The sequence below is a fragment of the Myxine glutinosa genome, chromosome 1 (assembly GCF_964187855.1).
Source record: "Myxine glutinosa chromosome 1, kmMyxGlut1.1, whole genome shotgun sequence".
Taxonomy (NCBI): domain Eukaryota; kingdom Metazoa; phylum Chordata; class Myxini; order Myxiniformes; family Myxinidae; genus Myxine; species Myxine glutinosa.
Window position 1 is genome coordinate 54410491 of NC_136261.1, and position 72089 is coordinate 54482579.

At 54.0% G+C, this 72089-nt stretch overlaps 1 protein-coding gene across 2 annotated transcripts in view; it reads right to left on the minus strand.

Annotated features, from left to right (window-relative positions):
• The window catches only part of LOC137424069 (single-stranded DNA-binding protein 2-like), a 219290-nt gene extending 217831 nt beyond the window's left edge, over positions 1-1459 (minus strand). The window contains exon 1 of one of the 2 annotated variants that reach the window (XM_068111539.2): positions 1122-1459. In XM_068111539.2, the coding sequence (XP_067967640.2) occupies positions 1122-1369 (248 nt within the window). In that variant the 5' untranslated portion in view covers positions 1370-1459. The remainder of the gene's footprint in view (positions 1-1121) is intronic. The other variant, XM_068111545.2, reaches the window with a different exon arrangement.
• Between the last annotated feature and the right edge of the window lie 70630 nt (positions 1460-72089).

Below are 72089 nucleotides of genomic sequence, written 5' to 3' on the forward strand. Positions count from 1 at the left end.
CACTCCCTCCACCCAGGTAACTTTAACGACCCCCAACAATACCTTTTTATGTATCTATGGTGGGTTTGAATGGCGAGCCAGCTGCAAACTACCACCCTGGTGTTGTGCACGCAGGACGAGGGAGGCATCAATGTGTGCGTCCTCCATCGTTACCAGACGACCAGCTCGTTGCTAGCACTGGTGGTTGTCGGACGTTAAAGATCTGTCTTTGGCGAAGAGTAGGCGAAGCAACACTGGCACGAAACCCCAGAAGAAGAAAAAATGACAAAAATTCCTGCCACCTTCAGATGAACGTCAGGCCTGGTGATCCGGTTCGTGAAAGACTGAAACCGTAAAGGTTGCCAGGCCGACCCCGTAAGTCGGAAATAATCAGGCCGGTAAAACAGAAGAGGAAGAAGATGTCAGTTTGTAAAGGTTCTGTAAATAAAATAAACGATAAGCCATATTTACAAATTGAAATTCAATGTATAAAGTTGACCTGTTCGCTCAGAAGTCTACACGGGTGGTATTAACCCCTCCTCCCCGACCCCCATCCCCAACCCACGTTCCTTAATCCGTGTCTCCCTCTTGCGTAAACTTCGTTGCGCTTTCCTTGGCACCCGCGAGTCCACGACTTGACTTGAGCAGTGCAAAAAGAGCACTCTGCACGCTAAGTATTTAAAGGGGCGGAGCTACGGGAGCGCTGCAAAATAATATACATTTAGAGAAGAAGAAGAAGAGTTTCTAATAAGTGGGGATTTTAAAGAGGAGGATTACCCTTGCCCCTCGTCAAACTGAACACCCTCTTGTTATTCCCTCTCCCGAGCGCAAAACATCCTCGCACTCTGGGGCAGCCCCCACCCCCACCCCAACCCCCAAATCAAGTTGTTTCCAACTGTCCGTGTACTTTATACACACCAGGTGTACCTTTATACTCGGTGTACCTTTATACACACCTTTATACTCGCGCTCGCACACACTCTCCTCCACGTGCTAACTCTGAGTAGGGCAGACGCGCGTGGAACCCTCTACCGCTGCCCCCGGGGCTCCCTGTAACTCACCGGGGTAGGGGGGGGTGTGGGAACACGGAAAGGAGCGGGGGAGGGGCGGGGGGAGCTTGTTCAACGGGGGTCGCCACTTACTTTTCGCGCGCCTGGCTGTCTGAGGGCACTGGCGCCGCTTTCCCTTTGGCGTACATGTTTGGGTGCCCGGCGCTCGCCTCAGCGCACCGCACCTGTCCGTTGTCAAGCCGCCATGGAGACCTCGTCTGCTCTTGCTTCTCTCTCTCTTCTCTCTCTATCTCCCTCCCTCTGTCTCTCTTTCGCGTTTCCCCTCCCTGTTCTCTATTCCCCCGCCTTGGCGATGATCTCTCGCCTTCCCCTCCCTCCATTCCCTCCTCCGCCTGCCCAAGCCACCGACCGTCGACCCCGTGACGAGGGACCCCTCCACCCACCCCGCACCTTGTAGTCTCCTCAGATCCGGACGTATTTTAACTCCATTCCTGGTTTTGCGATCCGTCGCGGTCTATACTCCTCACCCCTCCCCTCCTCCTCCTACCCCTCCCCTCCTCTTCCTCCCTTCTCACCCCTCACCCCTCCCATTGCACGGGGGCCGCCGAGAAACAGCTCGACGTGGTAATTGGTCGAACACTGAGAGGCGCCTTGAAACAGTGATCCATTCTCCATTGCGATTGGCTGAGCGCCGCGGGCCGCCAAGACACAGCGTGTCTTCCCTTGGCCCCCATTCGCTTCCCCCCCGCTTCGGACTGGTCTTTCTCAAGACGCGGAGCATAGAAACCCGGATCTTCGGATCGTAAAAGTGTGTTACCTGGAGTGACTCGAGTTCGGTGTGATGAGTTAAGTGAGACTTTCGCGTTAACTAGTAAGTGACTCAACGAAAGTGAACACACGAGGCGCTCTGCCTGGTTACGGCGCCAATAATCGGTCTCGGTCGAGCCCCGGTCGTGAGTCGTGCGGGTGAGCGTGCGGGTCGCGATCTGCGTCAGTGCTGTTCCGTGTGGCCACGTGTTTCACTCCGCGATCCAAAGCAGCGTCGCGTGGACGCACAACACCGACCCACAACACCGACCCACAGCACCGACCCCCAACACCGACCCACAACACCGACCCCCAACACCGACCCACAACACCGCCCCACAACACCGACCCACAACACCGACCCACAACACCGACCCCCAACACCGCCCCACAACACCGACCCACAACACTGACCCAGAACACCGACCCACAACACCGACCCAGAACACCGACCCACAACACCGACCCCCAACACCGCCCCACAACACCGACCCCCAACACCGCCCCCCAACACTGACCCACAACACCGACCCCCAACACCGACCCCCAACACCGACCCACAACACCGACCCCCCAACACCGACCCACAACACCGCCCCACAACACCGACCCACAACACCGACCCACAACACCGACCCCCAACACCGACCCACAACACTGACCCAGAACACCGACCCACAACACCGACCCCCAACACCGCCCCACAACACCGACCCCCAACACCGCCCCCCAACACTGACCCACAACACCGACCCCCAACACCGACCCCCAACACCGACCCCCAACACCGACCCACAACACCGACCCACAACACCGACCCCCCAACACCGACCCACAACACCGACCCCCAACACCGCCCCACAACACCGACCCCCAACACCGACCCCCAACACCGACCCACAACACCGACCCCCAACACCGCCCCACAACACCGACCCACAACACCGAACGACAACACCGACCCCCAATACCGACCCCCAACACCGACCCCCAACACCGACCCCCCAACACCGACCCCCCAACACCGACCCACAACACCGACCCCCAACACCGACCCCCAACACCGACCCCCATCAACGACCCCCAACACCGACCCCCAACACCGACCCCCAACACCGACCCACAACACCGACCCACAACACCGACCCACAACAACGATCCCCAACACCGACCCACAACACCGACCCACAACACCGATCCCCAACACCGACCCACAACACCGACCCACAACACTGATCCCCAACACCGACCCACAACACCTGACCCACAACACCGACCCACAACACCGACCCCCAACACCGACCCACAACACCGACCCACAACACCGACCCCCAACACCGACCCACAACACCGACCCCCAACACCGACCCACAACACCGACCCACAACACCGACCCCCAACACTGACCCCCAACACCGACCCACAACACCGACCCACAACACCGACCCCCAACACCGACCCCCAACACCGACCCACAACACCGACCCACAACACCGACCCCTAACACCGACCCACAACACCGACCCCCAACACCGACCCACAACACCGAACGACAACACCGACCCCCAACACCGACACCCAACACCGACCCCCAACACCGACCCCCAACACCGACCCCCAACACCGACCCCCAACACCGACCCCCCAACACCGACCCACAACACCAACCCCCAACACCGACCCCCAACACCGACCCCCAACAACGACCCCCAACACCGATTCCACAACACCGACCCCCAACACCGACCCCCAACACCGACCCACAACACCGACCCACAACAACGATCCCCAACACCGACCCACAACACCGACCCACAACACCGATCCCCAACACCGACCCACAACACCGATCCCCAACACCGACCCACAACACCGACCCACAACACCGACCCCCAACACCGACCCACAACACCGACCCACAACACCGAACCCACAACACCGACCCCCAACACCGACCCACAACACCGACCCCCAACACTGACCCCCAACACGGACCCACAACACCGACCCCCCAACACCGACCCACAACACCGACCCACAACACTGACCCCCAACACGGACTCACAACACCGACCCAGAACACCGACCCACAACACCGACCCACAACACCGACCCCCAACACTGACCTCCAACACGGACCCACAACACCGACCCCCCAACCCTTCCTCACCATCGGAAGGCGCGAAGGAAGCGGAAACAAAAACAAGGACAACCCGTGTTACGTGTGGTGCCTGGTGCATCGCGGAACACCCTTGCGTGTGGTGCCTGGTGCACCGTGGTGCACTGCGGTACAGCCTTGCGTGCGGTGCCTGGTTCACCGCGGTACACCCTTGTGTGTGGTGCGTGGTGCACCGCCGCACAGCCTTGCGTGTGGTGCCTGGTGCACCGTGGTGCACTGCGGTACAGCCTTGCGTGCGGTGCCTGGTTCACCGCGGTACACCCTTGCGTGTGGTGCGTGGTGCACCGCCGTACAGCCTTGCGTGTGGTGCCTGGTGCACCGCGGTACACCCGTGCGTGTGGTGCGTGATGCATCACCGTACAGCCTTGCGTGTGGTGCCTGGTGCACCGCGTTATACCCTTGTGCGTGGTGCACCACGTTCACGCCGTTGCCTGTGGTGCGTGGTGCCCCGCGTTCCCAACATTGCGTGTGGTGCGTGGTGCACCGCGTTCCCGCCATTGAGGGTGGTGCCTTGTGCACCGTGTTCCCGCATTTGCGTGTGGTGCGTGGTGAGTCGCGGTACACCCTTGTGTATGGTGTGTGGTGCCCTGCGTTCCCGCCCTGGCGTTTGGTGCGTGGTGAGCCGCGGTACGCCCTTTCGTGTGGTGCGTGGTGCACCGAATTCCCGCCATTGCGTGTGGTGCGTGGTGCACCGTGGTACACCCTTGCGTATGGTGCGTAGTGCCTTGCGTTCCCGCCGTTGCGTGTGGTGCGTGGTGCAGCGCGTTCCCGCCGTTGCGTGTGGTGCGTGGTGCACCGCGTTTCCGCCGTTGCGTGTGGTGCGTGGTGCAGCGCTTTCCCGCCGTTGCGTGTGGTGCCTGGTGCACCACGTTCCCGCCGTTGCGTGTGGTACGTGGTGCACGGCGTTCCTGCTTTTGCGTGTGGTGCGTGGTGCACCGCGTTTCCGCCGTTGCGTGTGGTGCGTGGTGCAGCGCGTTCCCGCCGTTGCGTGTGGTGCCTGGTGCAGCGCGTTCCCGCCGTTGCGTGTGGTACGTGGTGCACGGCGTTCCTGCTTTTGCGTGTGGTGCCTGGTGCACCACGTTCCCGCCGTTGCGTATGGTGCGTGGTGCACAGCTTTCCTGCTTTTGCGTGTGGTGCGTGGTGCACCGCGTTCCTGCCGTTGCGTGTGGTGCGTGGTGCACCGCGCTCCCGCCGTTGCGTGTGGTGCGTGGTGCACCGCGTTCCCGCCTTTGCGTGTGGTGCGTGGTGCAGCGCGTTCCCGCCGTTGAGTGGTGCATGGTGCACCGCATTTCCGCCTTTGCGTATGGTGCGTAGTGCCTTGCGTTCCCGCCGTTGCGTGTGGTGCGTGGTGCAGCGCGTTCCCGCCGTTGCGTGTGGTGCGTGGTGCAGCACGTTCCCGTCGTTGCGTGTGGTGCGTGGTGCAGCACGTTCCCGCCGTTGCGTGTGGTGCGTGGTGCAGCGAGTTCCCGCCGTTGCGTGTGGTGCGTGGTGCTTTGCGTTCCCGCCGTTGCGTATGGTGCGTGGTGCAGCACGTTCCCGCCGTTGCGTGTGGTGCGTGGTGCAGCGCGTTCCCGCCGTTGCGTGTGGTGCGTGGTGCACCGCGTTCCCGCCGTTGCGTGTGGTACGTGGTGCACGGCGTTCCTGCTTTTGCGGGTGGTGCCTGGTGCACCACGTTCCCGCCGTTGCGTATGGTGCGTGGTGCACAGCGTTCCTGCTTTTGCGTGTGGTGCGTGGTGCACCGCGTTCCTGCCGTTGCGTGTGGTGCGTGGTGCACCGCGCTCCCGCCGTTGCGTGTGGTGCGTGGTGCACCGCGCTCCCGCCGTTGCGTGTGGTGCGTGGTGCACCGCGTTCCTGCCTTTGCGTGTGGTGCGTGGTGCACCACGTTCCCGCCGTTGCGTGTGGTGCGTGGTGCACCGCGTTCCTGCCTTTGCGTGTGGTGCGTGGTGCACCGCGCTCCCGCCGTTGCGTGTGGTGCGTGGTGTACCGCGTTCCTGCCTTTGCGTGTGGTGCGTGGTGCACCGCGTTCCTGCCTTTGCGTGTGGTGCGTGGTGCACCGCGCTCCCGCCGTTGCGTGTGGTGCGTGGTGCACCGCGCTCCCGCCGTTGCGTGTGGTGCGTGGTGCACCGCGTTCCTGCCGTTGCGTGTGGTGCGTGGTGCACCGCGTTCCTGCCGTTGCGTGTGGTGCGTGATGCACCGCGTTCCTGCCGTTGCGTGTGGTGCGTGGTGCACCGCGTTCCTGCCGTTGCGTGTGGTGCATGGTGCACCGCGTTCCTGCCGTTGCGTGTGGTGCGTGGTGCACCGCGTTCCTGCCTTTGCGTGTGGTGCGTGATGCACCGCGTTCCTGCCGTTGCGTGTGGTGCGTGGTGCACCGCGCTCCCGCCGTTGCGTGTGGTGCGTGGTGCACCGCGTTCCTGCCTTTGCGTGTGGTGCGTGGTGCAGCGCGTTCCCGTCGTAATGAGCCAATCCGCTGCTACGGATAGCTTGGGAGCTCGTGCCAGGCTCGCGCCCTTCCCTTTCGGCCGCGCGCGCTTCCCGGCGTGTCCGCAGCGCGTGTGATCAGCCTGTCTGAGTCCAGGCATCTGTCCACGGCGAATTGTTTGGAAATAGCGTGCAGGGAAATGGCCTTTTCCTGTGCTTGCTTTAAACCGTCATTTCCTCCCCAAGCTGAACCCCAAACATTGAGATTTTGTTCCCACAGCCTGGCGTGTGATGCCAGGACCCCCGGATCTGGTGCCCCGAACATTCGTTATTCATGGACTCCAAACGACAACACATCCGTGATTATCAGATTCATAATTCCTCTTCATTTAAGGTGATTTACAGCATCCGTAACCTTGGGAAAGTCGCTGATGACGAGTGACTGTGACGTGAGTGACGTCAGAAAGGGCCGTGCGACAGACACCGCTCTTCAGGGTTTGTTAGAATGGGGATGGGGGGTGGATTTAGCCTATAGGTCCTTGTGGGACAAATCCTATAGCGTCGCTCATACATGTTGTATGAACGACAAACAGCTTCCGTCGGGTTCGCCATCCCTCGGATGGACGTCAGGCCGGGTGTCCGACGTCTGCTAGCATTAGTTGGTGGACGTTAAAGATCCCAAGGCGTCTTTCGTGAAGAGTAGGCGAGTTATCGCCGCCACTCCTGAACAAATTTTACAAAACACTGCGCAAATCACCTTCAGTGGAACGTCAGGCATGGGCAGCCAGTTCGTGAAAGACGTGGGTCAAAAACTCTCCATGCCAACACGTGACTTTCAAAATGACGTATGAATGCTAACGAGGCCTTTCGCGCATGCGCTGTGTGCGTTTTCAGTGACGGTTCGGTTCGCAGGGAACTTTTTACCTGCCCTTACTAGAGCAAAGTATGGAAGTGAAATAGTCGTTTTAACATAATTTTCAACATTTTTAAACGAAAGAGGAGCTTTTAAAAAGATGGTTAACCGTAATTGTTGTGTTCCTCAATGCAAATCGGACTCACGGAAATACGAAAAAAATCCGTGGATGAAACTAAGAGGTGTTGAGTTCCAATCATGTCCTGTTAATACAATTAGCAGCGCGCACACACACACACACACACACACACACACACACACACACACACACACACACACACACACACACACACACACACACACACACACATACACACACCCATACTTGAAAATTGGAAAAGGCGTAGAACTAAATTGTCCAAAGCTTTTGACAGTGTCCCACATTCATGGATGATAAAATGCATGCAAATATACAAAATCAATCCCCAAACTAGATGGTATTCTTAGAATACTTACCCTGCGCAGTCAACTTGGTGCGAGCCAACGCTTCTGTTTTAAAACGTTTTTTTTCTTTGATCCAATATGGTTGCCAGACCACGTGAGCTATTACATCATAAATTTATATTCTCCAATATAATTGTTGCATAGATCAAGCTCAATAAATTTCAAAACTGATCAGACTAAGCATTGTCCATGTCAAATTATGACGTCATAATTATGCCACCAATGATGTCATTAACACCTATTCCTCATGTGGAGTTCTTTACAATGAGCCACGTTTCAATTTTTTCCATGGAGCGGTTTCAGAGATATGGAGGTGTAACGTTTTTCAGTTTTTCCAAGATGGCGCCAGCACCACGTGACCTATTACATCATAATTATAATTAAAATATGCTATATGAGGAGGCGCTTCTATGGTACAAATTTCGTGTCCATTGGACTAACAGTTGCAGAGGAATTTTTTTTTTCATACTGATCAGATCAAGCGTTGTACTTGTCGAATTATGACGTCATAATGAAGGCTCCGATGGAATCATAATCATATCTGATTCCCAATTGGGAGTACTTGAAAATGAGCCATGCTTCAATTTTTTTCCCATTGGGCAGTTTCAGAGATTTAGAGGCATGAAGTTTTTCCAAGTTGGCGTACGTACCACATGACCTATGACGTCATAATTATGAAAAAAAAAATTCTACAGGCGGAGGCGCTCCTATGGTAAAATTTCGTGTCAATCGGACCAACGATTGCCGAGAAAATGAATTTTAAAAATGCAGACACGCACGTACGCCACACATACGCACCCAAATGCTTAACCCTGCTTGTCGCTTCGCGGCGCAGGGTAATAATCAAACTGATTGAGAAAGCAATGGAGCTCTGGAATACCACATTGATATTACAGCACTCAAAAGGTAATATCGAAAAACCAGATGTGAAGATACGGCATGGAATCTTACAGGGAGACAGTCTTTTCCTCTTCTGTTTTGTCTGGCTCTGGACCCACTAAGTGACCTCATCAATGAACAAGGACACAGATACACCCAAACAACCAATAGACAAACATCCAATGAAACAGGAAAGGTGACACATCTACTATACATGGATTATTTAAAGCTCTTCTCGGCAAATGACGAATAATTCTCAGAACAACTAAAACGAGTAAAACGGTTTTCCGAGGACATGCAAATGAATGTGCCAATTGCACATTTGTACATGGTAAACCAACAAAAACAGACAACATAAAAATGACCTTGAAACAACAATACAGTAGTTAGAAAACGAAGCATCATACAAATACCTCGGAGTAGAAGAGGGCCTCCAAATATGTCACAAACAAATGCGCAAAACAATCACCAAAGAATACCTACGTAGAACGAAGCTGATACTGAAAACATACCTCTCCCCAAGAAACAAAATCGAAGCCATAAACCAGCTCACAGTACCTGTGTTCCAATATAGCGGTGGAATAATAAACTGACCCTAATCAGAAATCAACAAGTTAGACATCAAAACAAGAAAACTCCTTACCATCAACAAAATGTTTTACACAAACCAGTGCATCCCGAGAATGTACCTGCCGAGACGAGAGGGAGGGGAGTGGCCTGATGGAACTCAATCAGGTGCACAGAGCGACGAGTGTAGGACTAGCTGAGTCTGTGAAATGCTCAACAGACTATCGGATGCAATTTGTAAACAAACATGAGCACAACAAACCTGAAAAAGTATCCCTAACTCACCTTGCAAATAATTTCAAAAAGTAGGTGCGAATAAAAGTTGAAAAGAAGAACCACCTTTAGAGGCCATTTTCCCCACAGAGCAGGGGTTGGCCTTTTTGGGGCACCGTTGTCCCCTTTTTGAAGCAATGTCACCTCTTGTGCACTGTTGTCCCCTTTTTGAAGCAATGTCACCTCTTGCGACACACAGGGAACTACCAGTGAACTGGTACTCAATTTGCCGACCTCGGAAGGATGACAGGCTGAGTCAACCCCCCTGGTGTAATTCAGCGATCGACCGCGATTCAAACCCAGGATCCTAGCATCCCAAGCCGGCACCCTAACTGCTAAGCCAACACCAGGCTATTGTGAATAAAAGATGCCGCACAGGAAAATGAAACATCGGGCTGACAGTTTATGGTGCGTGAGTTAGGAATCAAACCCCAGGCTCGACAGCTTCTCGGTGAGTGTGCACACCTCAAGGTCATCATCCCACCCCAAGTTTAGTGCTACTGCAGCAGTCTTATACATCACCCTTATACACAGTAATAAGGTGCAGTTTCGGAGATGGTGGCTTTATTGATTACCATGGAATGTAGTTATCTTTCAGCTTCGTATATACCCATTTTGGCGGTCCCTTCACTCCGATACTGCACCCTCTCACATGCCATATATATACATCTATGCAATACTAGCTGAATGCACCCGGCGTTGCCCGGGTTCTTTTTGAATGAATTTAATCTTCTGTACATAGGTCTGACGCGAGCCCAGTATCAGTTAGTGCTCAACGATTCCTTGTTCTTTCTTCTGTCGGGTCCCGCGAGAGAGAATTTTGAAAGCATGTGTTGCAATCGGTCAGATATTCCTATTAAGTGCATAGGTTGTACTTGTACTTCAAGAGAATTTTACAAGAAGAAGAAGATTTATTGCGAAATGGGTCCAGCCCGGCCGAGGAGGCCTCGACCGGCCTCGCCACTTAGCCTAAAACCTTCCCGGGGCCCGTCCCGACATTTTTTGTTTAAGAGGTTTCCTCCTATCTTTCACCGTTCAGGAGATTAGCACGTGCAAACAAACAAAGAAACAAACAAACACTTTCTTTTATATATATATAGAAGAAGAAGAAGATAGATAGATAGATAATAAGATAAGATAAGAAGAGAGCCGTTGGTGTGTGTGTCTGTGTGTCGCCATTTTTCTGAGATGGCTGAACAGATCTTCGTCAAACTTTCAGAGGTTCATCAGTGAGTGCCTGAGAGTGTTTTAGGCAAAATAAAAATAAAAAAATTGAAAAACAAAGTTCGTTTTTTCAGATTATATATATATATATATATATATATATATATATATATATATATATATATATATATATATATATATATATATATATATATATATATATATATACAGACTTGGCATTTAATATGGAATATTTATTTTTTCTTGACGGGTTTACTTTCTTAACTCAGTATATCAATCTGGTGAGTTTCTTTTACACTTTGGTGATTTATTTGTTAAAAGAACCATGTCACTGATTGTCTGTCGCAGCAAGAAGTCAACAACAGGATTATATCACAGGTGGCGTGGCAAAATGTACGGACAGGTGCATTTGATGATTGGATTCACAGTCGGGTATACAAGGGTTGTTGCGTTCTGTATTAGTGGAAAACAACTGCTGCACGTCTCCAAAAGTTATTGCTGCTTCCTCTGGAGATGGTCCGTCAACTCGACAATGCTGTTTGTCATGGAGTGGTGGCTTTACGAAATTACGGCATGAAACAGCGTGCTATTGCTCGGCAGTATGGCATCACTCAAGGTCAGGTGTCAAAGATCCTGAAACGAAATGCTCAGAGGGGTGTCACTACTCCAATACCGAGGCCAGGATGTCCCCGCAGAACCACAAGGAGGGATGATCGCCAGCTGCACCGTTTAGTCCGCAATGGCCGTACCAAGTCAGCTAATCGGCTTAGGGCTGAGTGGCAGCAACTGACAAATGTGCCTGTATCCAGAAGGCTAGTCAACCAACGACTGGTTCAAGCAGGCTATCGTGCCAGGTGTCCCCTGAGAAAGCCACGCCTGACCAGACAACACCGCCAGCGCCGATTGCAGTGGGCCAGAGAGCACCGTCAATGGTAGCCAGGACACTGGAATCACGTGATCTTCAGTGACGAGTCTAGATTTCTGGTCTAGATCATCAAGATGGCCACATCCGAGTGCGCAGACAAGTGCATGAAGCCTACAAAAAGATTGTTTCATGCCAAGAGTCCAAGCTGGAGGTGGTGGGGTGACGGTTTGGGCTGCTTTTCATGCAGGGGGAAAAACTGACCTGGTTTGTTCTGAATGGAAACCTGAACCAGTTCAAGTACAGGGCCATTCTGGAAGAAACATTGCTTCCATTTGCTCGTGCAGCCTTTCGAGGAAACTTTGTCTTCCAAGATGACAATGCACGGCCTCATCATGCTCGCATGATCCAACACTTTCTTGCTGACCGTGGTGTAGAGCATATGGAGTGGCCTGCCATGTCCCCGGATATGAATCCGATAGAGAACTTGTGGGCAGAATTAACGCGTCAAATCGACCACTTGGACCAGCAGCCGACCTCTGTGCATGAATTGCAGCAGGCTATTGTCACTGCATGGCAAGCGATTCCTGTCCAAACCATGGCAAATCTCGTGAACAGCATGCCTCAACGTGTACGTGCTCTCCTGAATGCTCGTGGGGGTTACACAAAGTACTGAACTGTAATTTTACTGTCCGCAATCCCAGTCGTAATTTAACTTTTGTTTTTGTTGAAAAAAAAAATTGGCTAATGTGCAAAATAAAGAGATACTTCTGGAAAACGTACAGAAGTTTAACACAGTACTGTCCATGAATTGAGTTCGATATCAGTTTCCATCACTTTCAAGGATCAATTTATTTGTTTTGAAATGTCAAATGTGGTTTTTGTTTCTTTTAAAGGTCACATTAACATAATCTAGAATAATTTCAACATAATTCCAATGAACTTTTGGTTCTAAGACATCTTGAAAAGTAAGTTCACCCCCACAAAAAAAAATTCCATATTAAATGCCAAGTCTGTATATATATATATATATATATATCGCTCTATAGTGCCTAAGCCTTTTTAATTCATGGCAGTTATAATTATATACAAGTACACATTCACATAAATAAATACAAAACAATTTGCAAATATTTGAACACAAATAAATGAAACAATTCCGGAAGTAGACGAAGTTGGTAGTAAGGCTTCTTCTTCTTCCTGAACGTCATCATACTTAACTCAGAAACCTGATGAACGGCACATTCACCAGCAGATATTCAACAAAAAGGTGAAATGATGATTTGACATTTGTGATGGATTCTGAATTTCGATGTAATTGCTTTTACTGAAGGAGCTGGGGCTCCCACGTCGATCGGAAGAATGGACGCGACAAAAAGCTGGAATTCATCCGAGTTGCTTTACTCAAACCAAACACTCATGCACTCTCAAAAGCCCGTTTATCGGGCAGCAATATATATACATATTATCCCGGAGCGTTTGCCCAGGAAAGGCGAGAGGGGGCGTGGCCCAGCGTCCTGGCTGCGGCCTGGCAAGTTGAGGGCGAGCCTGCCCGGGTGTCCTGGACGAGCCCGGCATGGTGATCGCTCCGCGTCCTTGATAGGTGCAAGGCGATTGTGAAAACCCAGCGGTAGCCGCTACACACGTCCCCCCAGAATCGACTTGCACCGGCAGGGTCAATTTGAGGGGGGTCCTGATGACCCGGCCGAAGCGACCCCTGGTGGGTCGTGGGAGGGGGTCCGGTGTGGTGGTGGGCGGTCGAGTGGGGGGCACCGTGGACGGGGGGGCGGCCTCGCCGCGGCGGAAGGGCCACCCGTGGTGGGTGGTCGACGTCCACGTGCGCCGGCTTGAGGCGGTCCACCGCAATCCGGTCCGACCTGCCGCCGATGTCGATGACGAACGACTTGTCGTCCCGTCGCAGCACCCAGAAGGGCCCGTCGTACGGCGGCCGGATTGGCCCCCGATGTGCGTCGTGACGCACAAAAACATACTCCACTGTGCGAAGTGCTGGGGGGACGTAGGACTGGGGGTCACCGTGGTGGGATGTTGGCACGGGGGCAAACCGTCGGGCGGCCTCCTGGAGGTCCGAGCGCTGGTGAGCTGCGGACCAGCGACTGGTAGCATCGGGCACGAATTCGCCCGGGATGCGTAGCGCCTGGCCATAGACAAGCTCGGTGGTGGATGCCTGGAGGTCCTCCTTGGGGGCCGTGCGGAGGCCCAAAAGGACCCACGGCAGCCGGTCGGCCCAACCGCCGCCTTGAAGGCCGGCCATGAGCGCGGCCTTCATGGAGCGGTGGAATCGCTCGCACAACCCGTTTGCTTGGGGGTGGTAGGCCGTAGTACGGTGGAGCTTGACTCCCAGGTTGCGGGCGACCGCGCCCCACAGCTCGGAGGTGAACTGTGGTCCGCGGTCTGACGAGATGTCCGCCGGTGCGCCTAGGCGGGCGACCCAGGTGGCGATGAAAGCCTGCGCCACGTCGGCGGTGGTGGTGGAGACGAGGGGAACGGCCTCCGGGCACCTGGTGGTCCTGTCCACCATGGTGAGCAGGTGTGTGAACCCCCGTGACGGGGGGAGGGGGCCCACCAGATCCACGTTGACGTGGTCGAAACGTCGTTCGGGCACGGTGAAAGGTGCCAGCGGGGCCTGGGTGTGTCGGTGGACCTTGGCCCGTTGGCAGGCCGTGCAGGTGCTGGTCCAATCGCGGACGTCCTGACGAAGGCCGTGCCAGATGAATCGCGCCGACACCAGCTTCTGGGAAGCTTTCCGGCCCGGGTGGGAAAGGCCGTGGAGGGAGGCGAAGATGCGGCGTTGCCAGGTGACGGGCACGATGGGGCGAGGCTGGCCTTGGGAGACATCGCAGAGCAGGACAGTGTCCGCGAAGGGGATGTCGGCCAGGCGGAGGCCCGTGTCCGCCGCCCGGAGGGCTTTGCACCGTGGTGTCGGTGGTTTGGTCCGCCGCCATAAGCGCAAAGTCCACGCCCAGGTGGACCGCGTTCGCGCTGGCCCGGGAAAGACAGTCGGCCACGGCGTTGTTTTTGCCGGCGACGTGCCGGATGTCCGTGGTAAACTCCGACACGGCGGAGAGGTGGCGCTGTTGGCGGGCCGACCATGGCTCCGTGACCTTGGCCATGGCGTAAACCAATGGCTTGTGGTCGACGAACGCCGTGAAAGGTCGGCCCTCCAGGAGGTGGCGGAAATGGCGGACGGCCAGGTGTAGACCGAGGAGCTCCCGGTCAAACGTGCTGTATTTGAGCTCGTTCGGCCGGAGCTGCCGGCTGAAAAAAGCGAGTGGCTGCCAAACCCCGTTCACCCATTGCTCATGTACGGCGCCCACCGCGTAGTCGGAGGCATCCGTGGTGAGGGTGATGGGAGCGTTGAGCACCGGGTGAGCGAGCAGTGTTGCATCGGCGAGGGCCCGCTTTGAGCTTTGGAAGGCCGCATCCATTGCTGCGGACCAGGCGATGTCGTGCTTGGCCGGCTTGCCCCGGAGGGCTTCGTAGAGGGGCCGCATGAGTTGAGCAGCGCGGGGCACGAAGCGGTGATAAAAATTCACCATTCCCAGGAATTCCTGCAGGGCCTTTATGGTGCGGGGACACGGGAACGTGGTGATGGCCTCGACCTTGGTTGGCAGCGGCACGGCCCCGTTCTTGGTGATGTGGTGGCCCAAAAAATCAACGGCCGTCGTGCCGAAGTGGCATTTGGCCGGGTTGACGATGAGGCCGTGCTCGCTAAGGCGCCCGGACAGTGTTCGGAGGTGGAGGAGGTGCTCGGCCCGGGACGTGCTGGCGACGAGGATGTCGTCCAGGTAAACGAAAAGGAACGGCAGGTCATGCAGCACGCCGTCCATCAAGCGCTGGAACGCCTGAGCCGCGTTCTTGAGACCAAACGGCATCCGCAAGAATTCGAATAAGCCGAACGGCGTGATGACTGCCGTTTTAGGGACGTCGGCCGCCCTGACAGGTACCTGGTGATATCCCCGTATGAGATCAATTTTCGAAAAAATGACCCGTCCCGCCAGACAGGCGGGGAAGTCTTGGATATGCGGGATCGGGTACCTGTCGGGGGTGGTAGCGTCATTGAGACGGCGGTAGTCGCCACACGGGCGCCATCCACCCCCCGGCTTTGGCACGATGTGCAGTGGCGAGGCCCACGCGCTATCGGAGCGCCGCATGATGCCGAGGTGCTCCAACGCGTCGAATTCGGCCTTCGCCACGGCGAGCTTGGCTGGGTCGAGGCGGCGGGCCCAGGCGTAGACCGGCGGGCCCGTGGTTGGTATGTGGTGCTCGAGCCCATGCCGTACTGCGACGGCCGAAAACGTCGGCCGCGTGAGGGCCGGGAACTCCGTGAGCACGCGAGCAAACTCATTCGCCGCCATGACGGCGCATGCCAGCTCGGTCGGCGCGGAGCTGCTCAATGTGCATACCAGGGAGCTGAAGGTTTCGGCGTTGATTAAACGACGCCGTTGGACGTCCACCAGCAGTCCGTGTGCGCAGAGGAAGTCGGCGCCTAGCAGAGCCATGGGCACGTTTGCGGTTACAAACGTCCAAGCAAAGCGTTGGCCGCCGAAGCAGAGGGTGACGTTGCGTGGGCCGAAGGTGCGGATGGTCGATCCGTTGGCCGCAACCAAGGAGGGGCCGCAAACCGCGGATTGCCTGTCCTGGTCAGAGGCGGGTATGACGCTCAGTTGGGCACCGGTGTCGCACAGGAAGCGCCGTCCGGACGCTTTATCCGTGATGAACAGTAAGTTGCCCGTGTGGCCGGCGCTCATGGCTGGTAATGAACGCCGGCCCGGCCGTTTCCCGGCCTGCCGAAGGTGCACGGGGGTCGGCATGTCCGGGCCTTCTGTCCGAACCTGGCATGATAGTAACACCACGCTTGGTCAGGTGGAGGCCCCGGTCGTCGTGCTGGAGGTGGTCGGCTAGGTGTAGCGGCCACCAATTGCATCGGCAGTTCGGTCGTCGACCGTGCCGGGTGCTCGGGCGCCATGGGTGTTGCGTCGGACGGCGGTGGGTCCCATGTCGCCGCTGCGATGCGCTGTCCTGCGGCGGAGATCTTGTCGACTTCTCTGGCAAGGGCCCGGGGATCTGTGATCGTCGTGCTTGCCAGGGCGAGGCGTACCGGGTTAGGCAGCTGACGGAGGAACAGCTCCCGGAACAGGAATGCCGGAGAGTGCTCGCCGAGCAGTGAAAGCATGTAGTCCATTCACTCGGAAGGGCGCATGTCGCCGAGCTCGGGCAGGTCGAGCAGGCGCCGTGCGCGTTCTGCCGATGGGAGGACGAAAGCGTCGAGGAGAAGCTTCTTAATCGCGCCGTATTTGTCAGCGGCTGGCGGGCTCTCGCGGAGGCTCAGGGCGCGGGCCGCGGTGGCCGAACCGAGCGCTGCTACCACATGGTGGAAGCGGGTGTCGTCGGCCGTAATGCCTCGCAGGGCGAACAGGGAATCCGCCTGTGCGAACCAAACCGCCGCGTGAGCCTCCCAGAAGGTAGGCAGTTTAAGGGCGACTGCCGTGTCCATGTCGGTAGGTCACCAATGAAGGAGCTGGGGCTCCCACGTCGATCGGAAGAATGGATGCGACAAAAAGCTGGAATTCATCCGAGTTGCTTTAATCAAACCAAACACTCAGGCACTCTCAAAAGCCCGTTTATCGGGCAGCAATATATATACATATTATCCCGGAGCGTTTGCCCAGGAAAGGCGAGAGGGGGCGTGGCCCAGCGTCCTGGCTGCGGCCTGGCAAGTTGAGGGCGAGCCTGCCCGGGCATGCCCGGGCATGCCCGGGCGTCCCGACAGAGGCCTGGCAAGTTGAGCGCGGGCCTGCCCGGGCGTCCTGGACGAGCCCGGCATGGTGATCGCTCCGCGTCCTTGATAGGTGCAAGGCGATTGTGAAAACCCAGCGGTAGCCGCTACATTACATTATATTTGCCCTCATTTCAAATACTAGGGCGTGCCCGTACGTGGGTGCAAAAAAACATGCGTGCAAACAACAACAACAAAAAAAAACTTTGAAACCACGTGGCAGTAACGACCACAGAACCCCCCCCCCTCTATTTACATGAAATGGTTTGGTCCATTCGCAAAGCCAAAGCGAACGGCTTGCGAGTACGGTAGAACCCCCCCCCTCTATTTACATGAAATGGTTTGGTCCATTCGCAAAGCCAAAGCGAACGGCTTGCGAGTACGGTGACCATACGTTGGGAACCACTTGTCCGATTAATTTCAAACCTTGAAAAGGCACATCCTCGGGTCCCCAGCAATATACCTGGCAAGTTTCAAGTATATCGGACCCGTGGTTGTCGAGAAACAGCGGTCACAGACAAACACACAGACACACACACACACACACATACACACACACATACACACACACATACACACAGAGATTACTGGAATTATAGATAGACTAGGGCATGCCCGTACTATATATATATCTAAAATTATATCCCCCCCCTCTATTTACATGAAATGGTTTGGTCCATTCGCAAAGCCAAAGCGAACGGCTTGCGAGTACGGTGACAATCCCCCCTCTCTATTTACATGAAATGGTTTGGTCCATTCGCAAAGCCAAAGCGAACGGCTTGCGAGTACGGTGACAATCCCCCCCCCCCCCTCTATTTACATGAAATGGTTTGGTCCATTCGCAAAGCCAAAGCGAACGGCTTGCGGAGTTTGGTAAATAAATCGCCATAGCTCGGTAACTACTTCTCCGATTAATATGAAACCTTGAAAAGGCACATCCTCGGGTCCCCAGCAATATACCTGGCAAGATTCAAGTATATCGGACCCGTGGTTGTCGAGAAACAGCGGTCACAGACACACAGACACACACACATACACACACACATACACACACACATACACACACACATACACACAGAGATTACTGGAATTATAGATAGATGTTAATGTTTCTTTTTCACTTGAGCAACTCTGGATACTTCAGCTGTAAACACTTTTATACCTTACTCAGGGTACAAATACAACTTTGGCTGGGGGGTAACATCAGCTCTGTGGCCGCGGCAGGGGGAGGGGCGTAAATTCTCTATGTAAATGTTTACCGTGTAGCGCCACCTGGTGATGGTGGCAAGGGGTATTACAATTTCCTTTTTTACCTGGGTGGGTAACACTGAGGTTAAAGCACTCTTTGCACGGGTAAATTTTTTCTCCTTCTCATTCCCCTCCCCCAAAACAGAGGGGTCTGTCAAAGCCAAAAAAAGATGTTTTTGTCGTATATCTTTCCCTTCACCTCTTGCACCCCTCTCCCTTCCACCCCCCCCAAACCCACTCCCTTCCTCACCCCTCCCTCTCATGCCTCCTCCCTCCCTGGTGCTCCTGCTAGTATATATATATATATATATATATATATATATATATATATATATATATATATATATATATATAGGATATTGTGGCGGACACGAAAGCTCACTGGCGTGAGGGCATCATTCCGCGCACCAAGTGGGCGGCGGCCACGCCCGAGGGGTAGACGTGGCCGTGGTATATACACCGGGCGTGCAGCCCGGAGCGCGCCAGTGCTACAGTTGAGCTCTTATAATAAAGACTCTTGAACTTACCGTGTTGTCCGCTTCCTCCTTGTTATACAAGTAGCGCGCGTAGCACCACGCTTCATTGGTGACCCTCCGACGTTGGATCAGCCGTCGCTGACCGACCGAATACGCCATCGCAATGGCAAACAACGCGGTTACTATCAAACTCCTCGAGTTTTGGGAGGCGCAAGCTGAAGTATGGTTCCTGCAGGCAGAAGCCCAGTTCCGACTTCGAGGCATCACGGTGGACAAGACCATGTACTGCCATGTGGTTGCCTCCCTCGGGCCCGGCACGGCTGCCCGCGTCGTGTCGGCCCTGAGGAACCCACCGGCCGACGGCAGGTACGAGGCGATCAAGCGTCTCCTCCTTGCCACGTTCGGCCTCACGGTGGACGCCTGGGCCGACCGCCTCCTGGACCTCCCCGAGCTCGGTGACATGTGACCGTCGGTCCGCATGGACCATATGCTGTCATTGATGGGCGACGAAACCCCGAACGCTCTATTCGGGGCGTTATTTCGACGCCAGCTGCCGGCACGGGTACGCCTCGCCTTGGCCGGTTCTGCGACGATGGAACCCCGAGCTCTCGCTGCCGAGGCTGACAGGTTCTTCGCGGCTTTGGACACGCGGGCGAGTTTCGGCACGGCCGTCGCGAATCCCGAGGCTGACCCTGATGCTGATGCACCACACCTCGTGGCTGATGCTGATGCACACCTCGCGGCCGCCGCCACGCCCCGCCCACCACGGAGAAAACCACGGCCTCCGCCGCCTCCGCCACCAACCTGGTGCTTTTTCCACGCCCAGTTCGGCCACAAGGCTCGGCAATGTCGCCCGCCATGCTCATTCGGCAGGTCGGGAAACGCCCGGGCCGGCCCTCGGTAGTGGCACTGAGTGCCGGCCGTTCAAACAGCCTACTGTTCATCACGGACACCTTATCCGGGTGCCGTTACCTGTGCAACACGGGAGCGCAGGTGAGTGTCGTTCCCGCCGGTACGTCCGACAAGCAGTCCGCGGGCCGGGGCCCCACGCTGCTTGCTGCCAACGGTACGTCCATTCGCACGTACGGAAAACGCTGCCTTTCTCTGCGGTTCGGAGGGCAGGTTTTCCGGTGGTCATTCATCACTGCCGACGTGCCTATGGCACGGCTTGGCGCGGACTTCCTCTGTCCCAATGGTCTGCTGGTGGACGTAAAGCACAGAAGGCTTGTCCAGGCTGAGACGTTCAGCTCGCTCGCGTGCGCGCTGCCCGCCTCGTTGAGCAGCTCCCGGAGCGGCTCGCCTAGCGGCTTGCTGAGCGGTTCGGTTCCGGCCAGGTTCATCTGTACGCTTCCGGCAGCGAACGAATTCACCCGCCTCCTCGCCGGTTTCCCAGCCCTCACGCGGCCCACCTTCTCGGCGGGGGCCGTCAAGCATGGGGTGGAACACCACATCCCCACCGCTGGGCCACCGGTCTATGCCCGGGCACGCCGCCTCGAGCCGACAAAGCTCGTGGTCGCTAAAGCGGAGTTCGCTACGCTGGAGCGGCTCGGCATCGTGCGGCGCTCCGAGAGTGCTTGGGCATCACCACTTCACATCGTGCCAAAGCCCGGCGGGGGATGGCGACATTGCGGGGACTACCGGCGCCTCAACGACGCCACCACCCCCGACCACTACCCCGTCCCCCACATCCAGGACTTCTCCACCCAGTTGGCGGGCATGTCCTTCTTTTCGAAGGTGGACCTCATACGCGGCTACCATCAGGTCCCCGTCAGGCTGGAGGACATCCTGAAGACGGCGGTCATCACGCCGTTCAGACTTTTCGAATTTCTTCGGATGCCCTTCGGTTTGAAGAATGCGGCTCAGGCGTTCCAGCGACTAATGGACAGCGTCTTGCGCGATTTGGATTTCATCTACATCTACCTGGACGACATCCTCGTCGCCAGCGCGTCCCGCGAAGAGCACCTACACCACCTCCACACGCTCTTCGAACGTCTGGGCCAGCATGGCCTCATCGTGAACCCCGCCAAGGTCTGGTTCGGCGTCGCCGACATCGACTTTTTGGGGCACCGCGTCACCAGGCACGGGGCCGTCCCCCTACCGGCCAAGGTGGAGGCGGTGAAGGGGTTTCCGCACCCCCGCACGATCAAGGGGCTCCAGGAGTTCCTGGGCATGGTAAACTTTTACCATCGGTTCCTGCCCCGCATCGCCCAGCTCCTGCGCCCCTTGCACGAGGCCCTCTGGGGCAAGCCGGGCAAAGGTGACGTTACCTGGACCGAGCAGATGGACGCGGCGTTTGCGGGTGCGAAGCTCGCCTTGGCTAACGCCACCATGCTCGCGCACCCGGCGCCCGATGCACCGATCGCCCTCACCACCGACGCCTCGGACTACGCGGTGGGCGCGGTGCACGAGCAATGGGTGCGTGGTGCTTGGCAACCGCTGGCGTTCTTCAGCCGGCAGCTTCGCCTGCCCGAACGCCGCTATAGTACCTTCGACCGCGAGTTGCTCGGGCTTCACCTGGCTGTCAGGCACTTCCGCCATCTGTTCGAGGGCCGTGCGTTCACGGCCTTCGTCGACCAGAAGCCACTGGTTTTCGCGATGGGCAAGGTCGCCGAGCCGTGGTCGGCCCGGCAGCAGCGTCACCTCTCGGCCGTGTCCGAATATACAACGGACATCCGGCACGTCGCGGGGAAGGACAACCCGGTGGCAGATTGCCTTTCCCGGTCCGTCACCCACGCAGTCCACCTTGGCATCGACTATGCCCGGATGGCGGCGGACCAGGCCGCCGACCCCGGCGTCCAGGCCTTGCGGACCGCCATCACGGGCCTCCGCGTCACCGAGGTGCCGTTCGACGGCGCGGGCACGGCCCTCTTGTGCGACGTCTCCCTCGGTTGGCCTCGCTCGCCCCATCGTGCCCGCGGGCTGGCAGCGCCAGGTTTTTGACGCCATCCACGGCCTGTCCCACCCGGGCACAAAGGCCTCCCAGAGGTTGGTCACCGACAAGTTTGTCTGGCATGGCCTCCGGAAGGCGGTCCGTGGCTCGACCAGGACGTGCCTCGCGTGCCAGCGCGCGATGGTGCACCGGCACACCCAGGCCCCATTGGCCCCGTCCACGGTGCCAGAACGTAGGTTCAACCACGTGCACGTGGACCTGGTGGGACCTCTGCCCCCCTCGCGGGGTTTCACCCATGTCCTGACAATGGTGGACCGCACCACCCGGTGGCCAGAGGCCGTGCCTTTGGCGGCGACGACGGCGGACGTCGCGCAGGCGTTCATCGCCACCTGGGTCGCCCGGTTCGGCACCCCCTCGGACATCTCATCCGACCGCGGTCCCCAGTTCACCTCGGAGCTCTGGGGGGCGGTCGCGTGGGGGTTCGGGGTCCAGCTGCACCGAACCACGGCCTACCACCCCCAGGCCAATGGCCTGTGCGAGCGGTTCTACCGCTCGTTGAAGGCCGCGCTTCGGGCCACCCTCCGCGATGGCGGCTGGGTCGACAGGCTCCCCTGGGTCCTGCTGGGCCTCCGGACGGCGCCCAAGGACGACCTGCGCGCAACCGCGGAGGAGTTGGTCTTCAGACAACCGCTGCGGGTGCCGGGTGAGTTCCTCCCCGACCCCACGGCACCATGGAGTGCTCCGCGCTGCAGGAGACGGCCCGGCGGTTCGCCCCGGTGCCGACGGCGCACCACGGGCACCCGCCTACGCTCGTCGCCCCGGAGCTTCGCACCGCGGAGTACGTCTTCATCCGGCACGACGCCCACCGTACACCACTGTGGCCCCCGTATGACAGGCCTTTCCGCGTGCTGGAGACCGGGGTGAAACATTTCACCTTGGACATCAGCGGTACTCCCGACCGCGTCTCGGTGGATCGCCTCACGCCGGCCCACCTCGACGTGGACCACCCACCGCCGGTGGCTCGGCCCCCTCGTCGGCGCCCCTGCGGGCGGACCCCTGGCACTGCCCAGGCCCACCGGCACGCCGCCCCCCGGTCCTGCACCCATCCCGGGTGCAGCCGGAGGCATCCCATCTGGCATCCCTGCACCCCAGACGCTGCCGGTCGCCATAGGGCGCTTCGGCCGGGTCATCCGTTTGCCCCGCAAACTGGCCCTCCAGGTGCGCGGGAATTCTGGGGGGGCGCGTGTGGCGGATACGAAAGCTCACTGGCGTGAGGGCATCATTCCGCGCACCAAGTGGGCGGCGGCCACGCCCGAGGGGTAGGCGTGGCCGCGGGATATACACACTCTCTCTCTCTCTCTCTCTCTCTCTCTCTCTCTCTTTCTCTCCCTCTCTCTCTCTCTCTCGCTCGCCAGTGCTACAGTTGAGCTCTTATAATAAAGACTCTTGAACTTACCGCGTTGTCCGCTTCCTCCTTGTTTTACAAGTAGCGCGCGTAGCACCGCGCTTCAATATAATCGTCTATCTTCTGTATATATAAAAGAAAGCTTTTGGTTGTTTGTTTGTTTGTCTGCACGCGCTAATCTCCTGAATGGTAAATGATGCGTGCAATTTGCAGAAGGAAGCCTCTCCTCAGTGAAAGACACATGAAAGCCCGCTTGGAGTTTGCAAAAAAGCACCTAAAGGACTCTCAGACTGTGAGAAACAAGATTCTGTGGTCTGATGAAACCAAGATTGAACTGTTTTTTTTTTTTTTTTTTTTTTTTTTGCATACAGAGTCGAGGCTCGTGAAAGAGTTTGGCTTCCTTCTGGCCACTCTACCATAAAGCCCAGATCGGTGAAGTGTTGCAGTGATGGTTGTCCTTCTGGAAGTTTCTCCCATCTCCACACAGGATCTCTGGAGCTCAGCCAGAGTGACCATCGGGTTCTTGGTGACCTCTCTTACCAAGGTCCTTCTCCCCCGATTGCTCAGTTTGGCCGGGCCGCCAGCTCTAGGAAGAGTCCTGGTTGTTCCAAACTTCTTCCATTTAAGAATTATGGAGGCCACTGTGCTCTTGGGAACCTTCAATGCAGCAGAATTTTTTTTTGCAGGCTTCCCCAGATCTGTGCCTCGACACAATCCTGTCTCTGAGCTCTACAGGCAGTTCCTTCGACCTCATGGCTTGGTTTTTGCTCTGATATGCATTGTCAGCTGTGAGACCTTATATAGACAGGTGTGTGCCTTTCCAAATCATGTCCAATCAATTGAATTTACCATAGGTGGACTCCAATCAAGGTGTAGAAACATCTCAAAGATGATCAAGAGAAATGGGAGGCACCTGAGCTAAATTTCAAGTGTCATAGCAAGGGGTCTGAATACTTATGTCAATGTGATATTTCAGTTTTTTATTTTTAATAAATTTGCAAAACTTTCTAAAATCCTGTTTTCTCTTTGTCATTATGGGGTATTGACTGTGGATTGATGAGGGAAAAAATGAATTTAAACGATTTCAGCATAAGGCTGCAACATAACAAAATGTGAAAAAAGTGAAGGGGTCTGAATACTTTCTGAATGCACTGTATATAGATTAAAACCCATCAGTACGTAAAGTTTTCTGTGGACTTTGAAAATGAAAACACATAAGATAATGTGCATGTGTGTGAAATCTAACTTGTTAAAAAAATTATTAAAGTTAGTATGTAATATGTACAATCCAATTGCAGACATGTTGGGTGTGATGTATTCTTCGGGACAAGCGGGATGTGTGTACACATTATAGGCAACAATTGGATTAAATGAAAGAATTGTACACATGTGCAGTGCAGCCTATTTTACCAGTCCCTTTTGGACCATAATTGCACATTATTTTACATAAACTTGCAAGTGTTGACATTGCAGACATATTGGACAAACGTGATTTGTACTTGATAAATACTGATGATAATTAGAGATGATGGATTAATTGTATATGCACACCTACTTCTGCAATAGAATAGAAAACTAATATTATGTGTGGCATTTTAATTTTTTACAGAAAAATGAAGGACCGCGAAGAGTTCCCTTTGAAACCTAGAGACTGTAACTGCATTGAAAATACATTCACTTCTTCATTGGTGCCCTTTTATATGAACTTTTCTAGAGCATTACTTGGTTCCTCCTAAGAACACAAGGGTAGTCCAGCATGCACACGAGATTTTTTGAATGTACCTTATTTTCTATCTTCTGGTATTTCCCACAAGCCATGTGATGTCCCTGCTTTTCTATTGTTAGACATTTTCTACAAACTATGGAATTATCTTTCTTTTCTATAGTTTGCCACATGGCACATACCATACAAAGGGACATTTTCTATGGCCCTGGCATTTTCCCCAAGAAAATCCTTTCTTTTCTATAGTTTGCACATGCCATATAAATAGGGCCTTTTCTATGCCCCTGGTATTTTCCCAAGATACATTTTAAATATGAACAAAATGCATTTGCTCATCGTATAAGACTTTATTCAAGATGATATAAACGACTTGAAAAAGTAATGGGAAAAAAAATTCAACCCAGACAGGATTCAAACCCACAATCACCAGCTTGAGAGTCTGAGGCATTGATCCATTAGGCCATTGAGCCAGCACATTATGTATTATTTGTATTAAGAGGTAAAAAGTGTGTTTATATCTATATTTATATATAGTACACCTTCGTTAGGCATCAGATATGAAGATTGTAGCCAAGTTTCATCAAAGCCGTGTGTAGTTTCGGAGAAGAGAGCACATACCTATTTAGGGGGGTTAACACCTCCCTCCCCCGTAAACCACTTTGACGTGCTCAGATTTTGATGCGGTCAATACACCTTCATTAGGCATCAGATATGAAGCATGTGGCCAAGTTTCACCAACATTGTGTGTGTAGTTTCGGAGAGAAGACAGCAAATACCTATTTGGGGGGGGGGGGTCACACGTCCCCGCCCCCCCCCCCCCACGAACCCCTTAATGCGCGCAGCTTTTTAAATTTGTTTCAAAAGCCATTAACTAGATCTATTGACCGATGTATAATCCAAGTTTCAGCTAGTTTAATTGTATAGCCTTTGAGATATGACCGATAACACATTTTGGGCAGATAGACGGACGGACGGACGGACACCAACGTGAATTCGAGGGTTTTCTTCATAAAACTCAAGAATGTGGAAACAGACGTTGCTGAAATCGGGAACATATTACCTCATTGTACAAAGCATTTACTTCTGAAATTTGCAGCCTATTTCAACCAGTAGAAGCCGAGAAACGTATTTTCAGTCCCCATGCTAAAGTTGCATACAGAGAAACAATCCCTTATATAAAGGGAGGGGTGCTTTGCCTCCCTTTGATTCACCTTAAGTTACTGACAGTCCCATTCATTTGTTTTGGTAACTCCTGGGAGAGCAAAGATGGCGGACAATTGGCTTCAAAAAATGAGCTTACATTCCTATCCAGCTAGTACAGAGATCAGTGGAACCGCTACATCAAAGCTCGAGTCCCCGCTTCTTCTTCCTCAATCTCCAAAACACGGGCTTTAAAAACAGGCATCTTTAAGCTTACACGGATACAAATTGTTGTTCCAAGTAAATAGATTTATTAGCTTTCCAACGGTACAATTTTTAGTTCACCTGGACTTTCGTGTTTGAGTAGTGTTTATTATTCTACAACAACAAGAACCCTTTAGAATGAAGCGCGACACACAGACAAACCTGCACATACACACACACACACACTTCTCCTTTTAATAATAGATTTCTCCTTTCCTCCTTGTGTATGTCCACCCCTACATGCTTTGATAGTTTGCGAACCCCGTGCTCCCGACCAAGACTCTCTTATGGAAATAAAAGTATATCGGACAACAGACATATCTGATGGGGGAAGCAGAGCAAACTACTCAAACAGTCAAATGCAATTAAAAGAAAGTGAGTGCCGCCTCCATTCAAGCACAGAAGCAAGCTCAGCATAAAGTCAACAATGTCTCCAATCTGACTTTTAAAAGCAAACATGTACATATTCTGTTAGGCAAGCCAGGCACAAAACCAGCAAAGTCAGACTCTTACAAGTCACACCTGTTATCTGCTCTTTATCAAAAGCTGTTAACCATTGGTCCATCGACCAGTTTGTTACATTTTTGTCCCCTTGCCATCTGCCCTCTATCCACAGCTCCCTAATTTGGGCTAGTACACATCACAAACGGAGGGTGAGGGGAGGTTCAGTGGCATGGAATAAATTCGAGAGAAGGGGGAAATTGGAAAATAGGAGCCGATTTGTGTGTGTGTGTGTGTGTGTGTGTGTGTGTGAGTGTGTGAAATTGAGATTGAGAGTGAGAGTGAGAGAGAGTGTGAGTGAGAGTGAGAGAGAGAGAGAGAGAGAGAGTGAGAGTGAGAGTGAGAGTGAGAGAGAGAGAGAGAGAGAGAGAGAGAGAGAGAGAGAGAGAGAGAAAGGGAAAGAGAAAGAGAAAGAGAGACAGAGACAGAGACAGAGACAGAGACAGAGAGAGAGAGAGAGAGACAGAGAGAGAGAGAGAGAGAGAGAGAGAGAGAGAGAAAAAGAGAGAAAAAGAGAAAAAGAGGAAGGGGAAGAATATGAAGAAGATAATAAAAGAGAAGGGATGGTCAGACTTGTTTGAATGGGGGATGGAAAAAATAAAGGAGGTGGGGAGGAAAAGGGAGTGGCGGGCATTTAAGAGGGACATATGTGGTTTGGTGGTGGACCTGAAAGTACATGATCGCATACTTAATTATGTAACACACACACACACACACACACACACACACACAAACACACACACACACACTTCCTTTCTGAAAAGCTACCCAACACAGTGCTTTATTCTCTCAAAGCGAATGGGTCAACTTGAAATTTGCACGAAGGTGGGCACCAAGCAGAAGTGACCTGCAAACAGAAACATAACTGCCCTCAAAGGTCGAGGAATCCTGCATGATTCTGACAAGGCAAAGACTCGGGATTGTTTAATCACATCCTTTTCTCAGTATCATCAAATTATATTCATTTATCGACTTTGGTGTAAAATCTGCTTGAGCATGCAAAGGATTACCGAAATGTCTTGTGACTATGCCAAGACAGGATTGTGGATTTTCAACTTTTCTGTGGTGAGCACCTCATTGCGCCATGGCCTGCATGTGAACATGTAGCTGCAACGTTACCTTCTAAATGTCACTTACAAACTATCACCCAATGAAGGCATCATTACGTTATAATAAGGCCCGACTCTGAATACTCCCCTTTTCGCGACAAGAATTACTCATATTCCGAGTAAAAGCAGGCACGAAAGAAAAAGATAACAGGACTTCCATAAACACACGAACACACAATACTATAAAATGGTCGTTCACATAGAAATACACACACACATATATATATATAAATATATAAATATATATCTATATTTATAAATATATAAATATATATCTATATTTATAAATATATATATAGTATGAAGATATATATAGTATGAAGATATATATATATAGTATGAAGATATATATATAGTATGAAGATATATATATAGTATGAAGATATATATATAGTATGAAGATATATATATATATTGTTGCGGATCTGTCGCCGGCCTTCTCCCCTTATCAAGGGGGGATTAATCCCCTTGTCTTTACTGACCTGGCGCGACCCGAGACCTATTACGTCCCTTCTGGACAGCGCCAAATAGGGTTTCGGGACCAAATTCGCTCATACCTAAGTACTAGCGCTGCCCTGGAAGCAAGGAAATAAGCCTCGCACGAACCACGTGTGATGGTAATACGCCGAGCGGTTTGCGTACACGTGATCCGCACAGTTATAATTAATGGACCCCGATTCAAGCGGTTGTACTCGTGCCACGCTTAGTCAATGGAGAAATCACAAAGACGATCGAATAAGGAAGAAAGAAAGAACAGATAGATTTAATTATTATGGCACGTATATACAGTACAGGATGAAGAGACACAGAGCAGCTTAGGCAGTCTTATTCTTAATACCCAAGGACAACGGGCCCGTCTGACACACTCACACGGGGATTGCAGATGGGCAGGTTGATGTTCAGGCCAAACGCGCCGGCTTGGTCGTCCAGGAACGGCCCTGTCCGGCTCTCCTCGGTCCCCGGCACGTCCCGCGGAGATGGAGGTAGGCAAAGGCAGGAACTCGTATCTTGTCGCTCGAACAAACGGGTAATCTCGGGGTGAACGGTAGAGGGCTGACTTAGCTCGGCTGGCGGTTATTCAGCCGCGTTCACTCGCTTGGCCGAAAATGCGCTGTTCGCTACAAACGCGCCTGGCTGCGCCCACGTATATTCACGACCAACTCCTCTGCTTCTATTCCCTGGCGCGCGCGTTCCCATGCGAGGGTCAAGTTCAACAACGGTATACTGTGAGTTCTCTCCTCAAATCCTTAACGTGGGTTTTCTCATGCACTCGTTCACAACCCAAGCGCCTCTGCGAGTCCTTCTGCAAGTCCTTCGCGCTACTGGTGCAAGTCCTCTGCAACTGCCGTGTGCACCCGAGTCCTGTTGAGGGCTTTTGCGCATCGGGTTATATAGCCCCATCCCGCGAGCCTTCTGGAACTCACCAGATTCTTCTCACCACGCCCTCTGATGCAACGCCGACACCACCACCCTCAAGCTCTCATTGGCGGCTTATGCTTACCGTCCCCACTGCTGCTGCGCCGACCTCAACCCTCCTCCACCTTCCGAGGCCCACCTCGTGTTAACTCGCGCCCAACACAACCAGGGCTTTTTAGCCACAATGGATCGAGCCTATTGATGTGGAATGGTTTGTAGAAGTAGGGCCTATCCTCCTGTCTTCACACAACACAAGATTAACACTGGAAGGGGCCTACTCTCACATATACTAAGACATAACTATACTACAAATGAGGCTACATGTTGCTTGTGTGACTATCTATGGGGGGCAAACCTTTAACCTTTATTAAGCTCACTTTACACATCTCAAAACCGCAGCAATATATATATATATATATACATACATACATACATATTGTTGCGGATCTCGGACGTCGGCTATCCCCTTATCAAGGGGGGGTTAATCCCCTTGTCCTTTTATCTGGCTGACGCGAGTCCTGGAAGTTATACGTTCCTTCCGGTCAGTATTAGGTAGGGTTATTGGTCGACTTAGTCCTAATACCTAATTATTAATACCAACCGTGAAGCAAGGAAATAACTCCTGCCCGAACCACGGCGTTAGTGGACACGCCGAGCGAAGCGAGCCGCGATTCGTGCCGTTAACAATGACTAGACCCGATTATGGCGGTTCCGATCGTGCCACGTTTACCCAATTGGAGAAAAGACTGATGCGATCGGATGGAGAGGAAACCAAGAAAATAGGAAGAACAAAGCGATTTATTACCAATGTACAAGAAGGAGAAGAGGAAACGAAATAAATGTACAGGATAGGAAGAGGATGAAGAAGCACACAGGGCAGCCTTAAACAGTCTTACTCTATTTCCCAGACAAACGGGCCCGTCTCAGACACTCACACGGGGATTGCAGATGGTAGGGTGGAACAGGTTGAGGGTCCGGCGATGGCGTCCACCTCGTCCAGTCCCCGACTTGTACCGAGCAGATGGATGAAGAACAGCAAGCAGGCTCCACGTGGCATTGGCGCGAGCGGACAATTATAATGCGGGGCGAATGGTAGGGCTTGGCTCTGGCGGTTACACTGGCGGCTGCGTATGTAATCAGAATAGGCGCTAACAATCCGCGTTTCTCATACGAGTCCTTTCGCAACCAATGCTTCTCATAAGTCCTTTCAATGCGCTCTCTCCCGGTAAGTCCTGTAAAAGGGCTTTGCGTTCGCGCTTTTATAACTCAAGCAGCGATCGCTCTGCGAGCCCCAAAGCCACGCATGTCGGCGATGTCACTTCAGCCCTGGTTGGCTGGTGAGGGCTTACCAGCTCCGCCTTTGACGGCTGGGTGACGTGGCCACACCTTCTTCCTGGCGCTCCTCCCCCTTTTTCCGGGCCTCACCTCGTGGCTTATGGCGGCGTTGAGCGAGCTCACGGGCAGCTAAGGCTGCTGCTGCTGGCCGAGGAGTGTACCAAATTGGGAGGGCCATGGGGCACAGACAGGAGGGCGCGCTTAATGGCGTTGCTTGGAGAGGTAGGCTGGCAAAATGAATGGAATGGGGCCTACTTCTTATTTGATTGACACAACGCAGATTCAACTATTGGAAACATGGCCTTATCTATACACATACGAATGAAATAACTGAAGTCCTATGGTGACCTACGTGTTGCTTGTGGCCTACCTATGGGGTGCAACCTTTAACCCTTTAATGATATCATATTTACAAGTGTGGGTTCTCAACACCGCAACACTATATATATATATTCTCCTTCCTTTTGCTTTGATTATTTATCTATTGATTTTTGTCTTTTTGCACTTGTTTTTTGTACTCTGTCAAAGCGCCTTTGGGCTTCTTGAAAAGCGCTATATAAAATAAATGTATTATTATTATTATATATATTGTTGCGGGTCGCGGAAAAGATGTTATTTTGACCGAGCGGTGGTGTATTACCGCGACCTAACAGTTCACCCGATTCTTCCCCAACTCACCTGATTCACCCCAAACTTTGGCCGTATCGCACCGCAGCTGCCCAATCTGGAAAACTCTAAAACGACCGAATGCAAAGAGGAAAAGGAATAAGACAAGAAGACGGACAGAAGAGTAATTGGATTTATTATTTACACATATAAGTAGGAAGCAAGCAGTCACGTTTACTTACAACACATAAGACGCAGGTGACACAGTGCAATCTTTAACTAATACAGACTTAATTACCTACCCAGGACAGAACAAACGAAGACGACTCACATGGGGAATGATGACAGGAATTGGCTGGAAGGAGAGGAAAGTCCACTGGGTCCGGCAGCACGATCCGCACGTTGAGCAGCTGCCGTTCCTTCGCGGCCCTGCTCCGAACTGCCGTCCAGGTCCCTAAGCGGTTGGCGAGCATTGTTGCTGCTGCTGCTGTAGACGCTGCCGCTCACGAGCAAGGTGACGAATAGCAGGCTTGGTGCTTCCTTGAATGATCTCTGCTTGTTGGACCTCACAACTCAGCTCTTTCTTGGACCCTCTCTCTTCTCAGCTCATCTGCCTTGGACCTCCTCTCGTCTCAACGGCTTGGACTCCCTCTCGTCTGCCTGTAAAAGCTCATCTCCTTGGGAAACGCCCTGCCTTGGGTTATATAGGCCCCGCCCCTCAACCTTTGCGAACCTCCTCGATAGCTCTTCCTCTGCCCTCCCTAGCCAAACCCCTGGCTCATGGTTGGTCAAGTGGGGCTGGCTCACTCCTCCCCTCTATGACGAGGTGGAGACACGCCTTTCTTCTCTGACCCTGCCTCGTGGTCAATGGCGGTTATTGGAGGGGAGGTAATTGCCAATTGACGAAAAGGGGGAATGGAGGTTTTGGGAATGGGAATGAAGGGAATCTATCTCTTTCACTGGTGCAATGGAGTATCTCAATTAATGGGAGACACAGCCTTACCCTAAAACACAGAATAAGATATAACTATCGAACAGGGGTATTCTATTATTGGCTGACGTGTATGCTTGTGGACTAATTATGGGACGCCCTTTTGACCTTTACACAGCTCTGGAGGCAGGAGGCGCAGACTCAAGCACGATTCATCACCAATTTACCACAATACAACACAATCAAAAAAAATACAGTCCTCATATCCGCAACACTGCACCCTCCTCCTCTTAGGCACGACCCGGGCCTACAACTTTTTATTTAGTGTGACACGTAGGTGTAGTTCCCTCTACTTTTAACCTGACCCTGAGTGCGACAGTTTTTAAAACATAAATAAATGTGTCCCGCTGCTCCATTGCACCCTGCCTAACAGACTTACGCCCACAGTTAACCGAATTGCGGAATGGTCTTCAAACTATACACTGACGGTGGGGAGCATTATTTACAATGACGCTATTTTTATTTACAAAACTAACCCAGGACCTGTAATTGTTCTTTCTGGGGGGGAGACAGTCTGCTCTGCATCAATGCACCATTAAAGCACCCAAAAACGCACCAATACACACCCAAGCACCAATCGGTGCAGTCACCATTGTTCAAGAATGTTCAACAATAAAAAAATAAATCAACAACCCCTAACCCTGCAGGTGATCTCTTGCTCTTCGGCTCCCTCTGCTGGTTATTATTATTGTCTTCCAGTTGTCTTTCTTTCATTTTCTTACTGGCGGCCTATTTGCAATAAAGCTTGCCCAAACGTGTCCATTTTATTTATTTTATTTATGGCCCACAGGGCCGACTACGTGTGGTTCACCTGTGGGGCATCGGTGCCCTGTGGCCAAGGTCCGCCAGCAAGATTTCGGGCCCTCATGGCCGGTTCCAGCAGAGGCGCCATGCCCCAACCCATGAGGTCCATAAGTGGTGCTCGGCCACAGACATGTGGTCCATAATGTGGTGCATCGATGCAGACAGCTGGTTCTGAGAGCTCCGGGCGCACAATGGCCGACTCATGCACGCTCCCCTCAGCGCCCAATGGCGCACAGGTCATGTCGGAGACAAAAGGGGGACAAGAGAAATGAGCGAGGGGTAAGGTCACAAGGGTACACGTCAATAAGGCAATGCAAGGCGAAATGCGTACAGAGAGCGAAATGAGAAAGCTCGTCCCTACCGTACGTCACCCCCCTGTCACCTACACTACCCTTGCCCTTACCCCATATGTACAAAAATCTACGCATTACCAATCCGTCGCTACCGTCACGTCTTCCCCTTATTTCCCTTATACCAAATTCGTCTTCACTCCCCCACTATCCAAAATTTGCCATCACCCAATTCGTCATCAATCCTCATAAGGAGGAAGAGATGGAACAACAAAGCACAATGTCACACCCACGTCATGATGCGTCTCACAATCCAAACATTTGCACAGTAAAAAATAATCAAAACATGGCATGGTGTGGAGTACCTGTCACCTCAGGTGAGTGGATGCAGATGGTGCGAGGAGATCCTTCTTCCTAACTATCCTCTAAATGACTTTAACACACTTTACACTACCCGGGGTCTTTCCCTGCCAATCCATTGGCCACTTACACTATGGGTTCTAAAAACCAATTCCCATTGACCAAACTGTGGTGCTTCTCAATTTGGGGTCTCACTCCCCCGATTCATCTCCCGGTGCCCTCGCACAATTTCTGGGCTGTGACGTGTAGCTCTCCCAGCAGGTCTACCCACCTGCACACCTCCACCACTGCAGTTGCCACCCGAGCTTACCTAGCTCCTTAACCTAACCTATCTACTGGGGAAGGCCCCTCCTGGCTCTGTCACCTCTTGGTGCCCTCTGGCACTGGGCTACCCGGGTCCGTCCTCCGGATCCTCGGGCCCCATCCACAACAACTACTACCGGCTCCCAGAGCCCACCTGCGGCCTCACCTGGCCGACAACCTCACAGTGGTGGAGTGCTCAAACCAACTACACACACTAACAGGCTACACGCCCAGCCATTTCCACAACACTAATGCACCCATCCAAACATCCTTCTTCCAACCACACCACAGATGCCAATATCCAACCACAATTTACCTGTACCCTCTACCTAACACTTACACTACCCGCCCCGGGTATCCGTGATGGGGGTCCACTCTTCCCCCATTCACACCTTCGCACCATCCACTCCACTCCACAATTTCCACCATACTCACTCCACGACCATCCATTCCAATCCTCCATATACTCCACACTCCATGTTTTCCACACACCTGTTGGTGCACACCTGTGCACTCACACCTGGTGCCACCTGCACCCTCCTTCCTTCCTGGACCAGTTGGTCAACACAACACACCTCACCATTACCATCACTCAAACACTGCTCCACACACCTGTCCAGTTGCACACCTGTGCAATCACACCTGTTTAATCGCACCTGTTCAATCTCACCTGTTCAATCCTCAAACACACGGCATCATCTGAACTACCTGTTGCCCTGCTAACTTAGTGCTCCCCGTCTTCCCTTTAAACTAAGCACATACCACGTCATTATCATCCACTCTAATCTACCTGCGTCCCCACTACAGGTATCATTGTCACTAACTAATCTTAACGTCACCTAATGTCATCTTCGCTCGATCCCTACACACGATATCCTAACCCACCCGGGCTAGTTTTCACTGCCATACACCCCATAAGCTAGTGCTCCTTTACCCCCATTGTGAGGGATGACAGAGTTGCCATCCCACCACATGGGGGACGTTCCCACGATCAATTTTGCACCCCAAATCCAACAAATCAAAAATTTGCCAATCATCTGCCAATCATCAAATTTTGCCTTTTTCTAATTTTGGGTCCAAAACACTAACCTCATCACTCGTCTACTTATTAGATCCTCTCGGTGCGCCAATTCCCTTCTAAAGCTCGGCTTCGTACAGCCGAGCAATGAATGCGGGTTGTTTTGTGCCAGCGGCTGGATACGTCCCGCATTCGGGGCAGGGACGGGGGCTTACCCGGGCCGAGATCCCACGCACCACCTCGGCGTGGAGCCATCCAATGTCCCGATCTCGACCTGCCGGCACGACTCAACAAAAAGTGGTCGCCATGACGACCCTTCCTATCGGGCTGCCCGCTCCGCCTAGTGGAGCACGGACGCGGCCGTTCCCAGCACGGCCCAGCGTGGATCGCGTACGGCGGTCCTTTTGAACCCGCCGTGGCTCGGATCCCCGCTGGTTCTCGCGGCACGCGAAGCCCGGCACGCACCGAGGGCCCGATTCGGCTATAAGTCGCTCTAACCGCTAACCCGGTTACCGTCGATGCCTCACCTGCATGCTTACACGCATACGCTACCCCTTTCTTGCTCATACATCCAGCCGTCTCCCTGCTCTTGGTCATTGCACCTTCTCTTACACACCCAGGTACACTCATTCCACTCACAGACTTGGTCACACACCTGACCACCGAACACCTTGGCACACATTCGTCGCTCGCACACCTCACCAACACACCTCTTCGCGCCCCCTTCTCGGTCACCTCCTCTGTGACAATCATAGGTGTGTTCTCACTCGCACACCCAACCACGTGCCTCACGACCAACTCAAGTGTGCATTCCCCCACACGCTCTACCATTCCAGGTGTGCATCCTTCCATTCCAGGTGTACATCCTCGCTCACCTGTCACAACCAACTCACGCTCCGTGTCTCTCTCACTACTTTCACCTCCACTCTCGGTCGCGCACTCACCCTTACTCTCAACAGCGCACTCTTTCCTCATGCACCTGTCTGTTACACACCTTTCTCGCGCATCCTCTTGCACACACTCTTTCGTTACTTCCTCCGTAACACTTACCACACCGCGCTTCCATGTACCCCCTCGCACACGCGCTACAACCAACTCACTCTCGACAGCGCACTCACTCCTTGGCGTGCACTTTTTCCTCACACACCCCAGAGTCGGACATTCTCGCACACCTCTTTTTTCGCACCCCAGACCTGTCGCACACTTCACCAACGGCCTCTCACGAACACCCGGGTCTAAATGAACCCCCAAGCCGACTGAAGCTTTCCTCACATCATGTACATTTCCGATTATATCGCCACTCACCTTGGCACCTCGTCTCCGCACCTCCTCTGCCACCTGCAACCTCTTTATTTGGTTAGTGAGCATCACCATATGAGTTGAGCACCAACCTTGTACATATTCCATCACCTCCTCCTGGATTTCTCTTTTAGTTTCTGTCCGTCTCTTCTTAATTTCACTCACCCCCTCTAACACCTCCTTTAACTTTTGCTTCACCTCTTTTATTCCCCGGTGCGTCTCCTCAAGTTCGTCCTCCAAGGCTACCGTGACCGTCTCTATGTGCATCCTCACCTGCCGGTCCTTTGTCTCCATTACTTCTGTCACCTCATCCAACCTCATTGTCAGTCCCTCACGTACCATCTGACATTGCCTCTGTGTCGCTATTAAGTCATTTTTAATTTCTTTTTGTGTCGCCTTTAACCCTCCTAGTACCGCAGTGTTCTTTTGAACCTGCTCCACTAACTCCGTCTGTCCCTCTGTCAGCTGTTCCACCTCCTCCGTCAGATCTTCTATTCCCCCTTGTAACTTTGCCGTCCCATTTCTCACCTCTTTCTCCATACGCTTCTCACCTCGCTTTACCTCCTCGCGTAGCCCCGAGACCTCCTCACTCACACCTCGTCGTATCCCCTCTTTCATCTCCTCCATCTGTTTTGTAGATGCCACCCTCATCTGTCCCAATTCATCCCTCTGAGCATTCAGTATACTTTCTAACCCGATTTGCACCTCCTCTATCTGGTTCCCCATTCGTTTGATTTCCCGGGCAGATTGTTCCCCTATTTCCCTCAATTTGTCCTCCATCCTATTTTCTAACCCCATTAACCCATTTTTCACCTCTTTTATCCCGTTGTCTAACCCCTCAAAATTATTGTCTAACTTCTCACCGATACCCCTCGCTTCGTCCCTCATTACCCCCAATTGCTCACTCTGAGCATCCATCCGGTTCCCCATTTGTCCCATTCGCTCACCCTGAGCATTCATTTTTGCTTCTAGCCCCATATTTGCCATTAGTATGGCTGCATTAATCTGCGCCATGAGGTCCCGCACATCAATTCCCGCTATTTGCGCAGCGGGCACGGCTACCCCGCGCTCGTGCGAGCTGCCACTTTGTGCGTCTGATACCACGTGCGCGAGAGCGCCATTTTGTGCATCTGATACTCCCTCAACCGCCTCCTCATTGCTCCCCTCCATTTGATCCTGGGTTACTCCTAACCCCTCCTCTAGCTCACCCACCGGCATCCGATCGCCTTGACCAGCCAGGGCGCAATTTCAAAATTCGGGTTTTCCTTTACAACAACACAAATTTCCAGCACTTTGTAATTTTGAGCGCGTTAAGCGTGCTTCGGGCCTCGTATCCCACTCCTCGACACCAATTGTTGCGGGTCGCGGACAAGATGTTATTTTGACCGAGCGGTGGTGTATTACCGCGACCAAACAGTTCCCCCGATTCTTCCCCAACTCACCCGATTCACCCCAAACTTTGGCCGTATCGCACCGCAGCTGCCCAATCTGGAAAACTCTAAAACGACCGAATGCAAAGAGGAAAAGGAATAAGACGAGAAGACGGACAGAAGAGTAATTAGATTTATTATTTACACATATAAGTAGGAAGCAAGCAGTTGAAGGAACTGCACTCCAACGCGAGTCGAAAGAATTGACGCGACCAAAGACGGAATTCGTCCGAGTTGCTTTATTGAAACAAAACAGCTCAGGTATTCTGACAAGCCCGTTTATCGGGCAGCAATATATATACACATTTATGTCGGGAAGTTTGCCCGGCAAAAGCTATACCGGGCATGCCCGGGTGTCAAGGGCGAGCCTTGGAAAGGCGAGTCTGGACCTGCCCGGGCGTGTTTGGCTGCGGCCTGGCAAGTCGAGGCTGGGCGTGCCCGGGCGCTCTGGGCGAGCCCTGGAAAGGCGATAGCGGGCATGCCCGGACGCTCTGGGCGAGCCCTGGAAAGGCGATAGCGGGCATGCCCGGACGCTCTGGGCGAGCCCTGGAAAGGCGATAGCGGGCATGCCCGGACGCTCTGGGCGAGCCCTGAAAAGGCGATAGCGGGCATGCCCGGATGCTCTGGGCGAGCCCTGGAAAGGCGAGAGCGGGCATGCCCGGGAAAGACGAGACCGGGCGTGCCCGGGAGGTTCGGGCGTGCCCGGGAACAGTGAGCCCGGGCATGCCTGGGAGAGGCACGTCTGGCCGTGTTCTGGCCGGTGCAAGGCGATTGTGTGCATCCAGCGGTAACCGCTACACACGCCCCTCCAGAATCGACCTGCACCGGCAGGGTCAATTTAAGGGGGGTCCGGATGACCCGGCCGAAGCGACCCCTGGAGGGTCGTGGGGAGGGGTCCGACGTGGTGGTGGGTGGTCGAGCGGGGGGAACTGTGGATGGGGGGCGGCCTCGCCACGGAGGAAGGGCCAACCGTGGTGGCCGGTCGACGTCCATGTGCGCCGGTTTGAGGCGGTCCACAGAAATCCGGTCCGGCCGGCCGCCGAAGTCGACAATGAAAGACTTGTCGCCCCGTCGCAGGACCCGGAAGGGCCCGTCCTACGGCGGCCGGAGTGGCCCCCGGTGCGCTTCATGACGCACAAAGACGTACTCCGCTGTGCGAAGCGCCGGGGGGACGTAAGACTGGGGGCCACCATGGCAGGACGTCGGCACGGGGGCAAATCGTCGGGCGGCCTCCTGGAGGTCCGAGCGCTGGCGAGCGGCGGACCAGGGACTGGTAGCGTCGGGCATGAATTCGCCCGGGACGCGGGGCGGCTGGCCGTAGACGAGCTCGGCGGCGGACGCCTGGAGGCCTTCCTTGGGGGCCGTGCGAAGGCCCAAAAGGACCCACGGCAGTCGGTCGGCCCAACCGTCGTCCTGAAGGCCGGCCATGAGTGCGGCCTTCATGGAGTGGTAAAACCGCTCGCACAACCCGTTGGCTTGGGGGTGGTAGGCCGTGGTGCGGTGCAGCATGACCCCCAATGAACGGGCGACCGCGCCCCAAAGCTCAGACGTGAACTGTGGGCCGCGGTCGGACGAGATGTCCGCTGGTGCGCCGAAGTGCGCGACCCAGGTGGCGATGAACGCCTGCGCCACGTCGGCGGTGGTGGTGGAGGCGAGGGGCATGGCCTCCGGCCACCTGGTGGTCCTGTCCACCATGGTGAGCAGGTGGGTGAACCCCCGCGAGGGGGGCAGGGGACCCACCAGGTCCACGTCGACGTGGTCGAAACGCCGTTCAGGCACGGCGAAAGGTGCCAGCGGGGTCTGGGTGTGGCGGTGGACCTTGACCCGCTGGCAGGCCGTGCAGGCGTTGGCCTAGTCGCGGATGTTTCGTCGAAGGCCGTGCCAGACGAAACGCGCCGACACCAGCTTCTGAGAAGCTTTCCGGCCCGGGTGAGAAAGGCCGTGGATGGAGGCGAAGATGCGGCGCTGCCAGGAAACGGGCACGATGGGGCGAGGCTGGCCCTGGGAGACGTCGCAGAGCAGGACGGTGCCCGCGAAGGGAATGTCGGCCAGGCGGAGGCCCGTGTCCGCCGCACGGAGTGCCTGCACCGAGGCGTCGGTGGTCTGGTCGGCCGCCATGAGCGCGAAGTCCACGCCGAGGTGGACCGCGTTCGCGCTGGCCCGAGAAAGACAGTCGGCCACGCCGTTGTCTTTGCCGGCGACGTGCCGGATGTCCGTGGTGAACTCCGACATGGCGGAGAGGTGGCGCTGCTGGCGGGCCGACCATGGCTCCGTGACCTTAGCCATTGCGTAGACCAACGGCTTGTGGTCGACGAAAGCCATGAACGGGCGGCCCTCCAGGAGGTGTCGGAAATGGCGAACGGCCAGGAATAGCCCGAGCAGCTCGCGGTCGAACGTGCTGTAATTAACTCGTTCGGCCGGAGTTGCCGGCTGAAAAAAGCGAGTGGCTGCCAAACCCCGTCCACCCATTGCTCATGGACGGCGCCCACCGCGTAGTTGGAGGTGTCCATAGTGAGGGCAATGGGCGCGTTGAGCACCGGGTGAGCCAGCAGCGTTGCGTCGGCGAGGGCCCGTTTGGCGCTGGCGAAGGCCGCGTCCATGGCCGCGGACCAAACAATGTCATGCTTGGCCGGCTTGCCCCGGAGGGCCTCGTAAAGGGGCCGCATGAGTTGAGCAGCGCGGGGCACGAATCGGTGATAAAAATTCACCATGCCGAGGAACTCTTGGAGGGCCTTGATGGAACGGGGACGCGGGAACGTGGTGATGGCCTCGACCTTGGTCGGCAGCGGCACGGCCCCGGTCTTGGTGATGCGGTGGCCCAAAAAGTCAACGGTCGTCGCGCCGAAGTGGCATTTGACCAGGTTGACAATTAAGCCGTGCTCGCTGAGGCGACCGAACAGTGTTCGGAGGTGGAGGAGGTGCTCGGCGCGGGACGTGCTGGCGACGAGAATATCGTCCAGATAGACGAAAAGAAACGGCAGGTTGCGCAGCATGCCGTCCATCAAGCGCTGGAATGCCTGGGCCACGTTCTTGAGGCCAAAAGGCATCCGCAAAAATTCGAACAGGCCGAACGGCATGATGACGGCCGTCTTCGGGACGTCGGCCGCCCGGACAGGTACCTGGTGGTAGCCCCGTATCAGGTCAATTTTCGAAAAGATGACCCGTCCCGCCAAACGGGCGGAAAAGTCCTGAATATGCGGGATCGGGTACCTGTCGGGGGTGGTAGCGTCGTTGAGACGGCGGTAGTCACCACACGGGCGCCATCCACCCCCCGGCTTTGGCACGATGTGCAGTGGCGAGGCCCACGCGCTGTCGGAGCGCCGCACGATGCCGAGGTGCTCCAACGCGTCGAACTCGGCCTTCGCCACGGCGAGCTTGACCGGGTCGAGGCGGCGGGCCCTGGCGTAGACCGGCGGGCCCGTAGTGGGTATGTGGTGCTCAATCCCGTGCCGCACCGCGACGGCCGAAAACGTCGGCCGTGTGAGGGCCGGGAATTCCGCGAGCAGGCGAGCGAACTCGTTCGCTGCCGGGAGGGCGCACGCCAGTTCGGTCGGCGCGGAGCTGCTCATCGTGCACACCAGGGAGCTGAAGGTCTCGGCATTGACAAGGCGACGACGTTTGACGTCGACCAGCAGCCCGTGCGCGCAGAGGAAGTCGGCGCCCAGCAAAGCCATGGGGACGCAGGCGGTCACAAAAGTCCATTGAAAACGCTGGCTGCCGAAGCAGAGGGTGACGATGCGTGGGCCGAAAGTGCGTATGGCCGAGCCATTAGCAGCGACCAAAGAGGGGCCACAAACGGCGTCCCGCCTGTCCTGCTCGGAGGCGGGTATGACGCTCAGTTGGGCGCCGGTGTCACACAGGAAACGCCGCCCATACGCTTTGTCCCAAATAAACAGCAAGTTGCCTGAGTGGCCGGCGCTCATGGCTGGGAATGAACGCCGGCCCGGCCGTTTCCCGACCTGCCGAAAGTGCACGGGGGCCGGCACGTCCGAGCCTTGTGTCCGAACCTGGCGTGGTAATAACACCACGCCCGGTCAGGTGGAGGCCCCGGCCGTCGTGTCGGAAGTGGGCGGTGTGGCGTGGCGGCCGCCAGTTGCACCGGCAGTTCGGCCTCCAACCGTGCAGGGCGCTCGGGCGTCGCCTCGGACGGCGGCGGGCTCCAGGTAACCGCGCCGATGTGCTGGCCCGCCGAGGAGATCTTATCGGCTTCCCTGGCGAGGGCGCGGGAGTCCGTGATCAACGTGCCAGCCAGGGCGAGGCGTACCGGGTGAGGCAGCTGGCGAAGGAACAGCTCGCGGAACAGAAAATCCGGAGAGTGCTCACCGAGCAACGAGAGCATATAGTCCATGCGCTCTGACGGGCGTGTGTCGCCGAGCTCGGGCAGAGCGAGCAGGCGCCGTGCGTGTGCTGCCGGTGAGAGGGCGAAAGCGTCGAGGAGGAGTGTCTTCAGCGCGTCGTATTTGTCAGCAGCCGGCGGGTGCTCAAGGAGGCTCAAGGCGCGGGCCGCGGTGGCGGAACCGAGCGCCGCCACAACATGGTGGAAGCGGGTGTCGTCCGCGGTGATGCCTCGCAGGGCGAACTGAGAGTCCGCCTGAGCGAACCAAACAGCCGCGTGAGCCTCCCAGAAGGTAGGCAGTTTAAGCGTCACTGCCGTATCCATGTCGGTAGGTCACCAATGAAGGAACTGCGCTCCAACGCGAGTCGAAAGAATTGACGCGACCAAAGACGGAATTCGTCCGAGTTGCTTTATTGAAACAAAACAGCTCAGGTATTCTGACAAGCCCGTTTATCGGGCAGCAATATATATACACATTTATGTCGGGAAGTTTGCCCGGCAAAAGCTATACCGGGCATGCCCGGGTGTCAAGGGCGAGCCTTGGAAAGGCGAGTCTGGACCTGCCCGGGCGTGTTTGGCTGCGGCCTGGCAAGTCGAGGCTGGGCGTGCCCGGGCGCTCTGGGCGAGCCCTGGAAAGGCGATAGCGGGCATGCCCGGACGCTCTGGGCGAGCCCTGGAAAGGCGATAGCGGGCATGCCCGGACGCTCTGGGCGAGCCCTGAAAAGGCGATAGCGGGCATGCCCGGACGCTCTGGGCGAGCCCTGGAAAGGCGAGAGCGGGCATGCCCGGGAAAGACGAGACCGGGCGTGCCCGGGAGGTTCGGGCGTGCCCGGGAACAGTGAGTCCGGGCATGCCCGGGAGAGGCGCGTCTGGCCGTGTTCTGGCCGGTGCAAGGCGATTGTGTGCATCCAGCGGTAACCGCTACACAGTCACGTTTATTTACAACACATAAGACGCAGGTGACACAGTGCAATCTTTAGCTTATACAGACTTAATTACTTACCCAGGACAGAACAAACGAAGATGACTCACACGGGGAATGATGACAGGAATTGGCTGGAAGGAGAGGAAAGTCCACTGGGTCCGGCAGCACGATCCGCACGTTGGGCAGCCGCCGTTCCTTTGCGGCCCTGCTCCGAACTGCCGTCCAGGTCCCTAAGCGGTTGGCGAGCGTTGTTGCTGCTGCTGCTGTAGACGCTGCCGCTCGCGAGCAAGGTGACGAATAGCAGGCTTGGTGCTTCCTTGAATGATCTCTGCTTGTTGGACCGCACAACTCAGCTCTTTCTTGGACCCTCTCTCTTCTCAGCTCATCTGCCTTGGACCTCCTCTCCTCTCAACGGCTTGGACTCCCTCTCGTCTGCCTGTAAAAGCTCATCTCCTTGGGAAACGCCCTGCCGTGGGTTATATAGGCCCCGCCCCTCAACCTTTGCGAACCTCCCCGATAGCTCTTCCTCCGCCCTCCCTAGCCAAACCCCTGGCTCATGGTTGGTCGAGTGGGGCTGGCTCACTCCTCCCCTCTATGACGAGGTGGAGACACGCCTTTCTTCTCCAACCCTGCCTCGTGGTCAATGGCGGTTATTGGAGGGGAGGTAATTGCCAATCGACGAAAAGGGGGAATGGAGGTTTTGGGAATGGGAATGAAGGGAATCTATCTCTTTCACTGGTGCAATGGAGTATCTCAATTAATGGGAGACACAGCCTTACCCTAAAACACAGAATAAGATATAACTATCGAACAGGGGTATTCTATTATTGGCTGACGTGTATGCTTGTGGACTAATTATGGGACGCCCTTTTGACCTTTACACAGCTCCGGAGGCAGGAGGCGCATACTCAAGCACTATTCATCACCAATTTACCACAATACAACACAATCAAAAAAAATACAGTCCTCATATCCGCAACAATATATATGGTGGAACCCATCTGTGGATCGGTCCCATCGGCCGATGGGTCTGACCCATCTGTGGATGCACGAGAAATGACAATGCAGACCCATCGGCCGATGGGTCTGCGCCATCTGCGGATGTGTTGTTCACCTTGAAGGAATGCGTTGACAGAATGGTGCTCTTCAATCAGGTACACAGTCATTGGAATTACATGTGGTAGGAATTTAACAGAGATGATTTTTAAATGTTTTATTATCTATTTCTACCCATCTATTTATGAACAACACATATTTCAGCGTTTTTATCAGCGTTATTTCAACATTGCTATATAAACAATGGAGAGCTGAGTCTGCCAGTGCCACCAGCGAAGTAGACCAGCGTTTTTAAATGGAGCGACATTATCTTATTTTTATCTTATCGACAAACGGTTATCGACAAACCACATGTCACGGACTGCTTTATAAACATTTATGACATCAATTGCTTATTTTTAGGTTCAAATAAACATACTCATCCACCATTGATGCATACACATTCCTTCAAGGTGAACAACACATCCGCAGATGGCGCAGACCCATCGGCCGATGGGTCTGCATTGTCATTTCTCGTGCATCCACAGATGGGTCAGACCCATCGGCCGATGGGACCGATCCACAGATGGGTTCCAACATATATATATATATATATATATATATATATATATATATATATATATATATATATATATATATATATATATATATATATATATATATATATATATATATATATATATATATATATGTAGGAGCTGTGCTCCCACGTCAATCGGAAGAATGGACGCGACAAAAAGCTGGAATTCGTCCGAGTTTCTTTATTGTCACAAAACCACTCGGGTACTCTAAAAAGCCCGTTTATCGGGCAGCAATATATTGTTACAGATCGCGGTTAGATGTTGTAGACCGAGCGGTTGGTGACCGCGACCTAACAAACTTACCCGATTCCACCCGAACTTTGGCCGTATCGCACCGTAGCTGCCCAATCTGGAAAAGACTAAAACGACCGAATGCAAAGAGGAAAAGGAATAAAACGAGAAGACGGACAGAAGCGTGACTGGGTTTATTATTATTTACACACAAGCAAAAAGCAAGCAATCAAGTTTTATTTACAACACATAAGACGCAGGTGACACAGTGCAAATTTTAGCTTATCTACAGACTTAATTAACCCAGGACAGAACAAACAAAAGACACTGACTCACGCGGGGAATTGCAGGAATGGCAGGATGTGGATGGCTGGAGGGAGAGGGAGGTCCAAGGGGGTCCCGCAGCACAACCGGCGCGTTTAGCAGCCGCCGTCCAGGCCAGGCCCCACGCTGCTGTTTTGGCTGCTGTTTTGGCTGCTGTTTTGGCTGCTGTTTTGGCTGCTGTTTTGGCTGCTGTTTTCGTCGCGTGCTTTGCCAGGCCTTGTCCCACTCGTCTGGTCCAAACCCTCAACTCTTTCTTGTTTCTCTCACTCCTCACCACAGACTCCTCACCGCAACCAACTGACCACCGACTCCTTACCAACGCAACCACTGACCCTCCTCAGGCAACCGACTCAGACCAACTCAGACCAACTCCTTGTGACCAACTCCAGGCCTTTCTGTCTTCTGCTCTCCTCTGTCAAAACGCATCTCCCTCTGGACACGCCCCTGCCTTGGGTTATATAGGCCCCCGCCCCTCAACCTTTTCGAACCTCCCCGATCGCTCTTCCTCCGCCCTCTCTAGCCAAACCCCTGGCTCATGGTTGGTCGAGTGGGGCTGGCTCACTCCTCCCCTCTATGACGAGGTGGAGACACGCCTTTCTTCCCCAACCCTACCTCGTGGCCAATGGTGGTTGAAGAAAACCGCCCAAAATGCGGAAGGCAATTGGAAGGGAGGTTTTGGGAATGGGAATGGAAGTTTTGGGAGTGGGAATGAAGGGAATCTATCTCTTTCACTGGTGCAATGGAGTATTTCTATTAATGGGAGACACAGCCTTATCCTACAACACAGAATAAGATATAACTATCGAACATGGATATTCTATGATTGGCTGACGTGTATGCTTGTGGACTAATTATGGAACGCCCTTTTGATCTTTACACAGCTCCGGAGGCAGGAGGCACAGAATAACAATAACAACAATAATAATAATTCACACCAATTTACCACAATACAACACAATCAAAAAATATATACAGTCCTCATATCCGCAACACTGCACCCTCCTCCTCTTAGGCACGTCCCGGGCCTACAACTTTTACTTTTAGTGTGACACGTAGGTGTAGTTCCCTCTACTTTTAACCTGACCCTGAGTGCGACAGTTTTAAAACATAAATAAATGTGTCCCGCTGCTCCATTGCACCCTGCCTAACAGACTTACGCCCACAGTTAACCGAATTGCGGAATGGTCTTCAAACTATACACTGACGGTGGGAAGCATTATTTACAATGACGCTATTTTTATTTACAAGACTAACCCAGGACCTGTGATTGTTCTTTCTGGGGGGGAGACAGTCTGCTCTGCATCGACGCACCATGAACGCACCCAAAAACGCACCAATACAAGCCCAAGCACCAATCGGTGCAGTCACCATTGTTCATCAATGTTCAACAATAAAATAAATTCAACAACCCCTAACCCTGCAGGTGATCTCTTGCTCTTCGGCTCCCTCTGCTGGTGATTATTATTTGTCTTCCAGATGTTGTCATTTTCATTTTGCTTTGCTTACTGGCGGCCTATTTGTATTAAAACTTGCACCCAATGTGTCCTTTTTATTTATTTTATTTATGGCCCACAGGGCCGACTAGTGTGGTTCACCTGTGGGGCATCGGTGCCCTGTGGCCAAGGTCCGCCAGCAAGATTTCAGGCCCTCATGGCCGGTTCCAGCAGAGGGGCCATGCCCCAACCCATGGGGTCCATAAGTGGTGCTCGGCCACAGGCATGTGGTCCATAATGTGGTGCATCGATGCAGACAGCTGGTTCTGGGAATTTCGGGCGCACAATGGCCGACCCACGCACGCTCCCCTCGGCACCCAATGGCGCACAGGTCATGTGGGAGACAAAAGGGGAAAGACAATTGAGCGAGGGGTAAGGTCACAAGGGTACACATCAATAAGGCAATGCAAGGCGAAATGCGTACGGAGGGCGAAGTGAGAAAGCTCGTCCCTACCGTACGACACCCCCCTGTCACCTACCCTACCCTTGCCCTTACCCCATATGTACAAAAATCTACACATTTACAAATTCGTCACTACTGTCACGTCTTCCCCATATTTCCCCTATACCAAATTCGTCTCCACAATCCCTCTACTTCAAAATTTGCCATCACCAAATTCATCATCAATCCTCATAAGGAGGCAGAGATGGAACATCAAAGCACAATGTCACACCCACGTCATGATGCGTCTCACAATCCAAACATTTGGACAGTAAAAAATAAGTAAACATGGCATGGTGCGGAGTACCTGTCACCTCAGGTGAGTGGATGCAGATGGTGCGAGGAGACTTCATCCTAACTACTTTCTAACTGACATTAACACACTTTACACTACCCGGGGTCTCTCCCTGCCAATCCATTGGCCAACTTACACTATGGGTTCTAAAAACCAATTCCCATTGACCAAACTGTGGTGCTTCTCAATTTGGGGTCTCACTCCCCCGATTCCTCTCCCGGTGCCTCGCACAATTTCTGGGCTGCGACGTGTAGCTCTCCCTGCAGGTCTACCCACCTGCACACCTCCCCCACTGTAGTTGCCACCCGAGCTTACCTAGCTCCTCACCCTAACCTAACTAACTGGGGCAGGCCCTCTCCTGGCTCTGTCACCCCACTCGGTGCCCTCTGGCACTGGGCTACCCGGGTCCGTCCTCCGGATCCTCGGGCCCCATCCACAACAACTACTACCGGCTCCCAGAGCCCACCTGCGGCCTCACCTGGCCGACATCCTCACAGTGGTGGAGTGCCCAACCAACTACACACACTAACAGGCTACACGCCCAGCCATTTCCACAACACTAATGCACCCATCCAAAGACCATTCTTTCACCTCGCACCACAGATGCCAATATCCAACCACAATTTACCTGTACCCTCTACCTAACACTTACACTACCCGCCCCGGGTATCCGTGATGGGGGTCCACTCTTCCCCCATTCACACCTTCGCACCATCCACTCCACTCCACAATTTCCACCATACTCACTCCACGACCATCCATTCCAATACTCCATACCATTTATTCCATACAACCATTTATTCCACACACCTGTCCTCCATTCACCTGTCGTTGCACACCTGTGCAATCACACCTGGTGCCACCTGCACCCTCCTCCTCTTCCTGGACCATTTGGTCAACACAACACGCAATCACCACTACTCCCTCAAACACTGCTCCACACACCTGTTCAGTTGCACACCTGTGCAATCACACCTGTTCAATTCTCACCTGTTCAATCCTCACACACACGGCATCATCTCTGCTAACTACTCCCCTCTGAAACTTGCGCTTCCCAGTCGTCCCTTTAAACTATTGCGCTCCCTCGTCATTATAATCCACACTAATCTACCTGCGTCCCCACTACAGGTATCAGTCACTAACTAACCTTAACGTTACCTAATGTCATCTTCGCTAGATCCCTATCAATATCCTAACCCACCCGGGCTAGTTTTCACTGCCATACACCCCATAAGCTATTGCGCATTTGCCCCCCCCCCCCCCCCCCCCGTGAGGGATGACAGAGTTGCCATCCCACCACATCGGGGCATCTCTCACTACCAATTTTGCTCGTCCAAATTCCAACCAATTCAAAAATTTTCCATTTGCTGCCAATTCTACCCACTATTATAAATTTCGTATCAAATCACTACCATCGTCGTCCGTCTACTTATTACATCCTCTCGGTGCGCCAATTCACGTCTACAGCCCGGCTTCGTACAGCCGAGCAATGAACGCGGCTTCTTTTGTGCCGGCGGCTGGATGCGTCCCGCATTCGGGGCAGGGGCGGGGGCTTACCCGGGCCGAGATCCCACGCACCACCTCGGCGTGGAGCCATCCAATGTCCCGATCTCGACCTGCCGGCACGTCTCAATAGAAAGTGGTCGCCATGACGACCCGTCCTATCGGGCTGCCCGCTCCGCCTAGTGGAGCCCGGACGCGGCCGTTCCACGCGAGGCCCAGCGTGGATCGCGCACGGCGGTCCTTTCGAATCCGCCGTGGCTCGGATCCCCGCTGGTTCTCGCGGCACGCGAAGCCCGGCACGCACCGAGGGCCCGATTCGGCTATAAGTCGCTCTAACCGCTACTCCGTTTACCGTCGATGCCTTACCTGGATGCTTATACCCCGCAGCCCGTTCCTTGCTCACACATGCAGCCGTCTCCATGCTCCTCGTACCTTTCCTTACACACCTCGGTACACTCATTCCACTCCCAGCCTTGGTCACACACCTGACCACCGAACACTTTGGCACACATTCGTTGGTCGCACACCTCACCAACACACCTCTTCGCGCCCCCTCCTCGGTCACTTCCTCTGTGACAATCACAGGTGTGCTCTCATTCGCACACCCAACCACGTGCCTCACTACCAACTCAAATGTGCCTTCCCACACACGCTCTACCATTCCAGGTGTGCATCCTTCCATTCCAGGTGTACATCCTCGCTCACCTGTCATAACCAACTCACGCTCCGTTTCACTCTCACTACTCTCACCTCCACTCTCGGTCGCGCACTCACCCTTACTCTCGACAGCACACTCTTTCCTCATGCACCCGTCCGTTACACACCTTTCTCGCGCACACTTTTTCGTTACTTCCTCCGTAACACTCACCACACCGTGCTTCCCTGTGCTCCCTCGCACACGCGCTTCGACCAACTCGCTCCTGACGGCACACTCACTCCTCGGCGTGCACTTTTTCCTCACACACCCCATGGTCGGACATTCTCGCACACCTCTTTTTTCGCACACCTGACCTGTCGCACACTTCACCAACGGCCTCTCATGAACACCCGGATCCAAACCAATCCCCAAGCCGACTGAAGCTTTCCTCACATCATATACATTGCCACTCACCTCCGTACATCGTCTCCGCACCTCCTTTGCCACCTGCAAACTCTTTATTCGGTTAGTGAGCATCACATCATGAGTTGAGCACCAACCTTGCACATATTCCATCACCTCCTCCTGGATTTCTCTTTTAGTTTCTGTTCGTCCCTTCTTAATTTCACTCACCTCTTCTTCCACTTCCTCTAATTTTTGTTTAACCTCTTTTATTTCTCGGTGCGTCTCCTCGAGTTCGTCCTCTAAGGCTACCGTGACCGTCTCTATGTGCATCCTCACCTGCCGGTCCTTCGTCTCCATTATCTCTGTCACCTCGTCCACCCTCATTGTCAGTTCCCCACGTACCATCTGACATTGCCTCTGCGTCACTATTAATTCGTTTTTAATTTCTTTTTGTGTCGCCTTTAACCCTCCTAGTACCGCAGTGTTCTTTTGAACCTGCTCCACTAGTTCTTTTTGTCCCTCCGTCAGCTGTTCCACCTCCTCCGTCAGATCTTCTATTCCCCCTTGTAACCTAGCCGTATTATTCCTCACTTCTTTCTCCATACGCTTCTCACCTCGCTTTACCTCCTCTCGTAGCCCAGAGACCTCCTCACTTACACCTCGTCGTATCTCCTCCATCTGGTTCCCCATCTGTTCGATTTCCCGGGCGGATTGCTCCCCTATTTCCCGCAATTTGTCTTCCATCCTATTTTCTAACCCCATTAACCCATTTTTCACCCCCTCTAACCCATTTTCTAACCCCTCAAATTTAGCTTCTAGCCGTTCCCCCATTTCTCCCATTTTGCCCCCCATTTCGCCCCCCAATCGCTCACTATCAGCCCTCGCTCCGTCCCTCATTACCCCCATTTGGCTTCCCATTACCCCCAATTGCTCACTCTGAGCATCCATCCGGTTCCCCATTACCCCCATTTGGCCCCCTATCCTGTTTTCCATCCCTTTGAAATTATCGTCTGTTTTTACCATAAAGGCCATCATCTGTTTCATAAACAGGTTCAAATCCATTGGCATCTCGGTTTCGACTACCGCGACCATGGGCGTGGCTAAATTTGGTGCCGCTGTAACCACGTGCGCGAGAGCGCCATTTTGTGCACCTGATACTCCCTCAACCGCCTCCTCATTGCTCCCCTCCATCTGATCCTGGGTTACTCCTAACCCCTCTATCTCTCCCACCGGCATCCCGTCACCTTGACCAGCCATGGCGCAATTTCAAAGTTCGGGTTTTTGTAAAACAACACAAATTTCCAGCACTTTATAATTTTGAGCGCGTTAAGCGCGCTTCGGGTCCGATCTCACTCCCAGACACCAATTGTTACAGATCGCGGTTAGATGTTGTAGACCGAGCGGTTGGTGACCGCGACCTAACAAACTTACCCGATTCCACCCGAACTTTGGCCGTATCGCACCGTAGCTGCCCAATCTGGAAAAGACTAAAACGACCGAATGCAAAGAGGAAAAGGAATAAAACGAGAAGACGGACAGAAGCGTGACTGGGTTTATTATTATTTACACACAAGCAAAAAGCAAGCAATCAAGTTTTATTTACAACACATAAGACGCAGGTGACACAGTGCAAATTTTAGCTTATCTACAGACTTAATTAACCCAGGACAGAACAAACAAAAGACACTGACTCACGCAGGGAATTGCAGGAATGGCAGGATGTGGATGGCTGGAGGGAGAGGGAGGTCCAAGGGGGTCCCGCAGCACAACCGGCGCATTTAGCAGCCGCCGTCCAGGCCAGGCCCCACGCTGCTGTTTTGGCTGCTGTTTTGGCTGCTGTTTTGGCTGCTGTTTTGGCTGCTGTTTTGGCTGCTGTTTTCGTCGCGTGCTTTGCCAGGCCTTGTCCCACTCGTCTGGTCCAAACCCTCAACTCTTTCTTGTTTCTCTCACTCCGCACCACCGACTCCTCACCGCAACCAACTGACCACTGACTCCTTACCAACGCAACCACTGACCCTCCTCAGGCAACCGACTCAGACCAACTCAGACCAACTCCTTGTGACCAACTCCAGGCCTTTCTGTCTTCTGCTCTCCTCTGTCAAAACGCATCTCCCTCTGGACACGCCCCTGCCTTGGGTTATATAGGCCCCCGCCCCTCAACCTTTTCGAACCTCCCCGATCGCTCTTCCTCCGCCCTCTCTAGCCAAACCCCTGGTTCATGGTTGGTCGAGTGGGGCTGGCTCACTCCTCCCCTCTATGACGAGGTGGAGACACGCCTTTCTTCCCCAACCCTACCTCGTGGCCAATGGTGGTTGAAGAAAACCGCCCAAAATGCGGAAGGCAATTGGAAGGGAGGTTTTGCGAATGGGAATGGAAGTTTTGGGAGTGGGAATGAAGGGAATCTATCTCTTTCACTGGTGCAATGGAGTATTTCTATTAATGGGAGACACAGCCTTATCCTACAACACAGAATAAGATATAACTATCGAACATGGATATTCTATGATTGGCTGACGTGTATGCTTGTGGACTAATTATGGAACGCCCTTTTGATCTTTACACAGCTCCGGAGGCAGGAGGCACAGAATAACAATAACAACAATAATAATAATTCACACCAATTTACCACAATACAACACAATCAAAAAATATATACAGTCCTCATATCCGCAACAATATATACACACATTATCCCGGAGCGTTTGCCCGGGAAAGGCGAGAGGGAGCGTGGCCGGGCGTCCTGGCCGCGGCCTGGCAAGTCGAGGGCGGGCATGCCCGGGCGTGCCCGGGCATGCCCAGGCGTCCCGGCCGAGGCCTGGCAAGTTGAGCGCGGGCCTGCCCGGGCGTCCTGGACAAGCCCGGCATGGTGATCGCTCTGCGTCTTTGGTAGGTGCAAGGCGATTGTGTAAACCCAGCAGTAGCTGCTACACACGTCCCCCCAGAATCGACTTGCACCGGCAGGGTCAATTTGAGGGGGGTCCTAATGACCCGGCCGAAGCGACCCCTGGCGGGTCGTGGGGGGGGGTCCGGTGTGGGGGTGGGCGGTCGAGTGGGGGGCACCGTGGACGGGGGGCGGCCTTGGGGCCAACCGGGCCGGTTGGTCGATGTCCACGTGCGCCGGCTTGAGGCGGTCCACCGCAATCCGGTCCGACCTGCCGCCGATGTCGATGACGGACGACTTGTCGTCCCATCGCAGGACCCGGAAGGGCCCGTCGTACGGCGGCCGGAGTGGCCCCCGATGTGCGTCATGATGCACAAAAACGTACTCCGCTGTGCGAAGCGCTGGGGGGACGTAGGACTGGGGGTCACCGTGGTGGGATGTTGGCACGGGGGCAAACCGTCAGGCGGCCTCCTGGAGGTCCGAGCACTGGTGAGCTGCGGACCAGGGACTGGTAGCATCGGGCACGAATTCCCCCGGGACGCGTAGTGCCTGGCCGTAGACAAGCTCGGCGGTGGATGCCCGGAGGTCCTCCTTGGGGGCCGTGCGGAGGCCCAAAAGGACCCACGGCAGCCAGTCGGCCCAACCGCCATCTTGAAGGCCGGTCATGAGCGCGGCCTTCATGGAGCGGTGGAATCGCTCGCACAACCCGTTGGCTTGGGGGTGGTAGGCCGTAGTATGGTGGAGCTTGACCCCCAGGTTGCGGGCGACCGTGCCCCACAGCTCGGAGGTGAACTGCGGTCCGCGGTCCGACGAGATGTCCGTCGGTGCGCCGAAGCGGGCGACCCAGGTGGCGATGAAAGCCTGCGCCACGTCGGCGGTGGTAGTGGAGACGAGGGGAACGGCCTCCGGCCACCTGGTGGTCCTGTCCACCATGGTGAGCAGGTGTGTGAACCCCCGTGATGGGGGGAGGGGGCCCACCAGATCCACGTTGACGTGGTCGAAACGTCGTTCGGGCACGGTGAAAGGTGCCAGCGGGGCCTGGGTGTGTCGGTGGACCTTGGCCTGTTGGCAGGCTGTGCAGGTGCTGGTCCAATCGCGGACGTCCCGTCGAAGGCCATGCCAGACGAATCGCGCTGACACCAGCTTCTGGGAAGCTTTCCGGCCCGGGTGGGAAAGGCCGTGGAGGGAGGCGAAGATGCGGCGTTGCCAGGTAATGGGCACGATGGGGCGAGGCTGGCCTTGGGAGACGTCGCAGAGCAGGACAGTGTCCGCGAAGGGGATGTCGGCCAGGCGGAGACCCGTGTCCGCCGCCCGGAGGGCTTGCACCATGGTGTCGGTGGTTTGGTCCGCCGCCATAAGCGCAAAGTCCACGCCGAGGTGGACCGCGTTCGCGCTGGCCCGAGAAAGACAGTCGGCCACGGCATTGTTTTTGCCGGCGACGTGCCGGATGTCCGTGGTAAACTCCGACACGGCGGAGAGGTGGCGCTGTTGGCGGGCCGACCACGGCTCCGTGACCTTGCCCATTGCGTAAACCAACGGCTTGTGGTCGACGAACGCCGTGAAGTGTCGGCCCTCCAGGAGGTGGCGGAAATGGCGAATGGCCAGGTGTAGACCGAGGAGCTCATCGTCAAACGTGCTGTATTTGAGCTCGTTCGGCCGGAGCTGCCGGCTGAAAAAAGCGAGTGGCTGCCAAACCCCGTTCACCCATTGCTCATGTACGGCGCCCACCGCGTAGTCGGAGGCATCCGTGGTGAGGGCGATGGGAGCGTTGAGCACCGGGTGAGCGAGCAGTGTTGCGTCGGCGAGGGCCCGCTTTGAGCTTTGGAAGGCCGCGTCCATTGCTGCGGACCAGACGATGTCGTGCTTGGCCGGCTTGCCCCGGAGGGCTTCGTAGAGGGGCCGCATGAGTTGAGCAGCGCGGGGCACGAAGCGGTGATAGAAATTCACCATTCCCAGGAATTCCTGCAGGGCCTTTATGGAGCGGACACGTGGAAACGTGGTGATGGCCTCGACCTTGGTTGGCAGCGGCACGGCCCCGTTCTTGGTGATGTGGTGGCCCAAAAAATCAACGGCCGTCGTGGAGGAAGTGGCATTTGGCCGGATTGACGATGAGGCTGTGCTCGCTGAGGCGCCCGAACAGTGTTCGGAGGTGGAGGAGGTGCTCGGCCCCGGACGTGCTGGCGACGAGGATGTCGTCCAGGTAAACGAAGAGGAATGGCAGGTCACGCAGCACGCCGTCCATCAATCGCTGTAATGCCTGAGCCGCGTTCTTGAGGCCAAACGGCATCCATAGGAATTTGAAAAAGCCGAACGGCATGATGACGGCCGTTTTAGGGACGTCGGCCGCCCTGACAGGTACCTGGTGATATCCCCGTATGAGATCGATTTTTGAAAAAATGACCCGTCCTGCCAGATGGGCGGAGAAGTCTTGGATGTGCGGGATCGGATACCTGTCGGGAGTGGTAGCGTCGTTAAGGTGGCGGTCGTCGCCACATGAGCGCCAGCCGCCCCCTGGCTTTGGGACGATGTGTAGTGGCGAAGCCCACGTGCTATCGGAGCGCCGCACGATGCCGAGGTGTTCCAAAGCGTCGAACTCGGCTTTGGCTACGGCGAGCTTGGCTGGGTCGAGGCGGCGGGCTCTGGCGTAGACCGGCGGGCCTGTGGTTGGTATGTGGTGCTCGATCCCATGTCGTACTGCGACGGCCGAAAACGTCGGCCGCGTGAGGGCTGGGAAATCCGTGAGCAGGCGAGCAAACTCGTTCGCCGCAGGGAGGGCGCATGCCAGCTCGGTCAGAGCGGAGCTGCTCAATGTGCATACCAGGGAGCTGAAGGTCTCGGCGTTGATGAGGCGACACCGTTGGACGTCCACCAGCAGTCCGTGTGCGCAGAGGAAGTCGGCGCCTAGCAGAGCCATGGGCACGTTTGCAGTTACAAACGTCCAAGTAAAGCGTTGGCCGCCGAAGCAGAGGGTGACGTTGCGCGGGCCAAAGGTGCGGATGGCCGATGCGTTGGCCACAACCAAGGAGGGGCCGCAAACCGCGAACTGCCTGTCCTGATCAGAGGTGGGTATGACACTCAGTTGGGCGCCGGTGTCGCACAGGAAGCGCCGTCCGGACGCTTTGTCCGTGATGAAAAGTAAGTTGCCTGTGTGGCCGGCGCTCATGGCTGGTAATGAATGCCGGCCCGGCCGTTTCCCGGCCTGCCGAAGGTGCACGGGGGTCGGCATGTCCGGACCTTCTGTCCGAACCTGGCATGATAGTCACACCACGCTTGGTCAGGTGGAGGCCCCGGTCGTCGTGCTGGAGGTGTTCGGCTCGGCGTAGCGGCTGCCAATTGCATCGGCAGTTCGGTCTTCGATCGTGCCGGGTGCTCGGGCGCCAAGGGCGTTGCGTCGGACGGCGGTGGGCCCCAGGTCGCTGCTGCAATGCGTTGGCCTGCCGCGGAGATCTTGTCGGCTTCCCTGGCGAGGGCGCGGGGATCCGTGATCGTCGTGCTCGCCAGGGCGAGGCGTACCGGGCTAGGCAGCTGACGGAGGAACAGCTCCCGGAACAGGAATGCCGGAGAGTGCTCGCCGAGCAGCGAAAGCATGTAGTCCATTCGCTCGGACGGGCGCGTGTCGCCGAGCTCGGGCAGGTCGAGCAGGCGCCGTGCGCGTTCTGCCGATGGGAGGGCGAAAGCGTCGAGGAGGAGCTTTTTAATCGCACCGTATTTGTCAGCGGCTGGCGGGCTCTCGAGGAGGCTCAGGGCGCGGGCCGCGGTGGCTGAACCGAGTGCTGCTACCACATGGTGGAAGCGGGTGTCGTCGGCCGTGATGCCTCGCAGGGCGAACAGGGAGTCCGCCTGGGTGAACCAAACCGCCGCGTGAGCCTCCCAGAAGGTAGGCAGTTTAAGGGCAACTGCTGTGTCCATGTCGGTAGGTCACCAATGTAGGAGCTGTGCTCCCACGTCAATCGGAAGAATGGACGCGACAACAAGCTGGAATTCGTCCGAGTTTCTTTATTGTCACAAAACCACTCGGGTACTCTAAAAAGCCCGTTTATCGGGCAGCAGTATATATACACACATTATCCCGGAGCGTTTGCCCGGGAAAGGCGAGAGGGGGCGTGGCCAGGCGTCCTGGCCGCAGCCTGGCAAGTCGAGAGCGGGCGTGGCCGGGCGTGCCTGGGCATGCCCGGGCCTCCCGGCCGAGGCCTGGCAAGTTGAGCGCGGGCCTGCCCGGGCGTCCTGGACGAGCCCGGCATGGTGATCCCTCCGCGTCCTTGGTAGGTGCAAGGCGATTGTGTAAACCCAGCGGTAGCCGCTACATATATATATTGTTGCGGATATGGGATTTGCATCCATCCAGATCTGCTTGTAAATATTCCCCTATTTCCTCAATACTTCCCAACTATCCCCAATCCCCCATTCCCTAGTCCCATTTTCTGTAAACAACACTCTGTAGACCCGACCTCCCCCTATTTCCCCCATTAAATGTCGTGCCCAGGTTCACCGCATCTCATGTAAGACAACTATAGGACATCTTGCTAGTTATTCTTAGTCTATGTCAGTTAAGGACTCGTTTCCATTAATTCTGACCCTTCGTTGCACCAGAATGTGATTGTATGGCACCGTTAGGAAGTTTAGGACCTCCCGATACCTCCCCGCAGCTCTTCCTCATGGTTCAGCAACAACAACAACAACAACAACAACAGCAACGGCAGCTGCGGGCACGGGAAGTGCGCGTCCTCACTCCGGCTTGGTTGGTAGGGGGTGTTGGGAGGGCACCAGGCCTTCCCAACGAGCCGCCATCGAACATGTGCTCGACGGGGTTACCAAAAAGGGGCTCCCTGTCAGCTCCTCGTCAAGGGCGGAGCCCGGTAACCCCCGCACCCAATGGAAGCGGCGGACCGGGCCCAGTGGGGCGGAGCCAACCAGCCGAGGGCGTGTGACTCCCCGCTGAGCATGCGCAGGGAGAGGGAGTGGTGACGGCAGATGCGCGCAGAGCTGAAGGAAAAAGGACGCACCCTCCGAGCGCCGAGAGACCTATGCCATTAAGAAAGACCTCCCAAAGACTGAGCTGTATCCTGTCCCCGGGCCAAGGTGCACCTTGTGCCATCGGTCTACCTGCCATCAATCCCTGTGTGAGTCAGCCTTGTCCGTTTGTCCATGGTCTGTCTGGGCCTAAGTAAGCCAGTTAGATAAGCTAATCTTTGCACTGTGTCACCTGCTGTAAATAACCTTGACTGCTCCTTTTCGTTTGTGTGGTATAAATAATAAAACCTGTTCCTCTTCTGTCCGTCTTCGTCCTCTTCTTCCTCTTTCCATTCGATCACTTTAGAGTTTTCCCCAATTGAATATCTGTGACGCGATTTGGCCAACGTTCAGGGTAATCGGGTTAACTGTACGAACACGGCGGCCATTCCGCTCGGTCAAGCAACATCTTTAGCCGTGTCCGTAACATTTGGTGTCGCGGAGTGAGATTGGACCCGAAGCGCGCTTCACGCGCTCGAAATTATTAACTGTGAAATTTGTTTTGTTTTAAAATAAAAACCCGAATTTTGAAATCGTGCCATGGCTGGTCAAGGCGATCGGATGCCGGTGGGTGAGCTAGAGGAGGGGTTAGGAGTAACCCAGGATCAAATGGAGGGGAGCAATGAGGAGGCGTTTGAGGGGGTATCAGACGCACAAAATGGCGGCCTCGCGCACGAGGCTTCAGACGCACAAAATGGCGCTCTCGCGCACGTGGTTGAGGGAGCAGCTGCGGCCGCACCCTTTGTACTACCAACGGTGGCCCAAATGCAAGACTTCATGGCGCAATTCGCCGAGATGCTGAGAATAAACGGGGAGAAATGGAGTAGTAGAATGGAAGCCAAATTGGAACAATGGGGAAACCAAATTGAAGCAACAACGAACGGAATGAGGGCCGATAGGGAGGAAAGGGAGCAGAGGGACAGAGACCGCAAGTTGGGCGAAAGGGTCCCAGGGGTGCACGAGGAGGTAACGCGGGTCGAGAAGCGCTGGTTGAGCGAAGTGGAGGAAAGCACGGGTAACCGGACCGGGGTAGAAATTGCGACACGGGGTTTGGAAAAGCCGGCGACCGATGAGGTAGAGGGAATTTTATTAAAGCCAACGGTCGTCGAGGTGAGTAAAGAAAAAGTGGAAGTGGGCATTGAAATTGAAGAGACCGGGGACTTAGAAAACCACTCGCGGCGGGAGGAAAAGATGGAATATGTGCAAAGTCCCTGCTCACATCACGATGCTGTGCTTAACCCGAATGGAAGTTTGCAGGTGCGCGTGGAGAAAAGGATCCCCCAGGTAAGTCGTGCTGTATATTGTGCGGGTAGATTTTGTAAGAGGATGTTTAGCGACAAAAGAATTTTCACGCGCTTGGGATCGAGGAAGCATCCGGGCGTTGGTGAAGGGTCCCGTGTGAGTGGAAATGGCACGCGTGGGAGGAAAAAGTGTGCGTCGGCGAGTGGGTGTGTTATAAAGTGTGGGAGTGAAACCGAGTGCGAGCGAGAATGCACGTCGGGGTGTACGGAGTGTGACACGAGGAGTGAGTTGGTGGTGGAGCGGGTGCGAGAATGCAAGCTTGGAATGGTCGAGGGTGTGCGAGGAAGCACACCTGAGTTAGTGGTAGCGCGGGTGTGGGAGAGCCCATGTGAGCACGTTAGTGGGTGGCTGCAAGAGTGCACGCCCATGGTGAGTGTTACGGAGGACGTAACAGAGGAGAGGTGTGGACCGAAGTGTGCGCAAGAGTGTGCGCGAGAGGTGTGGTGTGTAACAGGGAGAGCGTTGGTGGAATGTACGAACGGCGTTGGAACGCCGGGTTTTGTGAGGGTGAAAGGGGTAGCGTATGCGTGTGAGCATGCAAGTGAAGCATCGACGGTAACCGGGTTAGTGGTTAGGGCGACGGGTAGCCGATGCTAGCCCTCGGGGCGCAGTGTGCTTTGTTGGGTGCGAGGCCCGGCGCGGATCGATGCTGCGTCGCTTCTCTTCGAAGCGTCGTTGCCGATTCGGGCTTGGCCCCGCCCTGCACGGTCGAGTCCGGGCCTTGGCGGGCGAGGCGACCGGTACGGTTCAAGGGCGAGTGGGAGGAAGCGGAACGGTGCCCCCTCGCGGGGACGGGGTTCCGACCGGGGGAGATTGAGCCATCGGGCCTGGGACCGCAAGGTGCCGAGCCGAGATGGTGCGTGGAACCTCGGCCCGACCAAACCACCTCCCTTGAACCGAAAGCCGGACGGATTCAACCTGCAGGCGACCAAACCACCCGAATTCATTGCTCGGCTTTACGAAGCCGAGTTTAATGATGTCATGACGCACCGAGGCTAGGACATAGTGGACGGTGATGATGATAATAGTGATAGTGGTTTTGATACGAAATTTAGAAAGTGAATAGAATTGGCAGTAAATAGAAAATTTTTGATTGGTTGGATTTGGACGAGCAAAATTTATAGTGGGACCTCCCCGATGTGGTGGGATGGCAACTCTGTCATCCCTCACAGAAGGGGGGCAAAGGAGCACCAGCTTATGGGGTTGATGGCAGTGAAAACTAGCCCGGGTGGGTTAGGATATTGTGTGTAGGGACCTAGAAAATGACATTAGGTAACGTTAAGGTTAGTTAGTGACAAGGATACCTGTAGTGGGGACGCAGGTAGATTAGTGTGGATTATAATGACGAGGGAGCGCAATAGTTTAAAGGGGCGACTGGGAAGCGAAAGTTTCAGAGGGGAGTAGTTAGTTGAGATGATGCCGTGTGAGTGTTGGAGGTGTATAGAAGTGTATTGTGAACAGGTGTGATTGACCAGGTGTGATTGCACAGGTGTGCAACTGGACAGGTGTGTGGAGCAGTGTTTGAGTGATGGTGATGGTGATGTGTGTTGTGTGGACCAAATGGTCCAGGAAGAGAAGGAGGGTGCAGGTGGCACCAGGGGTGATTGCACAGGTGTGCAACAACAGGTGTATGTGGCTATGTGGAATAAATGGTAGTGTGGAATATCTGGAGTATTGGAATGGATGGTCGTGGAGTGAGTATGGTGGAAATTGTGGAGTGGAGTGGATGGTGCGAAGGTGTGAATGGGGGAAGGATGGACCCCCATCACGGATACCCGGGGCGGGTAGTGTAAGTGTTAGGTAGAGGGGATAGGTAAATTGTGGTTGGATATTGGCATCTGTGGTGCGGGTGAGAGAATGGTATTTGGATGGGTGCATTAGTGTTGTGGAAATGGCTGGGCGTGTAGCCTGTTAGTGTGTGTAGTTGGTTTGGGCACTCCACCACTGTGAGGATGTCGGCCAGGTGAGGCCGCAGGTGGGCTCTGGGAGCCGGTAGTAGTTGTTGTGGATGGGGCCCGAGGATCCGGAGGACGGACCCGGGTAGCCCAGTGCCAGAGGGCACCGAGTGGGGTGACAGAGCCAGGAGGGGCCTTCCCCAGTTAGTTAGGTTAGGGTGAGGAGCTAGGTAAGCTCGGGTGGCAACTGCAGTGGTGGAGGTGTGCAGGTGGGTAGACTTGCTGGGAGAGCTACACGTCACAGCCCAGAAATTGTGCAAGGGCACCGGGAGATGAATCGGGGGAGTGAGACCCCAAATTGAGAAGCACCACAGTTGGTCAATGGGAATTGGTTTTTAGAACCCATAGTGTAAGTTGGCCAATGGATTGGCAGGGAAAGACCCCGGGTAGTGTAAAGTGTGTTAATGTCAGTTATAGGGTAGTTAGGATTGGAGTCTCCTCGCACCATCTGCATCCACTCACCTGAGGTGACAGGTACTCCACACCATGCCAGGTTGTTTTATTATTTTTGATGCAAATGTTTGGATTGTGAGACGCATCATGACGTGGGTGTGACATTGTGCTTTGTTGTTCCATCTCTCCCTCCTCATGAGGATTGATGATGAATTGGTGATAGCAAATTTTGGTTAGAGGGATTGTGGTAACGAATTTGGTATAGGAGAAAAATGGGGAAGACGTGACAGTAGTGACGAATTTGTAAAGATGTAGATTTTTGTAAATATGGGGTAAGGGCAAGGGTAGGGTAGGTGACAAGGGGCGTGACATACGGTAGGGACGAGCTTTTCTCACTTCGCTCTCCGTACGCATTTCACCTTGCATTGCCTTTATGGATGTGTACCCTTGAGACCTTACCCCTCGCTCATCTGTCTTGTTCCCCCTTTTTGTCTCCCACATGAGGACCTGTGCGCCATTGGGTGCCAAGGGGAGTGTGCGTGAGTCCGCCATTGGGCGCCCGAACCTCTCGCAACCACAGCTGTCTGCATCGATGCACCACATTATGGACCACATGTCTGTGGCCGAGCACCACTTATGGACCCCATGGGTTGGGGCATGGCCCCTCTGCTGGAACCGGCCATGAGGGCCCGAGATTCTGCTGGCGGACCTTGGCCACAGGGCACCGATGCCCCACAGGTGAACCACACATAGTCGGCTCCCTGTGGGCCATAAATAAAAGAAAGGGACACGTGGGTGCAAATTTTAATACAAATAGGCCGCCAGTGAGAAAAATGAAAGAATGACAACATCTGGAAGAACAAATAATAATAGCCAGCAGAGGGAGCCGAAGAGCAAGAGATCACCTGCAGGGTTTGGGTTTGTTGGTTTTATTTTATTGATGAACAGTGGTGACTGCACTGATTGGTGCTTGAGAATGTATTGGTGCGTTTTGGGTGTTTTCATGGTGCGTCGATGCAGAGCAGACTTTCTCCCCCCAGAAAGAACAATCGCAGGTCCTGGGTTGGTTTTGTAAATAAAGTAAATAATGCTCCCCACCATCAATGTATAGTTTGAAGACCATTCCGCGATTCGGTTATCCTGTGGGTGTGTTTCTGTTAGGAGAAGGGTGCAACGTCGCAGGGGGACATATTTACTCATTTGTGAATATCTGTAAAACTGTCGCACTCAGGGTTGAGTTAATAGTAGAGGGAACTACATCTGAGTGCCACACTAAAGTAGGTAAAAATTTATCGGGTCGGGACGCCCCGAGGTAGAGAAGGGTGCAATGTTACGGATATGGGATTTGCATCCATCCATATCCGCTTGTAAATATTCCCCTATTTCCTCAATACTTCCCCAACTATCCCCAATCCCCCATTCCCTAGTTCCATTTTCTGTAAACAACACTCTGTAGACCCGACCTCCCCCTATTTCCCCCATTAAATGTCGTGCCCAGGTTCACCGCATCTCATGTAAGACAACTATAGGACATCTTGCTAGTTATTCCTAGTCTATGTCAGTTAAGGACTCGTTTCCATTAATTCTGACCCTTCGTTGCACCAGAATGTGATTGTATGGCACCGTTAGGAAGTTTAGGACCTCCCGATACCTCCCCGCAGCTCTTCCTCACGGTTCAGCAACAACAACCACAACAACAGCAACGGCAGCAGTGGGCACGGGAAGTGCGCGTCCTCACTCCGGCTTGGTTGGTAGGGGGTGTTGGGAGGGGCACCAGGCCTTCCCAACGAGCCGCCATCGAACATGTGCTCGACGGGGTTACCAAAAAGGGGCTCCCTGTCAGCTCCTCGTCAAGGGCGGAGCCCGGTAACCCCCGCACCCAATGGAAGCGGCGGACCGGGCCCAGTGGGGCGGAGCCAACCAGCCGAGGGCGTGTGACTCCCCGCTGAGCATGCGCAGGGAGAGGGAGTGGTGACGGCAGATGCGCGCAGAGCTGAAGGAAAAAGGACGCACCCTCCGAGCGCCGAGAGACCTCTGCCATTAAGAAAGACCTCCCAAAGACTGAGCTGTATCCTGTCCCCGGGCCAAGGTGCACCTTGTGCCATCGGTCTACCTGCCATCAATCCCTGTGTGAGTCAGCCTTGTCCGTTTGTCCGTGGTCTGTCTGGGCCTAAGTAAGCCAGTTAAATAAGCTAATCTTTGCACTGTGTCACCTGCTGTAAATAACCTTGACTGCTCCTTTTCGTTTGTGTGGTATAAATAATAAAACCTGTTCCTCTTCTGTCCGTCTTCGTCCTCTTCTTCCTCTTTCCATTCGATTGCTTTAGAGTTTTCCCCAATTGAATATCTGTGACGCGATTGGCCAACGTTCGGGGTAATCGGGTTAACTGTACGAACACGGCGGCCATTCCGCTCGGTCAAGCAACATCTTTAGCCATGTCCGTAACAATATATATATATATATATATATATATATATATATATATATATATATATATATATATATATATATATATATATATATATATATACATATATATATATCCTGAAATGCAAAAGAAACTTACCACCTTTGAAACCTTTAAATATCAACAATAACACTGCGTGTAGTAAATGTGTGAACTTATTTGTGGACAATAGTGTCCTCACTGTCAGACAAAACGGTCACGGATGGTCACTTGAACCTTCAATGGTCACTTCATAGCACAGCTGTTGAACAGCCGTTTTGACTGTCAGTGATTAGCCAAGGGGTACGGGATGATTTTAATGAGCTGCACGTGATGTCTTGATATTGGCTTTTAAAAGGTCAGTGCAAAATGGGCATTTCAATCAACATGCCACGATTGTCAAGGGATCAACGGCAGCGTGCCCTGGGCATGCTGCAAGGCGGACTGAGCTACCGTGAGGTGGCACGTCGCCTTGGCTGCTCACACCAGACGATATCGGCCCTGGTCGACAGAGACACCCTCCACAACTCTGCAGATGACAGACCTCGATCAGGGAGGCCAAGAGTCACCACTGCAAGGCAGGACAGGCAGATGGTCCGAAGTCACCTGCGGGATCGATTCCGTCCAGCATCCCGCACTGCGGCAGAAACTCCGGGGCATGCAAACCCACGGATCTCCAATGATACTGCACGAAGACGACTGCATGACTATGGTCTGACTGCCAGAAGACCATGCAGAGGCCCCATGATGACGGCTGCCCATCGCCGCAACCGACAGAGATGGTGCCAGCAGCATCAGCGGTGGACCTTGGCGCAGTGGAACGAGGTCGCTTTCAGCGATGAGTCAAGGTTCTGTGTGGACAGTCCTGATGGGCGTGAGCGTGTCTGGAGAAGAACTGGCGAGCGATATGCCGATTGTTGCATGCGTCAAGCCAAGAGGTGGGGTGGCCAAGTGTGATGGTGTGGGCCGCCATGTCAGGCCGGTACAGGACGCCACTGGTGGTTGTGGATGGGAATCTTAACGCCCAGCGGTATGTGGATAACATCCTGCGACCTCATCTGCTGCCATTCCTGCTAGACCACCCAGAACTGAGAAACTTTCAGCATGACAACGCTCGTCCCCATGCTGCTCGCTTTACCACTGCATTTCTCCAAGGCGAGACCATCAACACCATGCAGTGGCCTGCGCTCTCCCCTGACCTGAATCCCATAGAGCACCTGTGGAATGAGCTTGGGAGACGCGTAGTTGGCAGGGCCAGGACACGGCAGCAGAGCTGCTTCAGACATTGAGGACTGAGTGGGACAGAATCAGCAGCAATCCATCCAAAGACTGGTAGGCAGTATACGCCGACGATGCACTGCCTGTATCCAAAACAATGGTGGCCACACACGCTATTGAAAGGGGACTGACATTGCACCCTGTGCTGTTCTGTATTGTAGAACAAACTGATGAGATGGTGTATCTTGGTCAAAAACTTGACATGTCATCAATAAAATGCCAATGTTTCAATTAGCAATTGTTAGTTTGTTTTATTTTGAACTGTTACAATTTTATTACATTTCAAACAAGTGGTAAGTTTCTTTTGCGTTTCAGTATATATATATATATATATATATATATATATATATATATATATATATATATATATATATATATATATATATATATATATATATATATATGTATGTATATATATGTATATATATATATATATATATATATATATATATATATATATATATATATATATATATATATATATATATATATATATATACATATATATATTTTTGCGGATATGAGGATTGCATTTTTTTGATTGTGTTTTATTATATTGGAGATGGTGATGAACATTGTTGGATATGGCCCCTCCTGCCTCCAGAGTTGTATAAAGGTAAAAAGGGCGTCTCGGTAATTAGTCCAAAAGCATACACGTCAGCTAATCATAGAATACCCTTGTTCAGTAGCTTATATCTTATTATGTGTCTTAGAGTAAGGCTGTGTCTCCCATTAACTTAAATACTCCATTGCACCAAGTGAAAAAGATAGATTCCCTTCATTCCCATTCCCAAAAACCTCCATTTCCCCTTTCGTCAATTGCCATTCGCATTGCCAACCAACAATTGCCGCCATTGGCCACGAGGCAGGGTTGGGGAAGAAAGGCGGGTCCCAACCTCGTCATAGAGGGGAGGAGTGAGTCAGCCCCACTCAACCAACCACGAACAAGGGGTTGGACTTGGAGAGGGTGTGGAGAGAAACATCAAGGAGGTTCGTGAAGGTTGAGGGGCGGGGCCTATATAACCCACAGCGGGGCGTTCCCAAAAGGCAGATGAGCTTTTACGGAATGAGCTACGACAAGAGCGGAGTGTGTGGTTTTTTTGTTCAGAGCTGGGTTGGTCGTCAGTGGTGGTCAGTGTTTGCGTAGAGTGGAGGGGATGCGTTGAGTTGTCGGTGGTGAGGAAGAGTTGGACTAAGCAAGAGAGAAAGAGTCCTGGAGTTAGTGAGAGAGGGAGAGAGAACCCGTCACGCCAGACCCCCCACCAGCAGCGTTGGCTTGGCTCCACCAAGCAGCTCCGACCCGCTACCCCGCGCACACGACAGGATCGGTGGCATCGGCGGCCGTCGAGGTCCAGCCCGACGTCCCGTGCGGGATCAAACTCCAGCCAGCTCCGTGCCTTCCTCCAGCCACCCACTTCCTGTCATTCCTGCCTGCAATTTCCATCCATTTGCGTACGTGTGTTTGTTTTGTTCGTGCTGTCCTGGGTAGTAACAATAAGTCTGTATAAGCTAAAGATTTCACTGTGTCACCTGCGTCTCATGTCCCTATAAATAAACGTGACTGCTTTCTTCTTGCTTATATGTGTGTAAATAATAAATCCAGTTACTCTTCTGTACGTCTTCTTCCTCTTTGCATTCGGTCGCTTTAGAGGTTTCCCAATTGAATAGCGGTGGCGTGATCCGGCCAAAGTTTGGGGTAAATCGGGTTTTAGTTAGGGGAATAACTGTTCGGTCGCGGAGCCTCCGCTCGGCAAACATACCATCTTTAACCGCGTACCGTAACAATTGGTGTCAGGGAGTGAGATACGAGGCCCGAAGCGCGCTTAACGCGCTCAAAATTACAAGCAGCTGGAAATTTGTTTTGTGTTGTAAAGCAAAACCCGAATTTTGAAATCGCGCCATGGCTGGTCAAGGCGACGGGATGCCGGTGGGAGAGATAGACGGGGTGGAATCGACCCAGGACCTCGGGGAAATGTATGTGGGGGAAGGAGAGGAGGAGAACATTGGCAATGTGGTTGAAGGGGTATCAGGTGCACAAAATGGCGCGCTCACGCATGTGGTTGAAGGGTCCCAAAATAGTGGCGCCGTGGAGGGCGAGCCCGCGGTGGCGGCTGGGGACGCTGGGCAAATCGGGTTTGACCTCAGATTATTCTTGACCCAACTGATGGCAAAAATGGATGCTCAGGGTGAGCAAAAGGGACAAATGGGGAACCGGATGGAGGCTCAGAGTGAGCAAATGGGGGCAATGAGGGGCGAAATGGGGGGCAAAATGGGCGAAATGGGGGGCAAAATGGGAGAAATGGGGGTACGGCTAGAAGCTAAATTTGAGGGGTTAGACAACGGGATAAAAGAGGTAAAGAATGGGTTAACGGGGGTGGAAAATAGAATGGCTGCCCAGGAGAATCAGTTAGAAGAGGTGAAAATCGGGTTAGAAAGTAAATTGGATGCTCAGAGGGATGAATTGGGACAGATGAGGGTGCCATCTACAAAAGAGATGGAGGAGATGAAAGAGGAGATACGACGAGGTGTAAGTGAGGAGGTCTCGGGGGTACGCGAGGAGGTAAAGCGAGGTGAAAAGCGTATAGAGAAAGAGGTGAGGAATGGAACGGCTAGGTTACAAGGGGGAATAGAAGATCTGACGGAGGAGGTGGAACAGCTGACAGAGGGACAAACGGAGTTAGTGGAGCAGGTTCAAAGGAACACTGCGGTACTAGGAGGGTTAAAGGCGACACAAAAAGAAATAAAAAATGACTTAATAGCGACACAGAGGCAATGTCAGATGGTACGTGAGGGATTGACAATGAGGTTTGACGAGGTGACAGAGGTAATGGAGACGAAGGACCGGCAGGTGAGGACGCACATAGAAACGGTCAAGGTAGCCTTAGAGGACGAACTTGAGGAGACGCACCGGGAAATAAAAGAGGTGAAGCAAAAATTAGAGGAAGTGGAAGAAGAGGTGAGTGAAATTAAGAAGAGACGGACAGAAACTAACAGAGAAATACAGGAGGAGGTGATGGAATATGTACAAGGTCGGTGCTCAACTCATAATGATGTGCTCACTAACCAAATAAAGAGTTTGCAGGTGGCAGAGGAGGTGCGGAGATGAGGTGCCAAGGTGAGTGGCGATATACGTGGAAATGTATATGATGTGAGGAAAGCTTCAGTCGGCTTGGGGGTTGCTATGGATCCGGGTGTTCGTGAGAGGCCGTTGGTGAAGTGTGCGACAGGTCTGGTGTGCGAAAAAAGAGGTGTGCGAGAATGTCCGACAATGGGGTGTGTGCGGAAAAAGTGCGCGCCGAGGAGTGAGTGTGCTGTCGAGAGTGAGTCGGTCGTAGCGCGTGTGCAAGGGAGCACATGGAAGTGCGTAGTGAGGAGTGTTACAAGGGATGTAACGGAAGCATGCACGCCTGTGGTGAGTGTTACGGAGGAAGTAACAAAAGAGGGTGCGCAAGAGGATGCGCGAGAAAGGTGTGTAACGGACGTGTGCATGGGGAAAGTGTGCGCTGTCAAGAGTGAGGGAGAATGCACGCCTGTGGTGAGTGTTACAAAGGATGTAACGGGAGAGTGTGCGCAAGAAAGGTGTGTAACGGACGGGTGCATGAGGAAAGAGTGCGCTGTCGAGAGTAAGGGTGAGTGCGCTGTCAAGAGTGGTGGTGAAAGTAGTGAGAGTGACACGGAGCGTGAGTTGGTTGTGACAGGTGAGCGAGGATGTACACCTGGAATGGAAGGATGCACACCTGGAATGGTAGAGCATGTGTGGGAATGCACACTTGAGTTGGTCGTGAGGCACGTGGTTGGGTGTGCGAGTGAGAGCACACCTGTGATTGTCACGGAGGACGTGACCGAGGAGGGGGTGCGAAGAGGTGTGTTGGTGAGGTGTGCGAGCGACGAATGTGTGCCAAGGTGTTCGGTGGTCAGGTGTGTGACCAAGTCTGTGAGCGGAATGAGTGTACCTGGGTGTGTTCGAGAAGGTGCAATGACCAAGAGCAGGGAGACAGCTGGATGTATGAGCAAGGAACGGGCTGCTGGGTGTAAGCATGCAGGTGAGGCATCGACGGTAACCAGGTTAGCGGTTAGAGCGACTTATAGCCGAATCGGGCCCTCGGTGCGCGTCGGGCAGCTTCGCGTGCCGCGAGGACCAGCGGGGATCTGAACCACGGCGGGTTCGAAAGGACCGCCGTACGTGATCCACGCTGGGCCGCGCTTGGAACGGCCGCGTCCGTGCTCCGCTAGGCGGAACTGGCAGACCGATAGAAAGGGTCGTCATGGCGACCCATTTTTGTTGAGACGTTCTGGCAGGTCGAGATCGGGCCATTGGACGGCTCGGTGCCGAGATGGTGCGTGGGATCTCGGCCCGGGTAAGCCTCCTTCCCTGCACCGAATGCGGGACGTATCCAGCCGCCGGCACCAAACAACCCGCATTCATTGCTCGGCTTTACGAAGACGGGCTGTGGAAGTGAATTGGCGCACCGAGAGGCACTAGTGAGTGGACGGTGATGATGGTGATACTGATAGTGTTTTTGGATTCGAAATTTTGGGATAGAAAATTTTTGATTTGTTGAATTTGGACGAGCAAAATTTATAGTGAGAGACCCCCGATGTGGTGGGATGGCAAATCCACCATCCCTCACGGAGGGGGGCAAAGGAGCACTAGATTTATGGGGTTGATGGCAGTGAAAACTAGCCCGGGTGGGTTAGGATATTGTGTGTAGGGCCCGAGAAGATGACATTAGGTAACGTTAAGATTTAGTTAGTGACTGATACCTGTAGTGGGGACGCAGGTAGTTTAGTGTGGATGATAATGACGTGGGAGCGCAATAGTTTAAAGGGGTGACTGGGAAGCGCAAGTTTCAGAGGGGAGTAGTTAGATGAGATGATGCCGTGTGTTGAGGATTGGAAGTGTATGGTGAGCAGTGTGTGAGGATTGAACAGGTGTGATTGCACAGGTGTGCAACTGAACAGGTGTATGGAGCAGTGTAGGAGGGAGTAGTGGTGATTGCGTGTGGTGTTGACCAAATGGTCCAGGAAGGAAGGAGGGTGCAGGTGGCACCAGGTGTGAGTGCACAGGTGTGCAACAACAGGTATGAGGAACAGGTGTATGGAATAAATGGTTGTGTGGAAGACATGGAGTGTGGAATAAATGGAGTATTGGAATGGATGGTCGTGGAGTGAGTATGGTGGAAATTGTGGAGTGGAGTGGATGGTGCGGAGGTGTGAATGGGGGAAGAGAGGACCCCCATCACGAATACCCGGGGCGGGTAGTGTAAGTGTTAGGTAGAGGGTATAGGTAAATTGTGGTTGGATATTGGCATCTGTGGTGCGGGTGGAAGAATGGTGTTTGGATGGGTGCATTAGTGTTGTGGAAATGGCTGGGCGTGTAGCCTGTTAGTGTGTGTCGTTGGTTTGGGCACTCCACCACTGTGAGGATGTCGGCCAGGTGAGGCCGCAGGTGGGCTCTGGGAGCTGGTAGAGTTGTTGTGGATGGGGCCCGAGGATCCGGAGGACGGACCCGGGTAGCCCAGTGCCAGAGGGCACCGAGTGGGGTGACAGAGCCAGGAGGGGCCTTCCCCAGTTCGTTAGGTTAGGGTGAGGAGCTAGGTAAGCTCGGGTGGCAACTGCAGTGGTGGAGGTGTGCAGGTGGGTAGACCTGCTGGGAGAGCTACATGTCACAGCCCAGAAATTGTGCAAGGGCACCGGGAGATGAATCGGGGGAGTGAGACCCCAAATTGAGAAGCACCACAGTTTGGTCAATGGGAATTGGTTTTTAGAACCCATAGTGTAAGTTGGCCAATGGATTGGCAGGGAGAGACCCCGGGTAGTGTAAAGTGTGTTAAAGTCAGTTAGAGGATAGTTAGGATGAAGAATCGCCTCGCACCATCTGCATCCACTCACCTGAGATGACGTACCTCCACACCACGCCAGGTTGGTTTAATTATTTTTATGATGCAAATGTTTGGATTGTGAGACGCATCATGACATGGGTGTGACATTGTGCTTGATGTTCCATCTCTTCCTCCTTATGAGGGTTGATGACGAATTGGGTGATGGCAAATTTTGGATAGAGGGATTGTGGTGACGAATTTGGTATGGGAAATATGGGGAAGACAGGACGGTAGCGACGGATTGGTAAATGTGTCGATTTTTGTACATATGGGGTAAGGGCAAGGGTAGTGTAGGTGACAGGGGGGTGACGTACGGTAGGGACGAGCTTTCTCACTTCGCCCTCCGAACGCATTTCGCCTTGCATTGCCTTATTGATGTGTACCCTTGTGACCTTACCCCTCGCTCATTTGTCTTCCCACTTTTGTCTCCCACATGACCTGTGCGTCATTGGGCGCCGAGGGGAGCGTGCGTGAGTCCTCCATTGTGCGCCCGGAATTCCCAGAACCAGCTGTCTGCATCGATGCACCACATGATGGACCACATGTCGGTGGCCGAGCACCACTTATGGACCCCATGGGTTGGGGCATGGCCCCTCTGCTGGAACCGGCCATGAGGGCCCGAAATCTTGCTGGCGGACCTTGGCCACAGGGCACCGATGCCCCACAGGTGAACCACACGTAGTCGGCCCTGTGGGCCATAAATAAAATGGACACGTTTGGGCAAGCTTTATTGCAAATAGGCCGCCAGTAAGAAAATGAAAGAAAGACAACAACTGGAAGAAATAGTAATAG